The sequence below is a fragment of the Tachypleus tridentatus genome, chromosome 1 (assembly GCF_004210375.1).
Source record: "Tachypleus tridentatus isolate NWPU-2018 chromosome 1, ASM421037v1, whole genome shotgun sequence".
NCBI lineage: Eukaryota > Metazoa > Arthropoda > Merostomata > Xiphosura > Limulidae > Tachypleus > Tachypleus tridentatus.
The window spans coordinates 151,075,848-151,141,337 of NC_134825.1; the positions used below are offsets into that span (position 1 = coordinate 151,075,848).

A 65,490-nucleotide genomic window follows, 5' to 3' on the forward strand; every position below is an offset into this window, starting at 1 on the left:
TTTGATTTATTTAAATAAGTAAAATTTTATTATCACTTTGTTATATGCTGTTCAGAATTCATATTTTTTCATGATAACATTTTCTGATCACACTTTTTTAGTATTATTATTAGTGGGCACTATTGAATCGGTTAAGAAAAGCTGTTTATCTGGAGGTCCCTACATCATTAAATATGTAAAAACTAACTTCCAAGCATTAAAGCACAAGAACTGTGCAACTAGATATCACATTACAGCCTAGTAGGGCCAAGTAAGCTTATTTAAAGCTAATTCACAAATCATCTGATGTTTTAACTACACAACAGTGATTTTAAGTGATGGATTTTACAACTGTGACACAGATTGATTACAAGTAGGGGTACTCACAGAGAAATTTCCAGTACAAGTTAGAAATTTTCAAGTTCACTGAAATGACAATGGGAATACTTACTAGTTTAAGGAAATATCCCCAAACCCAATCACAAAGTTCACTAAAGGATGAATTCCTCACACTTTTAGTTGGAATGTAAAAGAAACCCAAACTTTTCAAAATATATGAACCTACGAACCACAATTTCTGTAAGATCAATCACTGGAAACATATGATTGTTTGTCAAATTTTATTAAGATAGTAAACAAAAAATAATTCATTGTTCAAAATCACACAATTCCTCCGAGGCTGTACATCATGAAATGTATTGAGAACTTCCTGTAATGCTAAATAAGGATGTCCCTACACAGTTCACATGAAATTTTTGAAATCTCTCTCTTACCACAGAGCCACCTGAATAAAAGAATTTCATGATACAGGTAAATCAAGTATACTTCAACAATTTTTGACAAGACATTATATGACAAGATTTGGGTGATAATGTTAACAAGTTCTTGTACTTATATTGGCCAGAACTGTTTATCACTACTCCATATAACTGGTCTAGTATATGTAAAAGCTACTTATCAATTTGTGTGTGTAACTTCTACATTAAGTGTATTTTGTTTCTTCTTCAAGTTACATCATTCTTATTTTCCCACTATGTGATTGTTTTTCATTTATGATGAAGGGGTAAGTGTGGTGAATAAATCTTGCTCAAGGAATGGCAGAGGCCCTCAGGTTTTACTTTACGAAACTTCAAACCATCATTTTTTTCACAGGTCATACAAAGCTTGTGTATGCATATATACATATAAAGCATGTCCATATTACAACAAAATATATACTAATCAAATTTTTAGTTAGTTGTCAAGGTAATATTTCATAATTTATTGGCGTATATTTAAGAAAAGCTTTCTAGATTGTTACTGATAGATAATTTAAGTCTAATTACTTTCAAATGCAGGTGAAAGCACATAATATAAAGAGTGACTGGTTTGTCAATCAATGATTTTTGACTGGTTCACTACAATATCTATTTCATTCTTGCTTTATATGCAAACTGCATATGATCACACCACTGTAATACATGGATTACTTTTGGGTTTGGTTTGTTTTGAATTTTGCACAAAGCTACTTGAGGGCTATTTACACCGGCCATCCTTAACTTAGCAATGTAAGACTGGAGGGAAGGCAGCTAGTCATCACTGCCAAACTCTTGGGCTATTCTTTACCAACAAATAGTGGGATTGACCATCACATTATAACACCCCCACAGCTGAAAGAGCAAGCATGTTTAGTGTGACGAGGATTCGTATCCGTGACCTTGAATTACGAGGTGAGTGCCTTAACCACCTGGTCATGCCGGGCCTTATTTTTGGGAGAAACAACATCAGTTCGCAGAGTTAAAAAGAGGTTATATGAAATAGGAACTGAGTAGTTGGAAAATTAATGTTTGAGATAAACTTGTACTGTGCATTACAAATAAACTTAGAAAACAAACTCCCTCCTTTTTTCAAATTCCATAATCCATATGAACACTTCTATGTAACCTAAAGTGGCATTACTAAAGTAAACATACATATACAAAAGTAAAACACAGTCCATCATGTTCTACAACCCCAAATCATATCTGTGCCTCAGACACGAGAAGAACCAGATAATATGATGAGCAGCATACCCCAATAAATAGGAATCAACACTTAACAATTTGATCCTATAGGTAAAAGCAGTGACAATTAAATCACTTGCTCTGTATGCAGTATCACTGGTTATCAGGAATGTAGAAGATAGACAAATGTACTTGATCCAAGGGTTTCTCTTCATAGAATGTTTACTGGCAAGAGGTCAACAGAATAAAAAATTGCAGTAAAATGCTTTATTACTTTTTTATACAACAAACACAAACTGATCTTCCAGGTGCAGGAAAATGCATCATCTTAAACTTTCTACATAATGAACACACATTACATTTACAGCTGTAGCAAAAGGCCTTAAGAGTTTCCACATAACAGGCTACAGAAATAGAAAACCACTTTTACAACAAAGTAAAATGATTCAAACATTCTTTATGATGTACCACGAAAGCAGGTAAACCACTACAGCAACAGAACAACATTTCATGACTTTTCATATGTATGGAAAATACAAACGGATAAACTTATTAAATGCAGTATTTGATAAACAGATAACATATAGTTGCTTCAAATTTTTTTTAAACATACCGTATTTCCCGGTTAATAAGCCGAATTGCCGAATAAGCTGAGGCCAATTTTCAGCTCTGAAAATGAGGGTTTTTGCTTATTACCGCCCAATAAGCCGAAGCCATTTTTAAGAAGTGACAAGTTTCTTCAAAATGATTTCTTAGTCTCGTTTCAGCGTCAGCATGCATGTTGTGTGTGATCATTGACGTTCTGTAGTAAAGCAGAACGTGTTGAATTGAGACAGAGATTGAATCAATATGTCATTCGTTATTGGCTCCGCTCACTGTAATTAGATAACCAATGAAATTCCAGAAACAACGTTTCACTGTAGTCTTAACGTGCTTTGCTGATGGGACAAAATTATCGCCTATGGTAATTTTCAAAAGAAAAACATTTCCTAAGAAGAAATTTCCAAAAGGAGTGATCGGCCAATAAGCCGACCCCCAAAAATCAGGTCCAAAACTTTGGGCCAGAAATTCGGCTTATTAGGCGGAAAATACGGTAATTAATTTTTGTGTAAAATAATGTTCAGAAAAAAGTATTATTTCTTGTATACTGAATACAAGTATTTTGCAGTTGGGAATGACAGCTCAATGTTCATTATTTGCTTTCCAAATATTCTTTTGCAACACAGTAATATCAAACCCCATACAACCTGTTAAATAAACATCATAATTAAGAAGTTTAAAACAGACAGGTTTCCCAATTTTCTATCTCGCCTAGAACTTTATCCCTTGAAACCTTTTCTTTTGGTCTAAATTAAGATAATTTGTACAGATAAAAATTGCTTCAAAATGACTAGTGTTCGTAAATCAGCAGTATGTTATTGGATCTGTAAAACTATACCTGTATTAATTTTATTTAATTTTGTAGTTAAATTTTAGTCCAATACTATATGAAATAGAAACAATATTTCTTTTTTCTAGTAGGTTTGCACCTACTAAAAACCTAAAAGGTGGGTTGTTTGACACAAAATTTAAGATGCAGATTTTTTCATTTGTACCAAATGACAATGCAATTCTTACTGTGAGTATAGTTTTTAACATATTCTCAACCTCAACTCTTACAAAACATAGTAAAAATTCCCATAAGAAAATTTGGTTTTAATTACATTAAATAATCACTAAGACAAAATCTCCCTGAAAATTGTTTTGTTTGTTTTCACTAAGATTTTTGTCAGGCCTGAATTGTGGATATTTTTCAAATTATTAGTTTGATTGTGTTTTGATGATATATTTAACTTGTTTAATAATAATTTAAAATAATTTAACAGATAAACAGTGCAATGACCTACAACTGGTTTGAGACCAACTCCAAGTATCTTTAGCCATGATCATTATTTGCTTGGGATCAAAAGTTTTAGAATACTTTTATTTATCAATACAGGCAGATTGTGGCATAAGCCTTGAATTCTAGTAAAATAAAACTTCATATTAAGACTACAGTATCCTGAAATCTTTAATCTGAAAAAATTAATCTCAGTCATTAAATACTATTCTTCTAACTATAGTACTTAACATCAAGAGATTCAGCTGAGAAAGTATAAATCTCCTCCAATAGAACTCTGGAAATTATGCTTAATGAAGTATGATAAATATTGAACCAAATCATCTCTTTGGTGTTTTATTGTGTGCTTTTACTGCATATAGAAGAAAATTATTATATTATTGTACCAATTACCTCACTCTTACTAGTCAAAAAGTTCTGTCAATAATTTGTCTAAACAATATAGACCCACATACACTAGGATACATTCATAGACAACCAATTTTCATGATTAAACAAACAGGAAAATATAAATTAAATTTTCACAATTTCTGCTTTAATACTAGAAATGATTGAACTTCTTGATTCTGTAGGGTTAAGTGTAGCCACTTGAATACGTGCAAAATTCCCACCAACAAGTCCTTTGGTCAATCGTTCAGGGTTAATACAACAACATCCATCAACATTCTATACAGAAAAAGAAAATTGTCAGCTATATATCCAGTATAATTAACTTAAAATGAACTATAACATATCATTTTCTTTCTATGAAAACAAATAAGTTATTTACTTCAAATATTCAATATGTTTCAGCAGATGTGTTACCTTGAAATTAACATCCGACACATTACTTTTCTTAAAAAGTACTTCCATAATGTTACTGTTTACAAGGTTGAAATAAGTTCGTATTCTAATTTTTGCATTAAGGAAGATGATTCTGGACTATAAGCTTCTTACAAAGAACAATAGAATACTGGACTAACCTAAACTGGGTTATAGAGGTTTTAATTTACTTCTATCAAAACTTCTTGAACTCAGGTGTTTTTTTAACACCATGATTATTCTAATCATAAGTTAGCTTATTTTTGATCAAAAGTTATAATTAATTTTATCATAATGATATATCATTAAAATAGAAGTTTGTCTTTTAACCAATGAATAAATCAATGGCTAACATACAATGTTGTTTGTTTAATGTTTTACAGATACAGCCTGTAGTACAAAACCACTTATTATTAATATAATGATTTTCTGTCCACTACTAGTTTAAAATCACATAACTAATGAATTATGAAACTGATTTTTAAACATTATTCATCTCTTGTTTAAGTATATTTCAAGATGGGAAATTGTAAAAAGAGATACATGGATTACAATTTGATTAATATTTATTTGTTCTGAACTCCACACACAATCTCTTAATTCTCTCACCACTGGCTATTTCCCAGGGATCAACCTAGTAACCATTTTGTGGTTGTTACAGTTTTCATAGTATACAGAATACCAGTTTTATTAAGCTTTTAGATTTTTTAAGTAAAGATTTGCTCATGCATTTATTTTCAACATTGACTATTAAACATGCAAGGTAATTATCAAAGTAGACATGTTTAAAAGATAATCTTTACCTTTATGAAATTCCTGAGGTCAGAGGGCAATATCAGTATATGTGGTGTAACAGGTAGTTTGGCAAACAACTCAAAGTTTTCATAGTCTATACACATTTCTTCTGTTGGTGGATAGAGTGGATAAAAGCTAAAGATTAAAGTTTTAGTATATTTCAATGTTGTATCTTTTGGCAAGTCTAAAAAAACTAAACGTTAATTGTTCACTCCTTATTTAAAACAAAAAACACACATGCACCCCCCCACACAACTTTAACAGTTTATTACTTCACACAGAGATATTAACTTTCAATTTGTAATTGTGATCTAGAAGTTTACTGATGAACATTAAAAAAGTATAAAGTAAAGGAAAATTATTGTTAGTGGTATGAAATAATGTATTGCGAGCCTACCTTATGACAGTATCAATAATGTAGTTCAAGGTGATGTCCTTCAATACATTGTATCACAAAAAAAATCAACTTCAAATGTGTCAAGAATAACAAATTACACATTTTAAATCAAACATTTTCAAAAGTTCTCAAGATTAATATTTATTAACATAACTGCAGCTGAGGTTAACAGGTAATATTGATATTACAATATCAATAGCATTTTAGGCAGAGTAGACACAAGAGTTTTGGTTTTCTTGTTCCTGACTGATTCTAGAATTTGAAAGCTGGGCAATTTAATCGATAATCAAAGAGCAGCAATTACATCAACTATCACATAAATTAATCACTTAATGGAAACTTTATAATTAAACTATCACAAAAATAATTAACTAATCAGATTGGTATTTCTCATTATTACTACTTTCAGCTATTCCAACAACCAAATAATTGAAATTATAATTAACTCTCTCAACATAGGCTTAGTCAATTTGACTGACCACCACTTGATCTTTTTATACTCATTTAAAGGTTTCATAGATCTAACACTTCTAACTTTCAATATAATAGTTATATCTTTATAAAATTTGGAAGTTTTTCTTTCTTTCAGACATGTTTTTTAAAAATAATTTTTTTGTAAAGCATTTTTGATAAACTAAAATAAAGATTTGTCCATGAATATACTGAGTACTTCCTTTTAATAGTCCATGTGTAAAGTAACTTTCATGTTAAGATTAAAAATACTTTACTTCATCTCAAAAATCCAAATTTCTTTTGTGTAATCCATAAAACCTCCTAAATACATATCAAAAGTTTTTTTTTCAATAAAATCTTATCTTTTATTTTTTCTACCCTATCTCAAAATGACATTGGTCGACTTGATCAACCCTATAACCAACAAAAATGCAGAAAATCTAAATGAGTTACCTTTTTGTCTCTTCAGAATGACTTCAAATTGTAACATGAAATTACATTCATTTGTCATCAGTAACTTCAGCTTGTAACAATATATATCTATTTATAATAACATTTTGTTGTTTTATTGCCCTTTTTAATCATGTCTAACTGTACTATTATAAATTTTAAATCACTTGAGGTACATGTAGCTAAAGTTATGCTATGAAATTATATTACCTAAACACTGCATGAGTGCATGCCTTGTGAAAGATTTTTATTATATTATTTTACCTAATCTAATCTTAATTACCCTAAAAAGATTGGATAATTATTTTATTTCTTGTTTTAAGCCTATTTTCTTGTATTTATGATAGAAATGCAATAAACAATTTTTACTTAATTAAATAATGCACCAAAAAACAAACTAATAACATACAAGAAGCAGACAATTTCCTATAACAATCACAATTTTTCTGGTTTCCTGACTATGTTATACATTCATTCGAGCTAGTTGTTGTGATTCCTGTGAGAACCAAAAATAAGTAAAACTGGCACTTACCTATATCTATTCAAAACACAACATAATGCAATATGTCATTTAATAGATGAAGAACTTTGACTTTCTATTGGTTATAATTATTATATAATTAAACATAAGAGAGAACTATTAAAAAATCCCAAAAGAGAGGGTGTAACAGGTTAGTGTGGCTAGAAGGGTCTGATTTTCTATTCAACAGATCTGTAATCAAACAAAATTGAAAGCTTTAAAACTTATAGTTTGTTTGAGCAAAGCAACAATGATATTATATTGAGTAACTTAAGTTTAATTTTGTACTTTTTCAAGAGGTGATGGATAGAATAGAGAAGACAAGATGTCTAAGAAAATGTGTCATGTGTCACACAAAGAGAAATTTAGGATATTCTTTTAATATTGCTTTATAAAAGTAAGAACCTAAACTTTATATACTATTAAGATATAAATTATTAGCTAATATTTTATGCTATACTAATTGTTATAACAAACAACACAGTTTAATAAAATATTGAATGTAAGACACTAAAACTTTATGTCATGTGCAGTAAAGAATGTCAGGAGCAATGGTAACAAAAATAATCAACTAATTCCATTTAAGTATCTGATTATTGTTAGATTTGATTATTGCATCTATCCATAAAATCAAAGTATTGTCATCAAACTTGTTCATCCTGTCTTTATTCTGGTAAAACCACATTTCACTGTTGCTGATTTTGAACTGCTAACTTGAAGTAAGAATGAAAGTTTGCAGTATCCATTTCTCTAAGTACTGTTTTTCTTTATTTGGTTGTGCATAATATGATATGAAAGAATACTATACTAACAGATCAATCAAATGGAACTGATTTATGTAGCTGTTGGTTAACCAACTAGCAACTGCCATCAATCATCCAGTTCTAGAGTGGAATGACAATTTTCGTACTGAGGCTTTTATCTCACTCTAGAAACAAACACAGGCAGTATATTAAATAAAAAACAATTATCCTAACATCAGTATAATATGATGGCAGAAAAACAGTTGATATGTTTAAAATGCTACCAAAATATGACAGTTGAAAACAAGGTATCTTTATTGTCATTTTATTTTGTCGTACACTACTAGTAGCACACACTTCTTGCTATCTAATGTTCAATCAACAATTTGTTTAATTGTTTGTATGGTATATTATCAGATTAAACAGCATTTCACCTTTAAATTTACTAATTTTCATTTTTAAGAATGACAAGTTTGTAATGGCATAACTAATTATTTTAAGCGTATCAAAATTAAATACTCAGATGTTTCCACCATATTTAATAGAGCATAAAATTGACACTGTACGATATTTTTATAGTTTATGAAGAATTCATAACAATGCACTCTCACTTACTAGTTATAATGATAAGTTTTGTGTAATGTACAATTATCATCCATTACCTACTAAAAAACTAAGTACTGGTTTCAACCTTGACATACAGCTCGGCTGCAATGAAATGTTGTCTTCCCTTGTTAAATTAAGCAGTGACGAGAATGATAATATACAATTCACTTCTGCTGGGGTAAAACATGAAAAGACACTGCACAAGATGGTTATTATCTTTGATAGGTTAAAACATTATGAGCAAGATAAATACAATATTTTTCTTACCTCTGGTACAGTAAAACCTGAGAAATGAGTGTATGCAAGATAGAGCTCAATCAGGTAGAATGAAACATAAAAAGTGTTTATAAGAAGGGAAGCGAGAGTGTATTTAAGATACTCCTTACATTTGGTTGGCCAAAGCACGAGCGTGACAACATATGACGATACAGTACAGAATGCTACTGTTTTTTATCTTACACTGATTAAAACACAGGAGCAAGATATACAAAATAATATTTCACACCAGTGAGAAGTGAAATGGTTTGTATGCAATGTTAAACTTTCATGGGTTAGAATGTTACAAAGAAGGCAATATATGCTGTTATCCTTACCAATGTTGAGATAAGATATGTTGAGCAAGACGACCAAGTCGATCAGAGGTTCCAGGACGGCTAAAACAGGAATATTAATTTTTAATATAATCTCAAAGAAAGATATCAAGCAAGAACTATTAAAGTAAATTGATATAATACAAATTATAAACACTATGTCAACAATATATTAATACTTTCAGTATGAGCATAGTCTCTGGGACCAGCCTTGTAATCATTTCGTGTTTGCTATAGTTTTCATTCTATTATTTTTAAATTCGTTAGAACATGTTCATGAAATTTGGAAGATTATCAGTAAACATTACAATGCTTTCATACACAAAATGTCCGCTTTCTTATTAAGTCTTAAGGTTTGTTAAACAATGTTTTTCTCATGCCTTTTTTCTTTTCACATGTTGCCTATTAAACATGAGCAATTTTCATTTTAAAATTAAAAATACTTTTATGTATCAGAAAATTTTCAAATTTCACATGCTAAATCCTTATAATGTTCAGATAGTGTTATCAAACATTTCTTACGAAAAAATCTTTATATTTTATGCTATTTTCACTGATAAATCCCTGTATGGGTTTAGAAAATAAGTTAGGAAATAAATATAAATTATGCCTTTTTTGTTCTAGAATAACTACAAATTATAACATAAATACACAAGTGTTTAGAATAAATAGCTGAAATATCATTACATTATATATTTATTTATTACTTTTATTATATTGACCTAACCTGGCTAACAATACAGAAGTGACAATGATGTGATGCATGTGCACTCATGTTACCAAATCCACTAATATAAAACTGACAAAATAACTTATCTAGACTATTTTAATGGACTAGTATTCTGTAAAATACAGTTATATTTCAATTATTATACACTGTATATGTATATAGATTATTAGTATTTACAAACAAGTTATAAACTTATTTTTCATGAAACACAGGATGGTAAATAAATGAAGCAAACAATTATCTCTTCTAGTTACAACCTTTGTACTTAGTTGCTGCTTGTTGTAGCTTGCTAAGCCTTAAGAAATTTCACAAGTGGAAGATGTGAAAGAAAAGTTTTTTTTTAAGTTTTATATGTATATACACTTGAATAACCTAAAAATCATAAATTACTTCATCGATACCACAGAATTCCATTATAGTTTATCAAATTTAGAATCTAAGCTGTACTTGAATCCAAAAAAGTATGAAATTTCAAACAGGATAAAGACACAACCTACCATAATGAAGGTTTGTCTCAGAAGAAAGAGAGTATGTTGTTATATTTCAAAATGACTAAGAAAATCACTAATGGGACATTGAGTTTTCAACTGGTTTTTCACACATAATATACAGAAGTAAGTGCATATAAGAGACTGTTTCCAAAAACAAAAAGAGGTGAGCAGGGCCACTGTGTTTGATTCACTAAATATAGTGATAACTCAGAAATGAAAAGGATAAAAAAAACTTTTATTTTATAATCTAGTTTCTCAATATTAGTAACTTGAATTCCTAATTTGTACAAAACTATACTTTGTATTTTGACATTAGAAACATCTAATTTGAACCAGTGCTGACTTAAATATACCATGTGACACACAAAAATCAATGTTGAGGTATTGTTGTTTTTTTTAATATTTACTTTTCAATTAAGAATTTAAATAATGTATAATATAACAATTTGAATTATAATCTACAGTTTGATAGCAAACTTAATGACATAGATTCATAAAAGTGTTAAATAAAAGTTTGAGCCTGGAAAGAGTTAATACATATATACCTTGTACCATTTTTATTTTAAAATAATCATGGAGAACAAATAACACCTCTGTCATATATTATAACTGAAGTATTTATTTTCTCAATTATTTCTAAACTGATTCCCTAATAATGTGACTAACAACTCACAAAGATATTTCTTCTTTTCCCAAGTGGAACAGAATGTCTGTCGATGTTACAGCAATGACAACACCATCAATATTTAATAAACTTGGATCAGGTACACAATGGATATTCTGGAAAAGATTAGAGAACAATCTTACCCAATCATCAATGATTACTAAAGTTTTTTGATACAATTTGCACTGAATGTTTGATGCTATAATAACCATGAATATTGAATAAATGTTTAAATTTGAAAATCATTTCATCACTTACTTGTTTTGTAATAATATAAAACAGACCTGGAAAAGTAATTTTGTTTTAATCAAATGTGATAATTCCTAAAGCACATTTTCATCAAACTTACTTTAAAGGATAACCTTACATTTGTTACACATGTTATTAAGCATGTGTTTATAACAGATGATAATATTACATAGAATTAAAACCAATTTATATTACCTGAAGCTTTTTTTTTGTCATTCATACATAACAGCAAAGCAATGTTTGGATCCTACAATCTATGTAGAACACTTATTTCATGTTCATCAGTACACATAAATTAATCTAATCAAAAGGTTTTATTTCAGATGAATGAGTTCAAGCATGATAAATCAAATACTAAGCTAGAATCTCTTTACAAGAGTTTCAGGAAAATATTACATGTAAGCACATATTTGAGCCAACTTTGCTAACTACCATTTCTTAAAAACAGTAAAACCTGTCTAAGATAGAAACTGCATAGGGTGGAATCCTGTACAAATATCAAATTTTTGCAAGATGAAGATTTCTCTTGTAAAATTCCCTCAAAATGGCAGAACCTGCATAATGCGGACAGAAAACTATCTTTCACCCACCTCATCTATCAACAAGTAGGAATAGAATTTGAGTAAGGTAGAAAAATGTTTTTGATTGAATATTAATTTCTTATTTAATTAATAATTTGTTTAAATATTAATAAATAATCGGACATTTTGTTACAGTAAGTATTGGTTAAATATATTGTTTTTCTGCCATCATTATTTTTGCAGTTAAATTAGATTCACGAGTTGTGGGAATATATTTATCTTTTAAGTGCAAAATTCTACTCTTTAAATAATTCTCATGAAAAAAATAAATTCCTATCTTCCCTAATTTTAAAATTTTGGGAAAATTTACTTGATAACCTCATTTCTTTTTAAAATTGTTTGTTATGATTCTTGTGAAATTGAACCTCTTAGATGATTGATTCTGGGAACGCAGAAAGTTTTGTGAACATTGATAAGAATGTTTCAACCAACTGATGAAACTGATTTAAAATCTACAATAGAATTGCAAGTTAGTAACAGTGTGAGAAATTCAGAAGATGAACAAAAGGGAAAAGATAGTGAAGAAATAAAAATTCCTACTTCATCACAAGTGTTAAGTTATATTAACACTATCATATTGTATGGAAAAATGAAGGGGGGAAATGAACTTCACGAAAAGGCTGTAGAATTGATGTTCTCTTTTAACTGCATGAGAAAGCCCATTAAAAAAAAATGAAAGTTGAAATAGGACACTTTCTTCAAATAAATTTAAGATTTTGTGTACTTTTGTACATTTTGAATGTCTATCTTTGTTCTTATTCTAATAAATATAGAATGAACAGTATAATAGCTTTATTCACAAACGTCTTACTTTCTTTGAGTTAAGCAAGTATAATGTTCTGCTCAAAAATTATATATAACTTAGAAAATGCATGTTCACTGTCTAAGCCAGAAATTTTACTTAGTCCTATGCAATTCCACCTTAGACAGGTTTTACTGTATTTGTCTTTGACAATGTATCAAATGTTGAAAGTAGTCTCTAAAACACAACATTCTCACATCAACTACAGTGCATGGGATGTTAAAATTAACCTTTCTGTCACATTTCCTTTGGAAACAATAGCTAACATGAAAAGTATTCAATTCAATGTATTGGCAGCAAACTGTCATTCAAAAGAACGTCAATATGATGTGTTAATTGTTGCACAGTTCTTAATCATTATGGGAGTACAATGTCTTCACATTATAAAAATACACATTTTAATAAACAAATTTTTTGCAGTGTCATTTAGGCACATGTTTAAATTTGAGTTCATTCAATTTTCTTTTTTTAATTTTAAAGAAGATTCCTTTACATTTCAGTACTCTAATGTCATCCATTAAAGTATATGCCCTTGCTGTAAAAAGGGCTAAACAGGATGGCTGTTAATCTACACTCAAAGTAAAATCTAGAGCAGATTTGAATAGCAACATCTGATGTAGTTGGTATAATGAGAGAACTTAAAGGCTGCACTATACTTAAATTAGGTCACAACATTCTTTCTGCTTTTCTGTGAGTTTGAGGATACATTATAGGATCTCCAGGTCTTGCCAAGCATGGGTTCACAACCAATCAATATTTCAAGTTTATTTCCTCTTTCTACCAACAATACTTTAGTTTGTAATCTGGTTATAAAGTGTAATAACAAACTTCAGAACATACTTAATTTGGACAATGACACAACAAAAAGAAAGATCTTCAAAGAAGGACATTGCAAGGCTTTTTTTTTAATTGATAAAAGAATACATGATTTAACATATCATCAAGTATAACAAATTATTTAATTCTACAAGTTTAAAGCTTGTAACAGTATACATCTATTCATACTTGATTTTTTTAAAACTATTTATAACTAATAATCCTGCCACACAAGTTGTAAATTACTTGGAAATATATAGCTCATATTACTCTATTGAATTACATAATGCATGAGCTCCTCACAAACATACAACATGAAAAATGGTTATAATTATCTTACTTTATCTTACTAAAAGTGTTTTATATTTATATTTTAGTAACTTTCATAATAATAAATAAATACACATGAAAAAATAAATACAGTACATGCTCGGGTCTTTGTATTTTTTGTACCAACTACGACACAACAATTTTTTTATTTAATTATTTACTACACAAAAGAACACCAAATAATAATATGCAAAAAAAGCAGACAATGTCTTATAACTATCATAATTTCTATAGTTTTTGACTATTTTATAAGAGCTATGAAAAATTCAGCTAAGTTTGTTGATGTGCTTCCCATAGAAGTAGTGTGAACTGGAAGCAAAATAGACAATTGTCTGTACAGAAAACAACAGAATATAATACGTTATGTGATAGATTAAAACTCCTGCTTCCCATACAATATAACACAAAACGTCAGAGAAAACTACTGGCAATTTGAATTTCTATTTTACAGCTCTTTAAACAAATAAGACTGAAGGCTGTGAAAATTATGATTTGCCTGTGTAATATCTACATGATAATAAGTAATTTGTATTAAATTATATACTTCTCAGAAGGGTGGTAAATAAATTAGAAAAAAAAGAGAGAAGATATAGAGAGCAAATGTCTCAGTTCTCATACCTGGAAATAATGAGGATTTTTTCAAATATTTCTTTATAGAATTAAAAAGTTAAAACAATTTGGCTAATTAACTATATTTTGATGCCAAGTTAATTTGTACACATTGATAATAAATTAGTTTAATTACATTTTGAATGCAGCTTTGTAAAAGCCTGTGGCATGTGAAATTTAACCAACTCATTGTAAAAGGGGTACTCACATGATAAAATAACAGTGACTAAGATTAGATTAGTATGTATTAAGAGCTGGCACATCTGTACAGTACGACTTATGTACTGAGGCAGATGTTCAAATAACAATGCAAAAAAAATGAGATGGACACAATTTTCCTTCATTTTTTTTCAGGATTTTGGTTAATTTTTAGTCTCCATTTTTTTTCTTTCAAATACCCTATCATTGCAAGGTTTATGGTCACCATTGAAGCTAACTTTGAAGATGGACATTAATATATACATTATAACCACAGAAAATTATGTATTTGACTTTCAGATTCTTTTAAGTTTGACTAACAGATTTATTTAAACATAAAAATTTGATTAAATGATAAACAAACACATTTATGCTGTAACAAACTTATTCCTAATGAAAAAGTACAACTTTATGAAGCTTTAACCTTTTCAGCTATTAAAACACAATAACAACTATGTCCACTTTTTGTTTTACTGTCATACATAAGAGTTTACAAACATATAAAACAGTACTCCTTGAATAATAATTTCAACAGAGCAAAGTATAAGTAGTAGCTCACTCATTAAATTATATAAAAAGCAATGGTTTATTTTTCACAAGAAATTATTCAATTACTGCCATATTCACAAGTGACTCTGAACTCTGATTAGCTCAAGTAAGCTTATAAATGAAACCTAAACCTGTTTTTGAGCTTCTTTAGCCCTCTATACAAAAACTGTAAGAACATTTTAGGCCCAGTGTTTTAAGTACCGATTTCATCAATTTAGCACTAAATCAAACAATGATATCCACCAGACAAATTTACAATGTATATATGATACCCCTCTGTAATAATATCTATAGCATTAGATGGCTGACTAAACTTACTTCAAACTTTTTTTTGAGAGTAAATGGAGGTGTTGGATAAATTAACTCATGGTGAATGTCTCGAATAGAAGGCACCAGAATTAACTGTGTTCCAGAACTGTAAAGCCAATAATAAAAACAGATTAACAAAGATGACAACCTCCTTAAATGTTTTCTCAGAACGTTAAAAATGGAAAACGTTAATGAAGGAAACTTTAAAAAATCATAAAAATCAAAACAAGTACAATACCAATAGTTAATTTAATTTTAAAAAGTTGAAAAACTCCTCAAAAATATTTATGAAGTTGCTATAACAATAATTGAAGTAAAGAAAGTTTAGGAACGATTAAATATAGCCACATTAATCTGAAGTCTCCACCCCTTACCTAGTGCTTCTGTGGTATATTCAAGGGTTTATAATGTTAAAATAGTTTAACCCCTGATGTAGGCACATAACATATAGTCATTGTAAAGATTTGCACATAAGAGTAAACATTTTAAAATTTCACTGAACCCCATATCACTATCAGTAGCTTTACAATAGTTGCCTATAAAAAATAGCAAAAAAATAAAATTTGGTACATATACTATATATGTAAAATAACAATTAGGCCAAATATAAAGCACAAAAATATAACCACAAAACATACATAATTTAGTAACAAATAAATCAAAAATCAAAGAACATCTTTGCAGTTAAGTATACAAAGTAAGAGATAGATATGTTGCTTTAATTAGCTTATTTGCATAATATGTGTATTTTTAAAGATATAATAATATAGCCTGGTAGTCAAATTGCAGTCTGAGGCTTCAAATCCTATCACTAAACATGCTCCTGCTTTCAGCTTTAAGGGCATTATGATTTGACAGTAATCCCATTATTTACTGATAAAGGGCAGCCAAACAATTTGCACTGGGATGTTATTGATTACTTATCTTCTCTTGAATCTATTACTTCATAATGAGAGACAGCTATTGCATATAGCTTTCAAGCAGCTATGCATGAAATTCTAAAGAATCAAACATGATGATATGGTAATAAAAAACCATACACAATTGATATTCAAACGTCAAAAAAAATGTATACACTTACCCCTCTAATGATAGTGCTATCGACTCTACTTGCTGTTCAAAAAAATTTTCATATGTTTCATTCATACTTCCTTTCTAAAGAATAATAGAAATATTTTTATAAAAATAAAGCAATAATTTTAACAACTCTGGAAACTAAAATTTATTATTAATAATTCATAATGGTCAACTTTTTATATTTTCTCTTAATATTTATGTAAAAGAAAGCAGTTTAATTCTCACAAGATGGTAGTTCTTCATAACAGTTTAGGTTTTCATGATTTTTTTTTTCTTATGTCACTTAAGTAGTAACCATATATTTATGTGTAATTATGTATTAAGAAAAACTGCATATTATAAAGCAGTTACAAATATTGTTAATTTTCTAGTTATTAGCAGCAGTGTCTATCAAAGACAGAAAGTGAACATTATCCTAAACTGTAAATGTATTTCCAGTAATACTTCTGCTGACAATACAAATATTCTTAGACACTGGTTTTGCCTAACTAAACATTGGTATTTCATACCCCAGTCTTTTATACACCACTTAAATACCCTTGGCAATATCTCCAAGCTTGTCAATATCCCTATCCCAGTACTGTAATAAGCACCTCACTTCAATAATGTAATCACTTTTTCAAGATTTACACTGGCTTATAGTGGTGAGGCAGTGTGGGACAATGTAAACAGAGGTAAACATTACTGGAAATACATTTTCAGTTTAGGAAAATGTTAACTTACAAGACATACTGTCTGCTGACAATATAGCTAGAACCTCACATTGAGAAATTGGAGAAGTTAGTGTTGGCATGATCCATACATCTACATAAAAAAACAGTGATGTACCAAGATAAAAGTGGTACACAAATGGAGAAACCACAGTACATCCAGAACAGGTATGCTCTTCAAATGAAACCTAATTCCTGTATCAAGGGTGGAATAGAACATGAGTAATCATCATTACCGGCCAGCCCAAACCATACAGCAAAGGTTCCACAACTCGGTGTTACAATTACGGGGTTTTGGTTCATATATCCACATTAGTTGCTATGGCTATTGGATCATAATGTCATACACAAGTTTGACTGGATCCCACCATGTAGCGAGCTATCGTAAAGCATTCTGCAACACTGGAATCATGACGAGAAAGTAAACAACACTGAAGTAAGCAAACTTTCCCTCCACCTGAAGAAGACCAAAATGCAACACTCCAGTCTGGAATTGTGAACACTCATCATCACTACCCAACCAAATTGGCAAGGAGTATTCCACTTGTCCCTGGAATTACGGAAATAATTGGGAAACTGTGATCAACCAACAACCTAGGATAGAGCTACTATCCATTAGGAATTATAAGAAGATAGTTCATGGCCTCCTTCCATGAAAATATATGAAATAAACATTGATCAAAAAGAAGGGCCAGATATCGTAGTGTCAAATCTAAACTGCAATTTCAAGTAAGCTCCTGTGAAGGCTGGGGTTATCCCTGATGACATCTGAGAAAAACATCCAAGGACCCTAGTAGAAGGGTTCCCAACTTTGCCCTCTTCTTCAAGAGTGGAGGAACACACTCTAACAGTCTGGAAGACAGCTTCTGTCCACTACCCCAGTGACTGAAAACTGGATGTGGTAATGATTCCATTCCTCTACTAGTAGAATCTGGGGGGCATGTTAATGAGTTCTGATGAAAAGCACTCTGGAAACAGTGTAATAGGTGAACCAAATACCCTAATTTTTTAAAAGCAAACCAAACTCAGTTTATTCCATCTGATGATTGGCAGAATCCCCTTTAGCTTCACTCATGATATTCCATGATAATATGGTAATACCATCTAGTAAACATATATACAGTCTTATGAAACACCTCATTTCTACAGAACCTGTTACAACTAGTTGTAAATATAATCAAATTGGTTGCTATTGTGACCAGGAGTAGGAAAAAACTCCCAGAATAGAGCTGTCCAAGAATATAAAGAAAGTGAAAGAAAAAGGATTGGAAGAAATCTGAATACCAGACTATAAAATGAAATGAATAGCAAAAGACAAATGTACTGAATCTGATGAAATGTAACTCAGAAGATAACTTACCTGTATAAATTAAAACATGTGAAATGGATATTTGGGAATCCACCTATAGAAATAGGAAAATTCAAGGGAAACTGAAGAATCCCAATGAATACACAGTAAAGACGATCACCACAACAAGAGGAAAAGTGGGTCGCATGACATTTCCAGGCCTAACAGACCAAAACAAATTATCAGATTACAACTGATAGCAGAGATGAAAAATTGATGTCAAAAAATTGCAGAGATGGATGTATCCTCTTCCTTAGTTGCAGGACTTAAAAGAAAGGACCTATCAGGGTATAGCAGTACCACAGGTGAGAGTTCCACAAACATGCAGAATCTCTAACTTATGACATCAGTATGTCAGCAGCCAAAACTATACTTCCACAAGGAGGCAGAAAAACCAAGGTAAGCAAACAGACAAAGGAAGGTACAAGGTCCATCTATCCCATCATGTAATAAAACAGTAAATTTCCCAGCTGAACTAGAAATTCAGGAAAGAGGAGAAACTAAACAGTCCCCCTTACCAAATAAGGGAGGATTAGAGATTCAAAGGGGACAAAGAAAGCCCCAAAATCTCATAAAACTGAATGATTAATTGAAGAAAAGGACCCAAATTGAACTCGTGAGAAACCAACTCAGTAAAGAAAATTGTCAGAAAACAAAATTCAAATTCTCCTCAGGATGAAGAAAAAAGGCAACTTCATTATAATATTTTTTCTCATATCGTAGCATTTTATAAAAGTATTTTTTTGGTTATTAGAAACTTCAAAAATTTATAAATGTTATTTATCAGGCATTTAAGTATTTAAAGAACTCCCAGTTTGATGGTTTTGAAAGGCTTATTTTCAACAAGAAGCAGATTTCTTCTGTAGAAAGTACCTAAAAACAATGGCTCAATTGCTCTGTTGAACTTTCTAAAGCACATGCTATTACAACTACATTTAAAATGGATTTGTTAATTTACATGACAGATATCAGGGGAATTGGCAAGAATTTAGAGAGAGGTCAAATCTTGCAAATATATTTGTACTTTGGTTCAAGGAATGAAGAGTCTCAAATTTTTTTCATTGTATTATCCAGATGTTTATAGTTGCAAAAATGATATTTTCAAGCCACCTGGTGAAAGTAATAAAAATCCTGATGACTTTACCAAATTTGTTCAAAAATCACATCCTTATAACTCGTTTTCCATGCAGAAACCTACAGAATCTTTATTAACAAACATACTCAAGTGTACAGGCTTTTATTTTAGATCATGGAATCAACACTTCTGTCCAATACAAACTAATGAATCCAAAACTTTCTTATTGTCATTTACTTAACCTATTATAAAAAAAATGTTCTTCTTCCTTTATACATACATAGGCTTTACACACAATAAATGGCAAAAACTCTAACCATTGCTAATGCATTGTAATTTTTATCAATGAAATTTATCTCCTGTTCAAAGAACCCTAAGACAGCCAAGTCACACTTACTACGGTTTATTTATGTTGAGTCATATTTACTGTTATTCTACTTTCAACATAAAATTATACTAAAAAAGGCCATCTTCTACCTCTTATGTTGGATTTAATATAACTTTTACATCAGTTGTTGATTTTCTATATATATTTAGACCAAATTAGTCAATGCCTTAAAGATAAGTTTAGGAAATATACATTAATAGAAACACAAGGAACATCACATTATTCATTAGTTACTTCTGTTTTTTTTTCCCAAAACTATATAAATATTATACAACCAAAAATAATAAGACTGAATACTTTGAAACAAGGATGTGTGTGTAAGGTCTTGCAGGTGGATCCACACACAAACAAGAACTGGACCCAATCTTTGATGTTCATAACAACATGAACTTTGTCACTAACACTTGCCACTTGCTGGATTAAGGTTAGAAATTTGAGCTGGTCAAGGCAGGTTATGGGTGTTGTTACTTTCAAAACATGGCTAGACAGTGTGTGTAGTATGTCACATTATAATATTATGCTCAGTGAATTACAGTCCTTCTCCAGAGTTCCATCAATCAAAGCAAAGCAGATTTGTCCAAAACATCACATTACCAAAAGAAATTTGGAAACTTTTTTAACTATAATTAAATGACCAATTTCTAACAAACTATAACAAACTCCATCATTCTTAAGGTTAGAAATTTGAATTGGTCAAGGTAGGTTTTGGATGTTGCTACTTTCAAAATATGGCTAGACAGTGTGTGTAGTGTGTCACATTATGATATTATGCAGTGAATTACAGTCCTTCTCCAGAGTTCCATCAATCAAAGCAAAGTTGAATGGTCCAAAACATCACATTACCAAAAGAAATTTTGAAACTTTTTTAACTTTATTGAAATGGCCAGGTTCTAACTAACTATAATAAACTCCACCATTCTTCGTAATATAAATGATATATTCACATCTAAATTACCATTCACTTTGTAATCACACCAAGATCTGCTCACTAAAATAACTAAGCAGTTAGAATTCACCACTAAAAAACAATGCTTTTTCATTTCTCTTCACTAAAATTTGATGTCCAGAGAATCACTAAAGTAGATCTCATCTGTTTATTGCTATAATAAATCTACTTTTGGGATTCAATTAATTTGTGAAGTTAAGCAGAATAGAGTCCTTTGTTTACACGGTGCATGTGCCAGCCTGCTGTCTTGAACTATGAACATGGATGATGATTTAATGACAGGTGTATTATTTTAATACACTTTAAGAGTTAAACTGGATCAAAGAATGATTAACTTAAATGGCTTGCAGATATTCTACATTAAAACACACTCTGTGGTCTTCCATTTTTTGAGTAAATGACCCTTACTAGACTTGGGGATGAGAATAAATGCTAAAACGTTTTGGCCATTCAAACCATCGACACTATATCAAAAAATAATTTATTTTAACAGAACTGTAACATCCTTTCCTCATGATGTTATGACGAGAAACAGTAGCAGTATGTCTCAAAGTTTACATGTAAATTTAGAGTAGATAGGCCCATAAAAGCTTCAAATGTGCTATTTTACACGCTTTAAGACATACTTCAGAATTACTTCATGTTTGCTGAAATTATAACAACAACCAAATACTTTTCTCAACCAAAAAGTTACCTGCCTATGTTTATACACAATATCAGGTACATTTTCCCTACTCATTTTAAGAAGACATCTGATTCACAAGTGTACTTATATGCAAACAGTTAAATTTATGCCGATAAACAGAAATATTATCCAAATTTTAACTTAGTGGCAATTAAAAGCTCATTTTTGTTAAAGACTATCATATTAGAAAACAAAATTATATTAACTAACAATAACTTCATTCCCAAATCTCATCAAATGTAAAGTTCAGTCTTTAAGAACAAAGATAAATGTCAAAACACAAGAAGTTATAACATAATATTTTCTATTTTAATAAATCAAAGCAGTAAATACCTCAATTTCTTCATGTTTGGCATCAACAAATGGACCAATCTAAAAAAAGAATGGAAGAGAAATGAATTAACATTCACAAACTAAGTTATGTTACAGAAACATATACATAATATATAATTTTTTTATATTAAATAACATAATTTTCTTTTTATAAATGATGTTTCCTGTCATTGTCAATATAGTTTAATTTTGACAGTTCCTAGTAATATTTTAAATAATGTAAAATAATTACTTTCTTTTTCTACAAAGTTAACACATGGACACAAGTGAATTACAGTTTATAAAAAGTATATCCACTAAAGGTGTTACATATTGAAATACAACAATTTTAAAATGAAGAATGACAAAAACACACAGAGTAAAGCACATTTCAGCATAAAATCTCTTAAGTTTTGACTTAACACTCCTACGAAAAGTGGGGCCTAATAGGCCCCAGAGCAACTTGAAAGGTTATTAATATTAGGCTAATAATTTTGTATTTAAATGAAATTGCCATTTAAATCCATTAATGAATGGATTAACGAGATTCCCACTGTCCCTATCTACTATCTAGCGAAACCACAGCCAGGGGAACGGGCTTGGAGAAATCAGGACTAGAAACGTCTTTTCGTAGGAGTGTTAAGCTAAGATTTAAGCTCTTATTAAAAAATAGTGACAAAGTGTCTAACAAACTCACACACCATTCTGTAGCATATGAGATCAATCTATTGTTTTTGTGCAATACCAATTCTAATAAGTTTCCTAATGATGAACACCACTGAAAATACAATTAATTGATGATGTAAGTGGTTCAAGAAATATAAATTAAAACACTCATTTTAGTAACTGACTTACTGGACTCAAATACAGTCTGGTTGGAAACTAATGGTTTTATTGGTACACTTCTAAGAGAAAAATAACACACCAGCCAATTCTGCTTCTGTGTTCATAAAAACACTAAAATGTCCTACTGAAATGCTTCAATGTTCAAGTGGGACCATTATCCTGAGCATTATGCTTTCCACATTTAAATACTGCTGCACTTTTAACTATGAGTGAACAACAAATCTGCAATTTAAACACTAAATTTACCACACACGCTAATTTCAAGAATTATACCAAAGACAGTTAATGTAATTGTACAATGTAAGTTTGTTAGTGTATTTGAAAAATAATAAGAACACTTGAAGACGTGCACTGAAGCCAAATTAGGTCATTTAGAGGTAATATGAAACCTCTATGTATATATACCATCATAAATATTGCATATGAAGGCAATAAAAGCTGAAAATAGGTAAATCATTATCAAATGTAGAGGTGGTAACCTGAGGATAGCTATACCAGTAAGTACTTTGTTGCCATTGGAGGTGGTATAAAACCTGAAGATAATCTGTACCAGTATGTTCTTCATCACACATAAATGTGTTATGAAATGAGACAGGTAGACCACATGTACTTTAGCTCACATTTCTTTCTTTCTTTACGTTATTATGTTCTAAAATGTGTCCAACTAATAGAATACCTTGTTGTAAAACTACATTGAACATGAAAAATTAAAGCAAAACAAGTCGTACACATTTCTACTGCAATACTAAAGTAACAAATGGTTTGCAATATTAAGAGATGCTTCTCATGGTCTGTGAAACTATTTCAATATAACACATGCATCAGAAAAACAAAAATAAAAAGGAGCAAAACAGTTATACTGATCTAAAAATCAGAAAAGTGTTCTTGCTGTAATATCTATTAATAAACAAGTCAGAATAAGAAAAAATACTAGTCTTCTAAGGTCAATTTAAATATAGGTTCTCACACATAATCTCCCATTTGTGATGTACCCAACAGTCAATAATGGCTGAAAATTTTGTTCAAAGCTTAAGGATACCAAAATAACAAATCAACAAATTCTTATCATTATAGGATCTTGGTTTTCCTATATAAAGATTTATATTATTAAACACTTCTTATTAGTTTGTTATACAGAATGTTTTTTTTAACATTCTCAACACAGGGTCTGTATGACCAACCATGTGACATCTTTGTACTTGTTTAGTCTTTTCAGATTTAATACTTCTACCTTTAAAAATAGTGTGTGTGTGTGTATATATTCACAAAATTTGACAGTATTTCACTTAATATTACAAGTCTTTTACATAAATAATCACATTTTTGGTGAAGCATTTTTAATAAAATAAAATAAATGAATATATTAAGTATTTGTTTCAAGAATCCTTGTGTACAGTAATTTTCATGTTAAAATTAAAAATACTTTTCCTTATCTCAAAAATTTCAAACTTTCTCTGGGTAATCCATAAAACTTCCTAAATACATTTCAAATGTATTTTTTCAGTAAAACTCAATAGTTTATGTCATTCTCTCTAACTTAACTGAAAACAGGATTGGTCAATCTGACCGACTTATAACCACCATTTTCTTTTTATAATGACTTCATATTGTAATATGAAACCACATTTGCTTATCCTAATTAGCTCTAAGTTTGTAACAGTATACATCTATTTATAATTAAATTTTGTTGCCCTTTGAACTGTGATTAATTACTGTCCACTTGCTTGTAAGTTGTAAACAACTCAGGGAACGTGCAGCTCGTGTTATGCAATTGAATTACATTACTCATTAGCTACTACAACTAGTACAAGCAGCTTGTATGCATGCCTCGTAAAATATTTTTATTTTATTATTATTGATTTTACTTTATCTAATTTTGACTAACCTAAAACTATCCTTATTTTTACATTTTAGATGCTTTTATAATTATACATAAAGAATAAACATGAAAAAGAAATGCTTGTCAAAGAAAGTTAACCCCAATTTTTTTATACTACTCATAGTAATTTTTATTTTATTAAATAAAATTCCAAACGATATTGACTAATAACAAGCAAAAAGTAGACATTCTCCTTACTTCTCAAAAATTTTCTGGCTTTAGAGCTCTGAAACAATAGTCATTACAAATTCATCCAAGCTGGTCATTAACTTTCTACAGGAACAATGTTGGTACTCTAAGTTAAGTTGACATTTAACTATCCAGAACATAATGTTATACAACTCCTCACTTGATAGACGAAAAGTTTGAGTTTCCATTGATTACAGGTAATACATAATTAAAAGTAAGAGTTGACTATCAACAAATTATGAAAAAGAGGATGTGACAGGAAGAGTCTTATTTTCTATCTGTAATCAAAGTTGAAAACTTGAAAAATGGGGTTTATCTGAGCAATGACGATTTTATAGAGTAATTTGCATATAATTTCACACTTTTTCAAGGGATGGTGGACAAAATAAGGATGATGACATGCTGAGAGCAAACATGTCACACTAAGGAAATACAGGATTTTTTAAAATATTACCTTGAAGAATGAAGAACTGAAAATATTATATACTATTAAAATATGGATTATAAGCTAAGATTTTATGCTATTTTAATTGGAATAACATGAAGTTTAATAAAGTTTGGATTTTAAACACTAAAATTTTGTGTTGTCTGCAGAAAAAAATAGGGTTAACTTACAAGTTACTTTTTAGTTCTCATCTATATTGATTGCTTATTTTTTATCAGAAAATTATTAATGATAGGTTACAAGAATTACACTAACCCTTTTGCTACAATCTCGTTAATCCATTCATTAATGGATTTAAATGGCAATTTCATTTAAATACAAAATTATTAGCCTAATATTAATAACCTTTCAAGGTCATAGGCCATGTCACTGTGTTTGTTCACCTTTAATTAAAATTTTATTAAACTACTATATTTCATGAATCTATGCCAATAAGTTTGAATCAAATTGTAGACTATAATTCAAACTTTATGTTGAATGTAGCAATGTTTAAAATTATACATTTGTGATGTCAAATTACTAATTCTATAGTTTTGTACAAATTAGGAACTCAAGTTACTAATATTATCAAGCTAGAATACAAAATAAAAGCCCCACATCTTTTTATTTTGCTGAGATATAGCATATGCACTGAATCAAACACAGCAGCCCCATTCACCTTTTCCATTTTTGAAAATGGTCCCTTATATACACTTACTTCAAGATATGACATGTTTATGATATGAATAACCAATTAACAGCTTAGAATGTTCTAAGAGTGGGTTTTCTCAACCATTTTATTCTGTGAAAAGACTACAGCATTTTTTTTTTCAATCCACACTTTCAAGGAGGTATGTTGCATCTTCAGTCCTCTCAAAATTTCATATTTTTTAAAATCTAAAAAAAACCTTAGTTACTAAGCTTAATAAATTATAGTGGATTTCTATGGCATCAGTATAGTTATTTATGAATGTTTGGTTTTTTAACTGTGTGTATAAAACCTTAGAACATTTTGTCTGACATCCTCCACATGGAAAATTTTAAAAGCCTTAGCAACAGCAACTGAGTACAAAGGTCATAGCAAGAAGAAATAACGGTTTGCTTTACTTCTTGATTTATTGTTCTATATTTTATGAAAAATAAGTTTCATAGTTTATTTGTAAATAGTAATAATATATACATATATATAAAATGTAAAATAACTGAAATATGACTGTACAAGTACTAGTCCACTGAAACACAGCCACGAAAGGGAAGACTAAAGGTCAGTTTTATATTACTGGGTGCATGAGTGCACATACACAGTCAGTGCAAATTATGTAATGTTGGCTAGGCATAACTGAAAAGTCAATATAACAGACTAAGTATGATTGTTTTAATCATAACATGAAGTCACTTTGCCCTCAAACTGGTAATGAAAAAACAAACAAACTATTTCATTAAAATACCTGATTTTTTGTATACAAAATACTTCTGATATTTACTAAAAGTCTACCAAATTTTGTGAAGAAACAAAAGTTATGGTGCCAATGTGTAGACAAACTTTTGTATATTATACTGAGCCTGTAGCAAAAAGAGTTAAATTATAGAAAAGCATACTTCATAAACTTACAAGTATACAAGCATGGGGTTTATGCTCTTTAATGTAGTGAATGAGATCGTGTAAAGGCTCATAGGAAAGTGTATCTGATGTTGTGAATGGTCCAGCTGCTACCACCAGTTGAAGTGGTTCTGAAAAAAATAGAAAGTATATTCATTTATAATTTTAATGTAGTTAAAACAAGGAAAGAGTTGCCTACTTCATACAAATACTTCAAGTTAATCTTTTTTTGTTATACATTTCACATACTTTTCTAAACACATTAATCAAAAATATCCCAAACTAAAAAAATGCAAAAAAAACAATATAAAATATATCAAGCCTTCTAGTCCGGAGAGGTATCACTAATATACCCTAACGTTTTATTCTTCTCAGTAAAAATACTTGACTAATTGCAAGATTTAGTGTCTACTTTTTGACTTTTGAGAAAAAAATTGTAAAGCATTTAAGATAAAACTACAATCTCCACAGTGTAAAGAATGTTTATGCATGTTTAATTTTTTTGAATGTATAATTATTTAAAAAAACCTGAAGTGTGTGTTGTGCATTTCATTTTTCAATTTATCACCAACAAATCACAGACACCTAATGAAGAATCATTACCCCCCAAACCTCAAAATATTATCCATATATACCAATGAAAAGTAATTTATGACAGATATAATATTTTTAAATTCAAGATTCATCAGTAATTGTTCAGGTCACATAATATGGCATTATAAAAAGGCAGAAATGAAAGGCTGTAGCAATAAAACACTAAAGTAGAGAGTAAATCATGTGGAAAACAAGACATGAATCATTATATTTTTAAGGTATGATAATAACAAAAATAAACTCATACTTTGGAAAAATTCTACAAAATTGATGTGCAATTTACAGGCATGACTCTTCAAAGCAGTACAAAAATTAGTTGGAAAATGTTTTCAACTTCCTTTGTAAATTATACTAAACAAAAGTTATGAAATAACAAAATATCAATTTAAAAATATTTTTGAGTAAAATTGTGGACAGTTATAATTATTGTCTTTACTTAACTTTTAAAATGTGATAAACAGACTTACATACCAATCCTGATAGTATTAAAGTAGTTAAGAGCACAGATTTAAAATTTCCTGCAAATATTCAAAGTACAGTATGTCAAAACTATTAAATACAATATTCAGAAGTACATAAATAATTACATATACTTTGCTGGGTGACCATTTTTACATGCTCACTCACACACAAACACTATATATATAGTGACAAAATTCTAATAACTACAACATAGTTTAGGAATTGTATTTTCCCTTGTACTGTTTTCAGTGTTAATTCAAAACAGTGAATTATAAAAAACAATGTTTTCTTACTTCTAGTTGAAAAACAGAAAGAGTCATACCCCTACCTGACATCTCACTCTGTGAATCACAACATTCTGGAAAGGGTAAAAGAACATTCTAATGGAAAAAATAAATATATACATAAATATCAAGTAAACACATACCTGTTAAATAAATTAACAATCAAAGATAAGATGCAGACTTGTTTGATAACAAATCTACCGAGCAACATATGAATTAGAAATATACATAGTAGGGCAACTGTTATTCAGGTAAATTTTTCATTATTTTCCAAACAAAATCTAAGATTATTCCAGATCTACACATGTCTAATTTTCTAATTTTTAGATGCTTTTCATAAGTACTTCATATTCATAATTGTTTTTATTTTGTTTCTAATTATGATGTATGAACTAGCTACTATGAAAACCAAAAAAATTTCATTTTGATCTACATTTTAAAAAAAAGTAATTCAAATTACTTTAGTTAGGTTTGGTTGTTTTTATGCAAAATACAAGACAATGGGCTATCAGTATTCTGCTCATTTAGGTTTTAGAAACATAATTTTAAGCACTGTAAAACTACAGATTTACTGCTGAGCCACTGGGATGCAAAAATGCTTTACCTTTGCCACAGATTCCAATAACAGGTTTTTTTTTGTCTTCATACATTACTGTAACCCTTTCCAGTAATTATTTTATTCAAAAACACAACAAAAAGTTTCACTGTGTTTATTAAAAAGCCAATTTCTTTACAAATTACACAGGCCTGCAATGTTTTTGTCTTGAAATGTTTACATTTTCTACAGTAATTCCTGCACACTAAATTCAAAAAATAATATTCATTTTTCTCCACCATATACAGATTTTTCACAAAATGTCACATGTACTTTTACATAAGTGGATCATCTTCACTAAAATTGAGTCACATTTTGTTATGCTTAAAATGTTGACAATCACTGGTTATAGATTTCTCTAGACCAATCATGACATTAGAGTCTTACTGATCATTCTAGAGCCTATGAAAAATGTTCATTGTGACTTGACAGAAGAAATGAATATTATTTTCAAAATCTGCATAGCTGAATTATGGAAAACCTGTAAATAAAACCAAAACAACATTTATGAAGTTTAAATTCACAGGCTTGTCTTATTAATAAGAATGTTTCATTTAATATAAATAATAAGTTTTGAATCAATTTTTGTTATGAATTTACACATTTTTTATTACATTTCTTTCCAATGATTTTTCTTTACCCATTCAAGCAGTTACTTAGGCCAAGAAAGATAATACAAATGCAGCCTACTAAACAGTAACCTTGTCATAAAAAAAAAACTACATATGGTAAAGTGCAAAATTAACTAATTCAAAATATTCCCAGGAGATATTTATTTTCCTATCATATGGTAAACTCATAATTCAGATAAGTAAGCTTTAAACAAATCAAGTTATTTTCGCAGATGTTCCAAACATCTTTTCTACTACCAACATGTCTCCAAGCTAAGTTTTTATGACTTTGTTCCAATATCTATGAGTCTCCACTTAACTGAAAACCATACTGCCTTACAGTCTTAAAATAAAAATTGAAAAATAGAGCTTTTATAACATGTTTAGATTAGTAACATATGAGATATAGGCAGTTACTATACATCATGACAACTAATGTGACTGAGAATTAGCTTTTGGTTGAAATTTGTAAAAATGCACTTTTACTGAAGGTATAAAAAGCTCAGATTAGTGCTATTTTCCCCAGTGGTTATAATGCTGTATTACTGCATGCTGAAATCAACCCAAATTAAAAAAAATGGAGTATTTAAAAAAAGAAAATGTTTGAAAGAACAATAATAAGTTTATTTTATAAAACTTTTTTTTCACTGAATGGTGCAATTTTGCCTACAGCGGAAGATACACCTAGCAGGGAAGCATAATGTTAAATATTTTAAAGCTAACTCATATTTGCAACTATGATATATTGTTACTTATATTTTGAATAATCCAGTTAAATATTTATTGGTCATTTTAAATGTAATCTCAATACACTTAGCAGGATAGCATAGAGTTAACTATTTTAAATTTAACTCAAATTGGCAACTGTGATATAATGTTTTTATTTTGAAAAATCCAAAAAAATATTTATTGGTCATTCCAAATGTGATTTCAATGCATAAATTCCATTTACAATGAGGAAAAAAATATTGTTATAATTGCTGCAACTACATAGCAACATATTGTTAATACTGATGGCTTAACATGAATGATGTTATAATACCAACAGTAGTCTTTCTGTGAACTTTATATATGTAATTTAATTTTAGAAAATGTTAATTACCTCTACAGAATTGGCTTTATTAGATTTTATTTTAGCTTTAATTTGTATCTTCGCCTTTCTTCTATTCAGAGCTTACTCATTATGATAACAAGTACAAAGTCACTTGCAAAAATTAGATACCTCAACTAGATGATTTTTTTTAAATATAAACCATTTTTCATGTTAAGCTTACTAGCGCTATTTTAAAAACTAGTCTACTCATACTGGCTGTAAATGACATTCAAGATAAATCACAAAGCAGAAGATCTATGAATGACATGAACAAGATAATTAATATCATAGTTTTTCCAAAGAAATAATTTATCATAACGTATGAAAATATATTAATTCTCCTTATCATAAAAACAGTTATCACATATTATTTCTTACATAATTTTTATGTGAGAATCTATTTATTCCATACACTTAAATTGCAGTTATTGAAGGTTAAACCTAATATATTCTAGATTTTTTAAAAGCATTATTTTTACTCTAAAGTTTTAGCTTAAACTCTGAGATTATTTTTCGAAGTTTGCTAGTAAAGTAACAAATGAGTTCTTGGAAATGTTTTGATTGTATCTTAAAATTCACAAATTATTTTATTCAGTATGATAACTTATATTACTCTTCAAAGATAGATTTTATTAACTAGAAACAAATCTGTAAGTATATATGAGAATACTAAAGTAGTAAAAACTGCCTGTACATATACCACTTGGGATATTTATTAAATCTAGATACAGGGCACAGTATAAACCATAAGAACCACTAAAATTGTTAAGTTACTTGGTCCAGTTGCATTAAAGAATTATGTGACTTAGTAATTTCAACCTACTTGATAAAGATGTTTCAGCACTAGCTTCATTCCTTGGTTATTGATTCCTCTAGCAGCTAAGATCTGTTGGAGCAAAAAATCCAAGCCTTTTACTTCAAATCCATCCACAATTAATGTTTAACTTAATATGCATATTAACTTATTTAATATCATAATTCAATAATGTTTCAAAACTTTCAACAATAAGCATGATAATAAACTGTTTCAAAACCACAGCTTAGTTCCAGCTAGTTTACATAATCAATTAAAATCTAGATTCTCATCTAATTATATACTAAGTACTACATAACATAAGATACTTTAAGTATCACACAGCTTTTTAAACTTTGTTTTATCTTTCAAAACTTTTCATAGGTTTAAAATTTAACATAAGTATTATATCCTAACTGGGATTAAACCTTACTTAAAAATCAATACCCTTCTCATGATTTGTTGAATCTTACCTGTCCAGGAAAGAAGGAATACTCCTTTAAGTTATTAACATCCAGTTGAACAGTTTGACCAGAACATGTTTCTCTGGAGCCTTCTAATAACAGTGAGCTTGAATTAAGCTTACCATTTCCATCACACACCACTCTTCCCACTACATTAATTTCTTCCTATTTTAAAATCAAATAAGAAATAAAGATGTATGGTTTCTTCATCACTCGTATTATCTGCTACATAAAAATGTTATAGTAAATTTATTTAAAAAATACAACAGATAACAACACAATAAAGAAACAAATATTTAAGCTGTGTTTCTTCTTTAAATGTGTACAAGCATGATTTGGTTATTTAAAAATTAATAAAAAATTATACTTTTCATTACTTTATAACAAAAAGCTTTTGACACAGTTTATCATTTTATACCTTATGCATAAAATATATATTTAATTACAAGTTTAAACTAGTTATCTTACATACTGGCATGGGAAGACGTATGTGTGACCACTCTTCAATCTTATGCTTCTTTTGTAGAAAGGCAGCCATATCTTCAATGCAATTATTCAAAACACTGGCTCGTTCCCGTAACTTCTCAAACATGTAAGAGTATTTTTCTTTGAGGGAATTCTCCTCATCATAATATTTTATAGCACATCTTTGTTGTTTGCTTGACTTCCAAACAAAATCCCCTTCATTACCAAAAAAACTAACAACATCTCCAGATGTAGTGCGATTACCATATTTAGTCGAGGGTGTGACACTAAACATAATAAAAACAGAAACTGATGTTGATATTTCTTTCATTATGATAAAGTTAGGTGACTCTGACCTCAATAAATCATGAAAAAAAACACCATTTCAAAATCAAAATTTGAATGTTAAGCTTTAACTAAAGATTAATTTAAAATAAAAAATAAACCATAAAGAATTTAAAAAACAATAAAATAATGTAAATCTATGTGAACTGGTTTTACAGTGAGAGAAGAAAACTTAGTATCACATTAAAGACTTGCATATAATATAAAAATGAATTGAAAAGCAACCATATATATGCATCTGATTTATCCCTTGGTTACAATACTTTTTATAGTGCCAGTATTTTTGTAACTCAGAAGTGCTTTTATAGAAGTAGAAATAGCTCCTTAACTTACTAATAAGGGTTTCTATTGCTAAAAGTAGTACATGTTATTACAACAATTGAATAGAAAAGTTTTCAAACTTTCATTAATTAGAAAGTTTTATTCATTGGTGTGTAAAACTCTATAATTGCTGAAATAATCAGCGTGACACCCTACACAAGACCTTACTACGTTGGCTAAGATCATTATCTAATGATTTAACAGAAATTGTAAGTACTGGCCACTCTTGGGTTTCTCATCTGGATTGTAATTTGTTCTTTGAAAGAAAAATCTGAAGTACAGAAGTTGAGTTGTTATACTTATGACAATAAACAAAATGAAAATCTTGCTGAAAGTATAGCTGTATCTCCTGTCAGTGAAATATTTCACGGAATATTTTTAGACATATTAGATGCCTCACAGGCTACTTCACATATTTCAGTTTCTGAATCAATGCCTTGACACGTAATGCAATTTTCAGTGCTATTTGAGCTCTCTTTCTTGATCTAGCACTCAGTTTCATGCAAATGGGTTTTATAATTATCTACCTTCTTTCAAACACTTTGCTTCACCACATAACTGCCTTAGTAGTTCTAGTAATCAATTTCATAATTTTTTGTTCTATTAGTTTCTGTTATCCACATTATTTATTCGAACAAAACCTTCAATTACTATACAATGCAATACCAAGTTCAATATGAAGCTTTAAAAAACCTGTCAGGTATTTTAAATCCCACTAGAAACAATACCATAAGTAAAATCATCCTACCACTTTTATATAGGTTTTCAGTAATTTTAAGTGTACTGTGGTAATTTGTAAGTCACCCAAACATCTTTCTTTCATGAATGATAAAACTTATTAAGAGTTGTAGTTTATTTTATTTCTTTTTCCAGTGACTTTTATAACAATTGAGCTTTAAGCAAAGTGGATGAAAACACAATGTGTTTTAATGTTGTACAGGAAAATAATTAAGGATTTGGGTGGTGGTCATGTGTTTGTCAAAACAAGAGAAAGCACAACCATATTTAGATGTTACATTTATTTTTTTGCAATTTTTGAAAACAAATATTTCTCTTCAGGTTTATAGAAGTGTTAAAATCTATGTTTTATGTTGTTATGTACAAAGATACACAATGGGCTTTTCATGGCCTGCCCACAAGAGTATCAAAATCTAGTTTTTACTGTAAGTCTTCAGACTTACCAATGATCTACAAGGGAGCTAAAGTGTCACTTGACAAATTTTGGATCCATAAACTGTACAGAAATAGCCTCACATTTAAGTTATTTTTCAATTAAAAATGTGAACAAACTGCAGTAAGATTTAGTAAACAAAAACTCAACATTTTCTCAAACTGAAATGTGCTTCCAATAATACCTTTTCTTACACTACAGATATTACTTAAATGGCATGGTTTCTTCCTTCACCCATTTAAGCATTGGTCTGATTTTTTTTCACTTGCACCAGGCTTTTATACCCTACTTAATTTGTCCTTGGTTTATGTCTCATGACACTCTCCAACTACAACAATAATTCAATTCAGAATCTCTAAAACCATCTTTTAGTGGGGAGAAGGAAGGGAAGAATTTGAAAGGAGATAAGTATTACAGGAATTATAATTCAATTTAAAAAAATGTTACCTCCCAAAGCATACATACTTTACATTACAGCTAGATTCCCACAATGAAAAGGTGGAGAGGGCAGTGAGCACATTATCAATACAGAAAGCATTTGCATAGATCATGAATATGTCAACAGAAGATTGGCACCTTAATGAGAGAACTGCACTACATCCAGAAAAGGTATGTTTTTTGTCTAGAACTTAATTTATGTACCGTGAGTGAATTTTTACATGATTTATTATCACTTCTGGTCAGGCCCCAACCAGGTAGCTGAGGTTTTGCTGCTTGGTGTTGGAATTATGGGGCCATGGATCCTATATCCTTCATCGGTGGCTAGGGCAATTGAACAGCAATATATTTGTATACACATTTATTAGTGGATCCCAACCTATAACCATAAAGTAATGCATTCTGAGCCACTGCAATCACAAGAAGGTAAGCAACATCAAAGTGAACAAACCTTCTCCTCAGCCTGAAGAAGACCAAAAGGCTACACCCAAGGCTGGGATGATGGGATCTTGTATGCCTTACTCAACCTGAGGGAGAAACAGAATTCATTCAGTCTGGAATTATGAACATTCATTCTCACTTCCCGACCATATGAGCAAAATAACTTCCAGTTGTCTGCAGAATTATGGAAAGGATATTGAGCTGTGCTCAACCAAGTACCTGAGATGGAACCACACTGCATTTGGAATTATAAAAAGACAGTGGAACCTCTTCCATGAACAGTGTACTGAACAAATATTGATCAAAATGAAGGGCCCCGCACTTAATCCTACCAGATAAATTAACGTCAAATATTAACCTGCATTATGAGTAGGCTCACATACCAACATCTGGGAAAAAACATCCAAGAACTCAGGCAGTAAAGCCTCCAACTTCACCCTTTTATGCAAAAATGAAGGAAATTCACTCTAATATTCTGGAGGAAAAGCCTCTGTCCACCACTCCTGTAACTAGAAACTGGGTGTGGTAAGGACTCCTTTGCTCCAGAAGTAGAATATGGGAAATAATGCACCTTGTGGAGACCTGACAAACAGTGTAACAGGTGAACCAAATTTCCTAAATTATTAAAAACAAACCAAACCCAATTTATTCAATCCAATGATTGGCAGGGATGGACAGGATTGCCTTATGCATTACTCATGATAGTCCATAAGTGGTTGTATAGCAATATCACCTGGTCAACCTTTAGGTGGTATTTGCAACACCTCATTTCTACAGAGTCTAATGCAACCTAGATAAAGTATATTTAATTAGTGATTGATAGTGTGGAATAGGTTTTAAAAAAACCACAACTGGGATTCTGTAAAAACAAGGTAAGGGACCCTAAAAGGCAAAGTAGAGACAAGCATAGCAATTAAAATACTCACTCTTCTGTATAATTTAAGATAGATAAAGGAAGTAGCCAAAAATGCTCAGAAGATACTGTCAAACCATGCAACTAATGTAAGATAAAAGTATTGGGGAAGGCCCACATACCAGCCCACACAATGCCCTCCAGCAGGCAATTCAACTGGGCCACTAAGGACAAAGAAATGTGACAAATTTGATTAGACGTGACTCACAGAAGGTTCCTCATCTTCAAGGAGATCCATTTCATACTAACCTCATCAATAGAACCAGGAATAAATTCTTGGAAACTGAATGATCCCAATGAAACAAAACAGTTGTTGTGTAGCACCTGTAATAATACTAGTACAGGTGACAAAACCTCAAAACCCTCTTTGGACATAACAAATGATCAAAATCTGATCTGTCATATAAGTGAGAAATAGTGATTGGATGAATCAATGAAACCACCTTCCCTATCTAACGGTGTCTTATGGAAGAAGAACTAGTCTGAAGACATAGGTAGAGTTATAACACATTCTGTACACAATTAATATAAACCACTCCAATCCATATCTTTAGAATAGCAGCAATCAAAAATGAACCTTCAAAAAAATTGGTGTTAAGAAAGGACATGTAATGTAACTGTATGCCAGTTAAAAAATTGGAATGGTCATTTGGAAAAAAATAACCAAAAGTGACTCAAGGAAGCTCAAAAAATACTGGGGACTCAATAGTAGGTAATACTATCTTACACAGGGCAATTGTGGAAGATGTAAAACCTTGCCAAAGAGTCAGGTGAAAAATGAGTTATAGTTAGCACTTCTAATTGAAGTGGGTTCAACCTCCTGTCAATACATCATTGCTGGTATGTGTGCTATTTCTGTTTCTAAATGTCCAATGTGGAACTAAACAAAGATTGAAACAGATACATAGCAATCTTATAAATTAAACCCTTACAACATGTAAAGAACTGCATCACCTCTATGCCTGAGCTTCTGGATAGCCAGGTGTAAGATGTCAGATAAAGAGAAGACCAACGAAGAAGTGGAAGAGGTAGATATTCCTGAAGGTATATTGCAAAGATGAATGTAGAGAGTGACAAACTATTTGTTCAAGCTAACAATGGTAACAGCTCTTCACCAATGGACTTAATGATCCTGAAAGTATTCCAACAAAGTTTAGAGGGATACTAAATAACATGGGACAATATACAGGGTGAGACAAATCATAGAAAGTTGTGATCTATTGAGTTTAACTAAAGAGTCAGCTACAGAACCCTAAATTTCCAGAAGCATATGTATTATTTGAGAGTTGGAATATAATCTCACCTGGCAATGGTAGGCTAAATCATGTAGTTCTAATAGTCACGATAACAAGACGTAGCTGACTTTCATGTATCTGACCAGTAAACCTCCCTGCATGAACCACAATATCAGTGGGTGACGGGAAAAATTAAGTATTCACACCATCATGTAAGGTGCAGGCTCAGAAGCAACTTGGAAAATTCCCAAAACATCATACACTCAATGGACCAACCAAAGAAGAGAAGTCTGAGGCAGCTTATCCCAAAGAGGACTCTCGAGAAACCAACAGAACAAAGGAAGTTACAGGAAAAAGTAAATCTAATTTATCTCAAAAGATACTGGATCACCCTCAATTGCAATCTCAGATTCCCCTGGAGGAATACCACAGAACTGCATATATCTGCATCTCTACAAATGAAGTCACTGGCTAGCCTCAACTGAGAGTTACTCCATTACCCACGACTAACTATTGAGCAACATAAGATACCATAGGTGGGATAGAAGAGACCCAAATTGCAGGAAATAATGTGCTACATTATCAGATTGACATTTTTTTTTATTATAAAAATTAATTAAATAACATGGAGAATGATCAAAGTATCCCCAAACAATCATATCATTAATAAACCTGTTTGTGACACTCTATTGAGAAAAAGTGATAACATTATTTGAATGAAGTGCTTATATACATAACTAGGATAAAGGAAGAGTCTACACAGTTGAAGAGTATCATGAGACAAATAACGGCAAGGGCAATTAAATATGGTTTAAAAGACTGGAGCAAACAAACAAAGCCAATGGTCAGATGGGCAAAGACAGAAATCCTAGCAGTTAAGTAAAGCTGTAATGTGAGTGGAGCTAAGTATGTTTTGGAACCTTCTACTTTTTTTTAATAAAATAATTTCTATGTTTCTAACTGTTAAACTAGGACTGGTGTATTAACCATCAAGTCACCAATTTGTTTATGAACTGTTCACATTCTGCATCAGGTTAAATAATTTTAATTTTTTGTAATACCAGTAACTGTAAAAAGGTGAAGAAAATAAATTGGGTGAAATCATTCGTTTTCTACACAAGACAGATAAAAACCTCCAAAAGTATTACTGTTATCAAATGCAATACTTAAATAAAAACAGAACAAGCTCAAATTGCTCTCTACAAAAACAACTTTAAAGGTAGAAATAATTTAAAATCCAAAACCAATTAACTCTTCACATCTGGGGTTGGTTCTTTTGCACATCATAACTTTTTACAGCATTACATTCTATTTTATTATTAATGTATGTCAATAAATTTGAAATGAAAATAAAGTTTATAATTCAAATTTATATAAATTTTTTAAGTTTTTAATTTCAAAAACAAATATTAAAAAATTCTCAGTCTTCATTTTACTTTCTCACATTATGTACTTGACCCTTGATTTCTGTAATTCAGAATTTTTGAATGTTGAAAACAGGCTGCTGCAGTTTCCAATCAGAAACAAATTATGTAAAATTACATATAAGAATCTAAAAGTTGAACCTTCTAACTTCTTGATGTGCTAAGATATCAATAAATTTGTCAAACCCATTAGAGAAAACCTCCAATCTCTCTGACTTTCAAAACTGCTTGATAATCAAGTGTATAAGGTTAATGGACATGGTTACAACTAAAAGAAAGAGCAGTTCCTCATTTACACATTTAAGTTAATGTTTAGTTTTCCTGCTTTAAACCATTAGTCAGTAGAATTAATTTGTTTGTGCTGATAATATTGTTAATTAAAATGCTACAGGAACATGAACATGTTCCTATGGTGAAAATGCATTTGAGATAATAGATATTTATTTCCACTCACATATTTTTTCTTGATTTGTGCTGTTCTCTATATGTGTAATTTTTGCTTGCCACTAGCCTCTTAAATGGAAGTACAGGAAACAGCACATACTTTCAACAAGCATATGGTAATAAAGGAGTAGAAATTATATCTCTTTAAAAAAAAAGAAAAAAAAGTGAAAAAACAAACAAACAAAAAACAAGACCTACTATACTCTTCACATTATAGAAAGCTAATGATGAAAAGTAAAACAAGGACATCAGTCTTCTGAAATTACCTAAAAGAATAGCAAAGATTTATCCTCCAAGTGAAGGTAAAATCTGGTGAAAAAAAATGTATTACAGAACTCCGTTCTTCCCTGGTCAATATATTAGTAAAAAAACTTACCCTCCAGGTGAAATTGAAGCTGGTGAGAAAGGGAGACCAGGACTCCGTCCATCTGTATTCAGTCTTTTAATAACAGCATTCTCTGGTGTTCTGATTCGCTTCTGACCTTGCTAATAACATTATTCAAACATCAACATATACAGTAACAAGCAATCACACAATCATTAAGCTATCATCACCTAAAACCTGTAAGGTCAGTCAAAAAATGAAAACAAATTTAAACTTAAAAATATGCTGACAAGCAGTCCTTCACATGTTCACTATTTTATAAACACATGTAGATATAGTTGATAAAACAGCCCCAAAATAGTCTTTATTCTAACATACTGCAAAGATTTTTTTTTGTAATGAAATGAAAGAAATTTAACAATGAATAAACAGAAACTACTATTCCAACACAAAAAAGTTCTGCAATTATATACACTTAAGGAATCAGTTAGGTAAATTTTGCTTTTGCAAGAAGCAATAACAGTTTAAAACTGTCTAGAAATTTTTTGTTTGGTGTAAGATCTTTTGTTTTGTTAAAACAGAATATAATCAGTCACTTGTACAACACTTTTTCAAACTGTTAAATTCAAATGTTAAATTTTTGAATAAGATGTGGACACTCCAATTATTCCTTTTGTAAATACAAACCTTGCAAATAACATCTAGAAATACAGTAAAAGTTTTATACTTAAAAAAACCTAGGACAATCTGATCCAAGTATAAGGACATCAACTCACCAAACTTGGTCTTCCTGTAGGTGTTCCATAACCCTCTAACAAATCGTCATCAATGCTGCTATTTCTGAACATATGCTAGGTCAAATTTCTTTTTAAATCTTATCTAACATACTAATTTTTTTTTTCTAGAACATTTATTGTGCTTAAAATATTGTCACCTACCTATCTTGAAAAAGGTACACACAAATTATACACAACAAATTTTTGTTTTAAGCATGTACCAAGTTATCCATATTATATTCTTCCACCATTCCAAGTCAAGTTATAACAAACCAGCAACAGAAAATGTTTTAAAATTCAAAAGTGAACTATTGGAAACCAATAATAGATTTGTTTAAAATCAGTAAAAGAAGCTTCATAGATACTTATAATGGATTTAAAAAAAAGCACACAGACATTTAAACAGTTGCAACCAAAGAATTGACAAAATGATTAAACCACCTTGTAAAATATTTGACAACAATAACACACACAAAAAAAGTATTTGATAGAGAATAAAATCATCCTATTTCCCTAGTGAACTGTCAAGCCACAAAACAGTCATCAATTTCAAGAGAGGTTCATAAATTCTATCTGAGATAAGAATAATCCTTCTCTCCCAAACCAGTAAGTTTTTCAGGAATGTGTAAATCCCAAAATTCAATGTCAAGGTTATAGCAAACTTACTGAAGCAAAACTGTTACGAGCCAACAGTTTTCCAAGAAAAAAACTAACTTTACTTTATATAGAAACTATATGTGTAGGATGTAATGAATGACAGTAAGATAAACATGAAGCATACTATATCACAAGAAATGGAAAAATATTTTGCCTAAAGACAGTAAATATTGATTCAAGTACTATAAAAACTCTTCACCAGAGCTAATGTCCAAAACAACTTGTTCATCATTACATGATTTTGCAGGTAGAGCTCATAAATTCACTCTCATTTTAAATAACCGAGATTTGAAACTACAAATTAAACACAAAATTCATTCAATTTTGTGGGAAATTCAACAGATATTCAGGTTTAGTAGTTTCACATAGTACCATTTTTAAAAAAAAATTACATATATACTTTGGTTCCTTGAGATATTGTTTAGAACATTAATAAAAAACTTTGATGTATTGAACTTAACACATTTTACCTCCTGTTACTTTATTACTACATAGTTAGTATTACCTATAAAAGATTTTTGCATATTGTTTGACATCACATCACTAGTTTAATTAATCTTTGTAATTACTTCTAGTGTCATATTTACTTTATTCTTATAGAATTTTTATTTTTTAGAGGATTATTACATTTCCTTTTTTGGCTTTTATAGAAAATTAACATTATTACTTTCTGTAGTTAGTTTTAAGTGTTTGTTACAGGAAACAGTTAATTAAGACTTGTGTTAAAGTTTTAAATGGAATATATATGTTTAGCTAGTACTAATTATTATTATTACATTTTACAATTTTATATTGTAATAATTATATCAGCTATTCCTTTTTAATTTTGTATCTACATAGCCATTGGTTTTTAATTGTTCACCATAGGAAAGTTAATGTTACTAACTTGATATGATTTAAACTGAAATATGTCTTAAACTCTAAAAAATGGAATGGTTGCTGGCATTATACAGTTGAGTGGTGGTGGGTTAATGTATTTTCTTCGGTAAACTAATGTTCTAAAAAAAAAGCAAGATTCCAGTTTCTAAAGCAATAAACTTTTATAATGATGATTTAAAGCACCAAAATTTATTTCAATACAACAGCATCCACCACAAGTATGTTCCATATTATTCTCAGGTTAAGTGTTTTTTCTTTATTAATTATGCAATTCCCATAGGAAAGGGCATTTGACCAGAATGTAAGGCTTTGCAAAAATGTACTCCTTTAAAGCTAGTTTGATAAAACCATTAAACACTTCATTAACAACAATCCTATTCAGATTAGCCATCCAATCTTTTTCTCTATCAAGATTTTAAGATGGGCTCATCAATCTTCCTTTCAGCAAGTTTCAGTACTACCAAATATATCAATATGTTAACAGAAAAAAAAAGATAAATTATTTCACCAACTTACTAGAAATACTTCTAGTGTCAAATCGAAAACAAGAGTACCTAATCATCCAAAATCATGTTAACCTTTTCTTACCTGTACCTTACACATCACAAATTCCTAAAAGATATTTTCATACATTGCTCTTCAAGATCCAGTTGTGTCCAGTTATTAAATCATTTTATCTGCTATTAATTTCATAACTTAATCCAACATGCACTATGGAATTTTTCTATAATTATTTCTACTCAGCTATCTATTATCTCCACAACATATCACTTCAGTACACTACTTCTAGTTTTATCCTCAATGACATTATTGACTTTTGATTTACTTCTAAACTAAAACAATATTCAAGAAAATTCTGAAGTATAAATGCAAAATCAATTCAATATTACAAAATTTTGGAATAGTTAACATAACAAAGTAATGAATTAATAACATGGTGTCACTGGAAATTTATGACATAAATATCATTAATTTAATCATTAACTTACAGACTTATATTTGTAATTTTCACTCCAAATGGAGTTTGCATATTGCACTGTAGTGTGTAATTGTACATTACTGCAACACTCTGCAATTGTTGCCACTGTTACTTTCTTTGTGAAATACACAGGATATTTTAACAGTAATTAGTAGGCTTTACTGCAACATTGATATTTCTAAAAATGTTTTACTGAAATTCTCATCTTATTAAGGATCCTGTAAACAATGAAGTCACAAGCAAACTGATACAAAAGTAGTTTAGAATATGTTTAAAACATTCGTTTTTTGCAAGATGTACCTTACTAAATATGGTTACATTTTATTATTTTATAGCATCATAAATTATTACTAACCAACGTATCAGAGCCATGGAAAGTATTTATTTCATTGGCTTCATGGGATTGGCCAGACTTGAGTGTTATTCAGTTCTTGATTGATTGATTTAGTGTTTTATGGCACAAAGCAGCTAGGCTATCTGCACCAAATATCAGGTATAAATAAATTAAATGTAGTAAAATACAGAAAAGGAAATGAAGGTAAAACAAAACATCATTGAAAAACAGAAAAAGTATAAAACCAATGTTGACACCTAGTTTACAATGGTAAGAAAGAAAGCAGAGTAAAAGAAGTTGTAAAGTACTTACTCTAGCAAAATGGTAATGATCATAACCTGCCAGGAAGACTAACAGGTAAGTTCAAGAACCACCGTCAGTCACCTGAAGTTGGTCTTTCCAGTCCTGGTTCCCGGGTTATGTGTCATAGCAGCCATTATCAAAATGTAAAATAATAGAAGTTTTAAAAGACACATAGCAAAATCGTAATAATGAGTAGCCAAATGTCCAGTAAAAAGATAAAAGTCAAGTAAATGGAGTAAAATTTGTAAAAGTAAATGAAGGTAAAAACAAAACAGCAATTAAAACAGAAAATGGCGTAAAACCAATGTTGACATCCAGTCTACAAAGTTGTAAAGGACTTCCTGTAGCAGAATGGTATTGATCATAACCTGCCAGGAAGACTAACAGGTAAGTATAAGAACCACCGTCAGTCACCTGAAGTTGGTCTTTCCAGCCCTGGTTCCGAGTTATGTGTCATTATGACCAGTACTAAATGGCAAAGTAATAAAAGTGTTAAATGACATGCAGCAAAAGTGTAATGACAACTCGCCAGGACGACTAACGAGTAGTACAAATGGATAGTTCAAACAGCAGCGTTAGTCACCTGAAGTTGACCTTTCCAGTCTTGGTGTCGAGTTATTTAATGTTCTGGCCATTTCCCAATGTCAAATAGAACCAGAGAGAATGAAACTGTAAAAAGGGAACCACAATTAAAAAGGTGTAATGAATAAATATGCAACACTTAAATGAGATTAAAAAGAATAATAGCCATTAAAAAACTAAAAACTTTATCAAGGTGGACAGTGTCACCATCACCAATAACACTGTCCAATGTTACAGATAAACCCTGGGAAAAAACATGTTGAAAATAGTGCCGTCGTTGAGAATCGTAATGATGGCAAGAAAGTAAAATGTGGCTTATAGTGATTTGAGTGTAACACAAACTACACACTGGTGCATCAGTTCCAGATAAAAGAAAACGATGAGTTAAAAAACTGTGACCAATGCATAGTCTAGTTAGAACAACTTCCTCCTTCCGAACCTTACGGAAGCTAGATGGCCAAAGCCCAATCTAGGGTTTTATTTGAATGTGTTTTCCTATAGCAAAGCCACATTGGGCTATCTGCTAAGCCCACCGAGGGGAATCGAACCCCTGATTTCAGCATTGTAAATCCGTAGACAAACCCTGTACTAGCGGGGGGGCTGATTTTATTTGAAAAAGCTTGTTGTTGCATTGCTCACTCCAAGTGGATTGCCAGCTGGCATGGAGCCGAGCCTTGAATACAAGACCATAGTCCATGTACGGAATAGGCACAGTGGTGATAGTGTCGGAGCAGATAGATTTAGCTGCTGTGTCTGCAAGTTCGTTCCCTCGAATACCAACATGGCCTGGTATCCAGAAAAACTGGATAGAAGTGGCAGTTAATGAGAAATGGACCAGTCTGTTTTGAATATTAGCGAGAACAGGGTGTGAGCCAACATGTAGCAATTCCAGGGCCAGTATAGAACTAAGCGAGTCAGTATAAATAGTGCAGTTGGAGTACTGCTTAGCTTCAATATGATCCAGGGCAAGAGATAAAACAAACAGTTCAGCAGTGAACACAGAAGCTGTAGAGGGGATTCTGCGCAACCACCGAACCACAGCAAAGCCCACTAAATTACCTGATTTGGAACCATCTGTATAAATGGGAATGGAATGATCGTTTGAAAGATGTTCATTAAATAAATGACGGTACTTCCAATCTGGAGTATCTGCCTTTTTCAGATGACTGAAAGAAAGGTCACATTTGGGGGCTGTAATAAGCCATGGTGGGATGGGCTGACCTGTGGAATCTGCAATGTCATCCAAGGACAGACCCAATTCATCCAATTGCACCTGGATGCAAAGGCCAAATGGAGCAATGGCAGGTTGTCTGTTCTGAAAAAGTACAGCCCACTGAGGAAGGAAAACACATTCCCAGGTGGGATGCTTTGGTAAGGAACAAAGTTTCGAAGAATATAGTAAAGATAGTTGCAAACGGCGAAGGTGCAGAGAAGGTTCATGAGATTCAATGTACAAACTTTGAACTGGAGAAGTGCGGAAAGCCCCAGTGCAGAGTCGAAGTCCTGGGTGATGAATGGGGTCCAGCATCTTTAAGGCCGAGGTTCTGGCAGAGCCATAGACCATTGATCCATAGTCAAGTTTTGATCGAATAAGAGCACGATATACCTTTAACATAGAACATCGATCTGCTCCCCAACTGGTAGTAGAGAGGAAACGGAGGATGTTCAGTGCTCTTGTGCATTTGACCCGTAGCTGCTTTAAGTGTGGTATAAAGGTTAGCTTACAGTCAAAGATAAGCCCCAAGAACTTGGTCTCAGGGACCACTGGCAGTGAAACTTCACCGATATGAAGTTCAGGATCAGGGTGAATACCCTGTTGGCAGTAAAAGTGCATGCAAACGGTTTTAGAGAGAGAGAAATTAAAGCCGTTCGCCTTAGTCCACTTCAGTACACGATTGAGGGCAGTTCGTAGTTGCCGCTCAATATATCTCATGTTCAACAACTGACATGAGATGTGAAAGTCGTCAACATACAGCCCATTCGCAACAGTGAGAAGGAGTTGTTCAGTGATGGCATTTATCTTTATACTAAAAAGTGTGACACTCAAAACACAGCCCTGAGGGACTCCAAGTTCCTGTACAAAAGAACGGGAAAGTGTCGAACCCACACGAACTTGGAAGCTCCTGTCCATTAAAAATTTTTTAATAAACATGGGTAAATGGCCACGTAACCCATATGTATGGAGGTCTCGCAAAACGTCATACCTCCATGTTATGTCATAAGCCTTCTCAATGTCAAAGAATATTGATACAAGATGTTGGCATTTGAGAAAGGCTTCTCTGATTGACGTTTCAAGTCGAATTAGGTGGTCTGTGGTGGAGTGCTGTCGTCGAAACCCACACTGGGTGTGCGAGAGGAGGTTGTTTGATTCGAGGAACCAAACAAGACGAGCATTAACCATCCTTTCTAAGGTCTTACAGAGACAGCTTGTCAAAGCAATTGGATGGTAGTTTGAAGGAATCTTGGGATCTTTCCCTGGCTTAGAGAAAGGTAAAATAATAGCCTGGCACCAGGCATCAGGAAAAACATTCTCCTGCCAGATCCAGTTAAAGACAATTAGAAGGACATCAAGAGAACCAGGAGACAGATGGTGCAGCATATCATAGTGTACATCATCAGGTCCAACAGATGTACTGCCAGACCAATGAAGGGCCATTTTCAGTTCCACCAGTGTAAAGGGACAATTATAGTCAAAGAGACAGTCAGTTCGAAAGGAAAGAGGTGAACGCTCTGCCCTAGTCTTGATGGCCAAGAAGGTGGAGGAACAAGCAGAAGTGCTAGATACCTGGCAAAAGCTATCACCTAGAGTATCAGCGATGCTCGGACATCAGCCACCTTCTGACCATCAGAGAGTAAGATCGAGAGAGGGACAGAATTCTAGTGCCCACTGACCTTTGAATCCTGTCCCACATGACCTTGGAACTGGTGATAGAAGATATGCTAGTTGTGAACTTAATCCAAGATTCCTTCTGGCTCTGATGTCTTACCCACCTAGCATGTGCACAGGCCCGTTGGAATGTGACACGGTTCGAAAGGGTGGGATATCTACAAAAAGTATACCAGGCCTGTTTTTGAGCCTTCCGTGCTAAGTGGCAAGCAGGATTCCACCACAGACGAGGATATCGTGGAAAACGTGTTGAGGTTTTAGGAATACACTGAGCAGCTGCTTGTATAATACAGCCAGTTACTGCTGCCACACAGTCGTCTAATGATGGCTGATTCACGATGGCAGGATCAAGTTCTGCGAGAGCAGTGAAAGTGGACCAGTTTGCCTGATCCAGCTTCCACCAGGACACGCTGGTAGTGTGGCATCGACCGCGGCCAGTCTCTCTCAAAAGTAAAGGAAAATGATCACTGCCTAGTGGATTATTGTCAACCCTCCATGAAAAATGGGAGAATAATGAAGGGGAGCAAACTGAGAGATCAATAGCGGTAAAGGACTGACTAGGTGCATGAAAATAAGTGGAAGAACCAGTATTGAAAAGAGAAAGATTGTGATCAGAGAGCATATGCTCTACAGAGCAACCCCTCCCATCAATAACAGCACTTCCCCAGAGGGGTTGATGTCCATTAAAGTCCCCCCAGGAGTAGAAAGGGAGACGGCAACTGTTCAACGAGAGCATCAAGGTCTGATTGATCATATGTCTCACTAGGGGACAGGTAGAGAGAATAAACAGTGATGGTATGACCCAAGGAAACACGGATGGCTACGGCCTCCAAGGGTGTGTTGAGTGACAAAGACAGGGTGGGCAGATGCTGATCAACCAATAGTGCCACCCCTCCATGTACTCATCCATCACACAGCCTGTCATTTCTGTACAGAGAATACTGCCGAATGGTGACTGTATCAGCAGGTTTTAGAAATGTTTCTTGGAAGGAAAGACATACAGGATGGTAGGAAGCAATCAGTGTTTTGATATCATCCAGATTAGAACGTAAACCTCGACAGTTCCATTGTATCAAGATGGCCATTTTTAATGACGGGTAGATGAAGTAGCTGGAGAACCCTTCTGTTCACGACCACGTCTTTTTTCCTTACTGTCCTTAGTTGGAAGAGGTCTATCAACCTCCATGGATCCTGCCCTGGGTCGATTGGGCAGGTCTTTGTTACTGGAAGGGGATTCCAGTGACTGAGAATGTGAACGAATGATTGTTTTGCCTCTTGGGGTGGGAGAAAAAGATGTATCAGAAGAAATGCCTGTATTTGAAACTGAAGGATGTGGATCTTGAGGTTTGTTGGAATGTATGGGAGGAACAGAGATGGGTGTGGAAGTCGATTCACCAACATTTTAACCATGGAGATCAAAAGGCTTTTCATTTGTTTTGAAAACGATTCTCTTGGAAGCACAGACAGATCTGTCTGCACTCCCACTGTAGTTGTGGAATGAAGAGCAGCAGCATATGTCCGAGATGGAGTGGCGGGCAGCAATTTCCGTGTCTCAGGATAACTAATGTTATGAGTCGTTTTCAAACGCTGCACCTCTTTTTCCTCCAACCATTTTGGACAAGAACAAAAGTAGGAAGGGTGAGAACCATTGCAGTTGACGCAATGTGGTTCCCTGTCACACTCGTAGGCATCATGGTCCTTGCCACCACAACGAGCACATGTCAGGAAACCACGGCATGATGTCTTTGAGTGGCCGAATCTCTGACATTGGAAACATCAGAGAGGGTTCGGAATGTACGGCCGTACCCTGCAAATTAGATAACCTGCCTTGATGGTAGCAGGTGCACGTGATGATTTAAATGTCAAAACGAGGGTATTTGTTGGCAGTGTAACTCCATCTTTGCAAGTGGAGATGCGCCTCACTGCAGAAACTCCTTGAGTGGAGAGACCAGCGAGAATCTCTGACTCGGGGACGTTCTTCAAATCCCTCTCAACAATAACTTCTCATGATGAATTCAAGGTAGCATGAGGAGTAACCTCAATAAGTATATCCCCAATTGCTGTTGAATTCAAGAGGAGTTCACTGTGGTGGGTTGTGGATGTTTCAAGTAATATGTCTCCAGATCGAAGCTTCTTTACTGTCTTTGGAGAGCCAGCAAGACCCTCTAGTCCCTTCTGAATAAAAAAGGGGGACAATTCCCCTAAAGGATTTTCTGAAAGAGAATGTAATATGAGAAAATGAGGTACGTGTGTTACAGATGTTGAAGATTGCTGCTCAGAGTCTTCAAGACGTGGTCGCTTATCTATTGACTGTTTTTTCCCTAATTTATTGAAATTTTTTGAAGGAGGATCCATAGGAAAAATGAAAAATTTCGGTATCCACTGGCCCCACTCACCATGGAGCCCTACGAGGGGATGCACTACAATGTCACACAAGGACAATGCAGCAACGCCAGGGTTTCGTGAGCACTATACCCAAATACCAGCATCAGGCACAATGTCCACAACACCCATTGAGAACTTCCAACACTGGTACTTGGTTGACTCTAGCCCAAGTGGACCAGCCAATTGACCCAAGGGGGGCCACCCAAAGGCTGCCTGTCTACAGGAATTCAAGGCCAAAGTGGTGTGTTAGGGTTGGACCCCTCAACCACCAGGATCCTCTTCTCCCCTTCACGGGTCACCACGCACGGCAAACACGTGGGTGGATGTTTAGATCCCAGAGAAGGTATCCAGACAGAACAGAACCTTCCCTGGGAGGTCCCCTCACCATGTACAGGAATCCACACCGAGGGGTATTCAGTTCTATTGAATGCCGGAACAAAACATATTATAAATTCACTTCAGCAAGCCAACTTCTTCATCTTAGTGCAACTATTTTTAATACAGTTTCATTATACTTGTAGGCATGGAAACAGGGACCATACTCAAAGAACTCTAAAATATTCCTGGTAAAAACTTTAGTGAGCAGGCAGTGAGGCAGTAGCAAGTGAGAAAAGCTGAATGGTTGTCAAATTTGTAAAAATGAATGTAGTAGTGAGAAATGTTCACGAACCATGAAAGTTCCATGGTGATCAGACATTTCAATGTTTAGAAATTTTCTATCATACAGGCACATGTCATTTATCACACAGATTTTCAATCATATGTAAAACTTGTTGCAAATATCTGACACAACATATTCCCATTAAAAAAGCAATATTACAATTATATTCTTCCAAAATGAAGGATACATCAAATCAATAGTTGTTGCATTATATACATGTTGGGTCTTTTGACTTCTTCGTGATGATTTGGGGGTTTTTACTTTCTTATTCAATTCCTATAGAGAAAAAAAAAACAACTTTCTTTAAAAATTATTATTTTACATATTAAGGTTTATATTAAACATAAATATGAAAGAACAGGATGAAACAATCACCAAGTTATTTTATATTTTTATTTGCAGAGGATAACAATTAAAGCTAACATTCTTCATCAGATCATACAACTTGGTTTAATTTTTTACATAGTATTTTTATCCATAATCTACAATAAATAACTTTTTAAAAATAATAACACATCCATTTAGACATACCATTAGTTTTCTGTATTAAGAATCACATTTGAATGTGCAAGTAGATCTACTATTAATTAATTCTGTATTCTTATTTATCATTTATAGTTAGATGTTTATGCTGGTAGAACGTATCAATTGGAAATTATACAATATAAGTGTATATTATACAATATAAGTGTATATTATGTACAATATAAGTGTATATTATGTACAATATAAGTGTATATTATACCTCTCTCTCGAGTTGGTTTAATAAGTCAACAGTAACTTCACTATCAATATTTTTGGTTGTAGCAAAAGCAACCCAATTTGACACCATCTGCACTGCATCTAACTGATACACAAAGCACAACTCTTTCACTGGAAAAAACAAAAAGAAATAGTCAAAAATAAGACTAAATTCTTATAATTAATGTGTAGACAGTGTACTGCATAGCCATTAAGATTTTGTTTTAATTTTCAAACATAATCCACTATTAAATTTTCCAATCAGACATTTATCAAACTTTAACCTGCTCAGTACCATAGACGTGATAACTTGTCCAAGTCGATTGGTAACACAATGCCACAGATGAGTTAATTTGTTCTCAATAATATTTAATTTCAACGCTATATGTTAGCACCATACATGCATTTGACCTACTTACAATTTTTTTCACTTTCGATCCAAAATGGTGTCACAAAAAGTTACAAAATGAAAAAGCATTAGAGTTGTATTGTAGCAGCTGAAATACTTGGCAGTCAACAGGTTAAGGCAGCAACTGCTACATGGAAACTATAATTCTACAAATAACATAAAATTGATACGTGAAGGTCATATGCTCAATAGTTTATTCTAATATCATTTTTGCATTATTTACATGGCCAAGTATTACTAGTAGTAAAAATTATAAATAATGCATTGAATTGCACTGATTTCTTCAGTATATAGTAAAACATTAGTTACAGAAGTACAATACTCATCTTCACCATACTAAAGGAAATACTCTGTTGGTAAAACTTAAAAACTTTAATATCAATGAACATGGTATAATTGATAGCTCAACCAATCAAATACCAATGTACCCATCCATTAGATTTTCATGCAACCTAGACTGTGTGTGTGTTCATACGTGATAACTATTTCACATGATGGTGCCCATGCCATGTTAATATGGTGAAAATTGTAACCATACATATTATGCTCTGTTTATTAATAATAACCAAGCTCTTAAGTGAAAAAGAACTTAATCTGTTTGATTAAATTTAAAGTTATTTGTCAAGTTAGGACTAACTACAGACAAGATAAACCACCAAAACTAATCACTGTTTTTTTTGCCAGCATTTTAAAAGAGGTCAAAGATCAGATATCCATGATAACATGAAACCCACTTGAAGTAAAAATGTATTCATAAGACAGCTAGTATGGGTATTAAAACTTTAAATAAAATGAAGTACAGAACAATGTTTAAACCTTCTTAAGTCATCTTCATGTTAACAAAGAGGATGTAAAACCCTCTATTTCATTTTTGGTAGGTCAATTAATAGCCACTAAGCATGTGCCTAATGACTTAAGAACTGCTAATGGTAGTCCTATTAATAAGTGAAATGACAACAATTAACCTTGGAATTATAGACCAGTTAGTCTTACATCTGAGATGAAAAAATTTCTCGAGTCTGGTAAATAAAACTTTGAAAAAACATTCAGTGAGATATGATATCATAAAAGAAATCAGCATGGATTCACTAAAGAGTCCCTTACTAATCTTTTAGCTTCTTACAAGGATGTTAAATGAATGTGTATCTGAATGGTGTAGACTTGGTGTATTTAGGTTTTCAATAAGCTTATAACACAGTCCTACAGAAAATATTATTTAATACGTTTACACTGGTGAGAGTTCAGTAAAATATAGTAATTATATCGCTACCTGATGAAAGAAAGCAAAAAGTTGCTATTAAAATAGTCCAACTAAACTGAATCCATGTTACTTGTGGAAAGCCTGAGATGTCAGTGTTTGAGTCTTTGCATTTTCTAATGCTTGTGAATGATATTGACAGGAGCATCAGTAGTAAATTACTAAAGTTTGGAGATAACATTAAATCTTGACACTTCAGATTGTACTGAGGTACTTCAGAAAGACTTGGATCAGTTGGTTAGTTGGACATACATTTCGAAAAAAAACTTATTTTAGTAAGTAAAAATTATGAATTGGGATTATCATAATTTTAATCCCACATTTAATACAGATAAGAATCCCCTCAGCAGTGTGACTTACGAAAAGTATATTGAAAGAATGGTCTACGAGTGACTCAAACCATCAAAGCAGTGCTCTGTTGCTAGTTACAAAACTAAATAGTTTTTCAAGGATTTGTTTCTAAATACTGATTTCAACTCAAAAAAGGTAATTAACTTTTTATATAAATCAACAGTTAGGTTTCACCTTGAAAAGTGTGTACAGTTTGTCCTATTTAAAAAAGGATAAACATACAGACTCAACAGAAAAAATTCAGATGAGTACGAATAGTAACAGTATGATACCAATGATAGAAGGGGTATACAAGATGGTTAGGTTAAGATGTTTTAACTATATTTTCTCTTCAGAAATGTGGGGTCAGAAGTAATATTATTGAACTGATAAAATTATCCAAATGATTAACAGAATCAAAGCTACTTATTTCTTTATGTCCTGGAGACAAATCCATGACTTGGAAAAAGAAAGGTTAAGCTTTAGTTTTATTTTGTTAAATGAGGTGATTGACTTCTGAAATGGATTGCCATTGGCAGTAATAGAGGGTAGTCCTTTACCACAGTTTAAAAGTGAAACTGAAAATTTTCTTAAAAATAAATGGTAGGTTTAAAGTTTTTAAGGTTTACAAAGATGGAGGAGCAGACTGGTCGTCTAAACACCAAAACAATATAAAATGAACAATGAAATGGAATTATTTTACACTAAATGAATGTAACAATATGGAAATAGAAGTTTCACAGAATCGTAATGCAAAGAAATTGCTTTTCATAAGTGATGGTGCAAAATACTGAACATAAAAAAATTATTTTAATTGGTTCAAATAAATGATATTCTGCTTGGTTCAATATTTAGCATTCCAAGAACATAACACATTGCTTTATTCAGTGAGAGATAGTTACATCACCTAATTACGTGTTTTACTAATACATTTTAAGGATGTTCAAAAATGTTTAAATTAAATATCTACATCAATTACATTGTGTTGCATTTCGGTGTTTAGTATATTCCAGTGTGCAGGAAATAAAGGACCACATTATCCTTCATGTTAAATTACATAGTGATAACTTGTGTACAATAGTAATATCTTCTGAGGAAAAATGCATACATGTACAAATTAAATAATTCCTAACCCTGGACCTTCATCGTATTCTAAAAATATTAATTGAGTAGTTTACACTTTAACTTACTTTTTGATAAAACACTTTCGTCAGTTACACTACAGCTAAATTCTTCTAGTTCCTTAAGTATTGTTTCTTCTGAAACTTCACACGGCATTTTTTCAGGTTTAAATCAGTAAATTAAAGGGGGATAAAAGAAATTTCAATATTTATACGACCACATAAAAGTTTAAATTTAAAGTAAATACGAAACTGAACTTAAAATAAGTTAAATGTTAAACATTAGAAAACACTATTTTCTCTATCATTACTAAAAAATCCCGCGAAAAGTGACATAAACACCCTCTACAATACTGAAAGTAATAGTTATAACGATTTAAAAAATAGAGAACCCAAAACGAAATTAGTAAATTGGAAAAATTAAACCTAAAATTAGAAGTTTTGGTCAAATTGAAACTAAACTTTATCTCTCATAACTATTTATTATTTAGTTTATTCTTCTAAAAAAACTCTGAACTTCTGTTGTAAGAAATTTGTAAAACTGGTTTGTTTTGGTCAGTGATCTCTTGAAGATAAAATGTCATTATTTTCTTGCTAAAAAACTGAAATACTAAATAGTATTCAAATAATTAATTCTCATGAGCATAGTTTAAATTAAATATGTGTAAAACGAAATGTTAGATACAAAACAGTGATTATCTGTGTTTATTGTAAACTACGTTTTCAATATTTTAATTTGCTTATTTGGTAAGACAGCTGCTGTGCTAGCCGTCTAATTTAGATGAAGATGCTAGAAATGGGCTACTCTTTAAGAATAGTGTTGGTCACATTATACGCCCCACGGCTGAGATTAGAGTGACGCACGAAAACTTGGACAAAATCAATTTGGTGAGATTAGAGTGCGAAAAGGACAATCAATTTGCGAAAAGAAACCAATAGAATAATATAAATCACTTAATTGTCATTATTACAGCCATATATGAAATAATAAGAAAGAATGTATTTGCTGCATTAAACAAATACCAAATGTAATAATTAGTTGATTGCCTCCATCATAATGAGCTCTTTTCCTAGTGTGCGTAATGTAGTTTTTAAGAGATAAGTATTAAAACCTTTATTTAACAAGATAAAATGACATTTTATTGTTTTCTTGCACAATTAGTTAAATAATTAATACATTATATATATATCATAACGAATCCTTTCCTCAAACCGAATGTAGTTTTCGCGGTAAGTCTACGGATTTACAACACTAAAATCAGGGGTTCTATTCCTTTCGGTGGACATAGCAGATAGTTCGATGTGGCTTTGCTATAAGAAAAACACACAAATATAGTTTTCACACCCTAGGCCTACTGCCCAGAAGGTTACTTACTGATCTATAGATTTTGCAAAATATGAAATAACGTGTTTGTGTGTTTGTTTTCTTATAGCAAAGCTTTATCAGGCTATCTGCTGAGCCCACCGAGTTGAATCGAAACCCTTATTTTAGCATTGTAAATTTATAGACTTACCGCTGTACTAGCGGGTGTCAAAATAACGTCTATAAATTATGAATATGAGAGTCAATAAAGCATTCAGTTATTTTTAAGTTCGTTCAATGATTGAGAAGTCAATAATTATTCAAATCAGTGTTAATTTAGCATATATATTCAGTTACTCAATCAATTAACTGCGTAATTTACAAGAACATATATTTGTATGTTAGTCGTAATACCATTAGCGAGTGAATTTCTGTTGAGAGTGAAAACTGTGTACAACTGATATAATAATGTAGCAAACATGATTGACTAAATAGTTCATTTTTATGAGTTCATTGCCTCGACTTTGCATTACTTTTAATAAATTATTTAAAACAACCCATCGGATGATCATGGTGATAGAACATGTTACAACTTCATTAGATCATGTTTTTTTGTTCTTAATGACAGTCAGCCAGCTGATGCTTTATACTTCTGCTTACATCTTTATAAAAATAATAATCAAACTGTAGTCTAGTCTCGTCTCTCTGGTGTTTGGGTGTACTTATGTGTATACCCAGGAGGGTCAGGTATACTCGACCTCTTCCTCCTTCCATGACTTTGTTGGAGTGGCCAGATTAATATATATTTCGATTTAAATACAGAATGGTTGGAGTGATATCATAAATTTAGTCTGGTCCTTTTCAGGGCAATGTCCATTTATATTGTTCTTGATTTTTTTAAAATTATTACTACTATTATTATTTAATAATTCTACCAATGGATAGTAGACAGTCTTACCCGAGTTCTGGTGTTATCAATGAAGGTTAACTTTCTCAGTTTGAAAAATCTTCTTCAAAACTTCAGGTTTAATAAAATGTTTTTGGCCATAGTATGATCCTACCAAAGATGTAAAATGTAAGGTGTCAGCATGTTTTTTCGTGTTTTTTTTTTCAATTAGACAACCATTGTCACGACACTTGATAATTTTATGCTGGGTTTAACATGACTGGTTTTGGTGTTAGATCTAAGGTGAAGAACATCAGTTGGGCAATGAGTAGGCTAGGTTATACCTGAGTGTGAGTTACCAAAGGCGTAATTATCTTAGAATAACCCTCTCCCGATAATCTAAATGTAATAGACTGTCTAGAGGCTGGTCTCTGGAAAATTCGTAATCAGTGATACAAGATAGTTCCATGAGTTCTCGTGAGGTGTAACGTGGATACTTTGTAGGCTAATCGTTGTAGTTTGACTTAATCCAGTTAACAATAGATTTAATTTAAATCATGGGTTTTTGTTTCAGATTTTCTTTGTATTCTTATTATTCTCCAAATAGTGTACATATCCAACTCTCAAGTAGATGTGTTACTTAACTGGATGAATTTTGTCGACTACTCATAATTCTAGGAACTAAAACCAAAACTAATTCAACAAGTGGCTCTAAATGAAGAATGTAAATTGGCAGTTTATTTACATGTGTTTCTCTTCGTCTTCTTCTGATCAACGTTTTGCCCAGACTATGATTTTGTTACTAATTCCTTTTATGGAAGTAGTGCCAAGTCTCTAATGAAGTTTATATAAAGTTTTCTCATAGCTTTCTCTCTGCTGCAGTGGCATCGGTTTACAACAATTGATTCTCTTCCCTGCTTGGAATGCATCTTAGCTTAGACTTGACATATACATTTCATGATTGAGCATTGCTGTGTAACTTCATTAATCAGACGTGCCCATTTTTTCTTCATACTTTGTGTATGTATATCACACATGGAATTTTATAAAACTGTATTTTTATTTTATTGAATCATTTAAAATGCCCCACAGCCGAGGGTGTCTTAGTCACAGTAGGATATTTAGAGATGTCCCAAGGTCACTAAACAAGAAGCTCATATTGCAATCCGGCATGGCCAGGTGGTTAGGGCACTCAACTTGCAATGTGTGGGTCGTGAGTTCAAATCCCCATTACACCAAACATGCTCGCCTTTTCAGCCATGAGGCATTAAAATGTTACGATCAATCCCACTATTCGTTGATAAAAAAAAAAGAGATAGCCCTCATGTAGCTTTGCACGAAATTCAAACCAAATCTATAAAAGTATTACTTTTTGTCTTTGTGTTTGCTGCACGAAATTCAAACCAAATCTATAAAAGTATTACTTTTTGTCTTTATGTTTGCTGCACGAAATTCAAACCAAATCTATAAAAGTATTACTTTTTGTCTTTGTGTTTGCTGCACGAAATTCAAACCAAATCTATAAAAGTATTACTTTTTGTCTTTATGTTTGCTGCACGAAATTCAAACCAAATCTATAAAAGTATTACTTTTGTCTTTATGTTTGCTGCACGAAATTCAAACCAAATCTATAAAAGTATTACTTTTGTCTTTGTGTTTGCTGCACGAAATTCAAACCAAATCTATAAAAGTATTACTTTTGTCTTTGTGTTTGCTGCACGAAATTCAAACCAAATCTATAAAAGTATTACTTTTTGTCTTTATGTTTGCTGCACGAAATTCAAACCAAATCTATAAAAGTATTACTTTTTGTCTTTATGTTTGCTGCACGAAATTCAAACCAAATCTATAAAAGTATTACTTTTTGTCTTTATGTTTGCTGCACGAAATTCAAACCAAATCTATAAAAGTATTACTTTTTGTCTTTATGTTTGCACTCATACTCTACATTTTTTCCATCTCAACCACATCTTGTACTGAGACAATGTAAACAAGACATTCAGCAAATCTCTGTGCTTACAAAATATCTCAATCTGCCCAACTGGGATGTTCTACAATAAACAAATAAAATACTATGTAAAAAAAAACAACATTTGGCATGGTGCCTGAACCACTGTTTGTGGATCAAATTTTTTACAGAAGATTTCACACATTCACAATTATTTTGATTTGATCCATACAAAACTTATTTTACAGCTGTTAGTGATAGCACCAGGTAAAACTGTTTGTTTTGAATTTTATGTAAAACTACACAATAGCTATCAATGCTAGTCATCCATGATTTAGCAGTGACAGTGTGTGTATTTTCTTACAGCAAAGTTATATCGGCTATCTGCCGTGTCCACAAAGGGAAATTGAACCCCTGATCTTAGCATTGTAAATCCATAGACTTACTGTTGTCCCAGCGAGAGACTAGCAGTGATAGAGAGAAGACAGTTAATCAACACCACCCACCAACAACCCTTGGGATACACTTAACATCGAATAGGGATATTCATTATAACATCTCCATGATTGAAAGGTTGAGCTTGTTCAGAGTGGCAGGAATTTGACCCCGTAAACCCTTAGGTTGCAAGTACAACATCCTAACCACCAGAGCAGGTGAAAATGTTTTTCTTTCTACCTCATATAGTGTGAACATCGACAGTACTCTTACCTCTGTTATGAAATTTCTCTACCCACCAAATATTTTGTGAATGAAAGTATATGATTTTCAAATATTCTGTTTGCAAGTCAGTAATCACAGTGTGGACTCCCACTGCTAGACACTGCATTTCGATCCCTGTGGTCGGCAGCGCACAGATAACCCATTGTTTAGCTTTGTGCTTAATTACAAATAATAGAACATGTTGTACTATAGCAAAGCTATACAATGGGGCATCTACGCTAAGACAGCTTAGTGTCTGGATATTTGCTTTAAATAAAAACAGTATATTTTTTGTACTTCGTCTTCAACTTACTACATACATGCATATTACTTATTGCTGTAGAAAAAATCTTAATGTGACATTTATTTCTATTGGTCAATGCAATCATTTGATAGAAAAGCATCATTTCTCTTATTGATTACTTCTGGAGTTGGATTGTTTGTTTTGAATTTCACGCTAAGCTGTTCAAGGGCTATCTGCACTAGCCAGCCCTAATTTAGCAGTGCAAGACTAGAGGGAAGGCAGTTAGTCATCACCACCCACCACAAACTCTTGGGTTACTCTTTTACCAACAAATAGTGGGATTGACTGTCCCATTATAATGCTCCCATCACTGAAAGGATGAGCATTTTTGGTGCAAAAAGGACTAACTTAGAAGTAACAGCAATCATTTTCCATATTCTCGCACAGCTGCTCTTTTTCGAGATTGCACGCGATTTTAAGTAACAGAATGGAGCCAAAATAAGGATTTGTAGTTTGATTAAATAGTTTGTTTTCTAATCTTGTTTGATTATTTCTTTTACGATTGGTATTTGCATGATTTTATTTATTTATTTATTTTTTGTTACATAAACAGGTATATAAAATCGCTAGGGAAAAAGTGAGCTTACTAGATTATGTTATAGGTTCTGTGCATTTTTTCCAAGAAGTATTTTTAATAAAAAAAAGTTACTAGACATGAAAATCTGCATGTTATTTTTGTAATTAGATTATGTGGGTACATGTGTTAATTTGTACATTGAGCAATCAAACTCCTGATGAGCTGCTATTTAACAAAAAATAGAAATTATATATTTAATTTTTTCCTTTCAAAGAATGTTCCTTAATTTAGGGTTTACATAAAGATACTGGAGCAAAACAAGTACATTTCTTTAAATTTGTTCAATGTTTTTTTCCACTGTTCATAAATTAAACTTTTGTTAATATCAAAATGACAAAGTTTGAATATGAAACTAGCAAATGAATACATTAAGTTATCGATTGAGTTTTCTTGTGAAGTTTTGTACACAATATTTACCATTTCATATAGAACTATAAAACGCTACTTTTGAGAATTATTTACACACATTGAACATGATAAATATTTTATTTGAAACATACATACTTAAAATAATTCAAATATTCAACATCCTTCAGCAATGGCCTATCTCCTGATCTGAATTAAAACTATAAACTGAAAGCAAAATTCTGGAAGTGCTGTAGTATTTTTCTTCTACACATTGAAAATTTTCTACATCAAATACAGTCGTAGTTCAGTGTCTACAAAATTTAACTTACTTCCAGAATATCTCTTAGTTGAACTGTTTGCATAACAGGAGATTAAACAACTGCTGCATACTTGTAAGATACCTTTACATGTCCTAAGAAATCTTATATAATAAACAGGAACTATTCATGACAAACATGCACAGATAAATTTAAGTTATAAAACATACCTGTTGCTTCTCTAAATAAAGAAAGTTGTCAAATGTTTCAGAATAATAGCTAGCAACTGTTAAATTGCAAACATCTTCTGTTGATTTACATATTTAAATGTTAGTATTTTTACAATTCTTGGTTGGAATGGTTATAATCTGGACAATATTCATTAGAACTTAATACATGGTATGATAAATTACAGCCAATTTAAACGTTACTCCTTTTAACTTTTAAATTACAGTGAATAGGCATGAGGTAATTGCTAGTCTACATTCAACACCAGAAGTAAAAAAAACAAGTAGAAAAGTATAAAACCAAACTTTATTGTACTATTCTGTTTTTAAAAATTTACAAACGCCACAGTTAATAAACATACTAACTAGCTAAAATAAAAAGTCAGATTTTGTAGTGAAGTTGTTTTTTCAGTAGGCTTATGCTCATTTATTAGTGTCTTAATATTTAGTGAAAGACAAATCATTAATAGAATAGAATTATTACACTGTTTTACTTCCTGGTTACCTTTATACTAGAAGGATTACAGCAAATGTTACTCAAATCATTTTACAAACCTTCTAAGAAATGTATTTAATTTGGATGACTGCATAAACTGGATCCCAAATAACCACTGATTTGAAAACTATTACAAAAACAACTTAGTGCAAATCAAGAAAATTCATTTTACATTAACATTCTTTCCTATATTTTCCACTACTAATTAGTTCTGTACACAAGTTCATTATGTATAAAAAAATTCCAGTATAAATGAAACTGACAAGAAACTTCTACACTGTATGAAACCTATCTACACATTCCATTGTTTAAAACCACATAGCAAAAATGTGGTTGTTCATATCAGCTTACAAATGATTCTACTTGAAATATCCAAAATGGCATCTGTCGGAGTACTTTTTAACAAAGATGAAGACCACAAAGATTCTCAATAGTAAAATATTTTGCTCAAACAGCAGTATTTGTACAAAATCATGCCTGAAGGGGCAACTTACAAGTCAAACCTAAATGGATGCTTGCAAAGTAATAAAAGTTGTATTTTCACTCCAGAATAACTTTAAAAAATCAAAACCATGCTTCCCCAATACTATCATACTGGACAATATTATACATTAAAATCAATTTAAAGGAAGAATTTGATAAAAGGTGAACTTCAAATTACCACAAAAGCTCTCTTATGTATATACAAAAGCATGTACTAAATGATTAACCTTATAAAATACACAAGTGTTGGATATTTCATTTTAAGATTCAATCACTCTCTAGTATAAAAGTAATTCCTAAGAAAGCTGAAGTACTTCATAATAATGTAGTTATAAATATTTACTTCACAACTATGTTTGTATCTATTCTTATAAACTGCAATTTAAAACTAAAGATTTTTTTTCTACAGTATATTCACTAATAATCCAGGCAGTGTGAATAACTTAGCTCTAGTAGCAGGACTAAGTTACCAGTCCTACTATTGAAAGGAACAACCATTATTAGTATGAATCTGAAATTTACCAAGACCTAAACAAACTTAGGTCTTATGGCCAGCTTTAGTCACAGTATCAGAACAAATAAGGAATAGTACATAAACAAGACACTTAAATCTTGGATGAGTTACATAGATTGTCCACCTACTAAAACAGCTACTTTTTTTCCTTTTTAAGGCCTTTTGTCAGAGTTCAGTTCTTCAAAGAAACAGTTTAAGTTTAAGGGATCTCCAAAGTCTTTTGAAGTGGTGTACATGAAGAAATTCATTTCTGAAGAATGACGAGGCCTTTTACACACCCAATTTTTCTTTTGTTCCCACTTGCGTTTTCTACGCTGTTGCTTACGTTTCAATTCTTGATCTGCCCAGTGAAATGCATTTTTCAACATAACTTCTACTCTCAAATCATTACTTTGTCTGTTCTTTTTCCTAGAAACACTAGAAATCATGTCCAAGAGGTATTCAGTTTCCAATCTATCATTAACTAGTTTATTTAAGATCATTTCGAAAGAGATTTTATTTAGTACCGAAGATTGGTAAAATAGTTATGATGACTTATGTTCCTCAGTTGTTGGTAATTGCCACCAGATTCACGTTCAACTTTGTTGTTAACAGGAAGATAAAATGTTATAGCACTAGAACTACACTTCACTTACAAACTGTTTATTATATACATAATAACTTAGCATTATATAGTGACAAAAATAAAGTTAGCAAATAGCTTTTCTCTTTATACTGTTATGTTTCAGTTTGGGCAAGGTTAACCAAAGCTAGACTAGTTGAACGGAATGCAAATGGATTGCTAATTTATCTTTGATTTTCTGTTTCACTTATGTTCTATGCTTCTAGTACTACTACTGATAGTAGCAGAGGTGTCACAACTGAAGTTATAACCGAGGCTCCCAATAGTGCCGATACACTGGATAATTAAAAATATTACGGTTAACTCTCAGCAAGTCCAAAATTTGACCAACTTGCAAGATATAGGAAGTTCAACCTTCCACGGTCAATTAAATTTGCACTTCTTAACAGTTATACGATTCCCTCGAGTCAGTTCACAACCAGACCTAAACAAAGACTTGGAATCTAAGATTCTGACACCTAGCCTTACGACTTTGCAATCGGAAGTTCACTATAAATTTAGTTTGTCCTCCAACTTGTTTTTGGAAAACTTAATTAATTATTGGTGTACTGTAAAATCTACACGACAAAATAAATTATAATGAATATAGTTTACACCTTAACAAAACCTTACCTTAAGTTAGCTTAAATTCCAAAACACTAACTAAAAGGTGTTTGGTCTAATTTCCAACTTTTTACGTACACACTTATAACGCAAACAATTCTGATATCGCAATAGTTACGTCATACTTTTATCGGCCTTGTCACTGTATTCTTGAGCAGAACTACAACACATAGAATAATAAATTTACCACTTTTCACTTGAATATATATAAATATATCACTTCATAAATCAGTTTAAAAATGAAAGAGATATGCTCTTTTTTAACCCAAATATTAAAAGTGATTTTTAATTACAAATCCAACAAACCGTTAATGCGTAATAATATAAAGCAACAAGTGTCTTAAGTGCCTATGACGTTGTGGGGAAATCTCTTACGTATAATGACGTAAGACTATAAGGAAGTATATTTTATGAAGCAATAAAAAAAGAGAGTGTGCGTGTGTTTTTTCTTATAATAAAGCCACATCAGGCTATCTGCTGAGCCCCCAAAAAGAGAGTACATATAAAGGTATAATTAATATATTAGCCTGTATATGTATTTTTAATAATCTTAGGTATTTATAGCTGTATTTAGAATGTGGAGCTATTACAAAATGATTTGATTTAGTTGGTAAGTTGGACAATGATTTCGCAAATAACCTTTACTTTTGTAACGAGCGTTCTAGCTAAACATTTGGCTTATACATGGCACTGATATAGACACAGTTTGAAAAAAAAGCCCCTACAATAGTACGGTAATATGTCTGCAGACTTATATTACTAGAAACCGGCTTTCGATACCCGTGGTGGGCAGAGCATAGATAACCCTTTATGTAGCTTTTTGCTTAATAACAAATAACCAAACAATATTTAGTTAGACTGCTGCTAAGTGTAAAGCTACATAACGGGCTATTCATCCTTTTTCCACAATTGGTATTGAAGCCTGATTTTTAGCATCACAAGCTTGAAAACTTTTCTCTGAGTCAACAGGAGAAAATAACTTTAGAAGAAAAAACCTGCAGTATTCAATACAAATGTTTGAAAACAACAACAAAATATTTATCGCATCATAACCTGTCACTTCGAAAAGAAACACGATCTTTATAGCCGTTTGTGGAGATTTTAAAACAAATCAGTGCTTTATTTCCAAATTTAAGAAATTGAAATAATCAGATGTCGGGCTAATATGAGATTATTACGCATTTCAGTGAATTGGTTCGTTTTGAATTTTGCGCAAAGTTACACAAGGGCAATGTACGCCAGCCATCCCTAATTTAGCGTGGTCCACAGCTGGGACAGCGGTAAGTCTACGGATTTACAATGCTAAAAGGTCCGATTCCCCTCGGTGGGCACAGCAGATAGCCCAATGTGGCTTTGCTATAAGAAACATACACAATAATTTAGCAGTGAAAGACTAGAGGGTAGGCTCTCTTGTTTTCTTTCTTATTGTTGCCAACTTGAATAACGGATAGAGGCTGCCACGCATTCTGTGTTCAGATCGCAATGGATGAAGCAAGTGTGTGCAAAGAGGAGTGATATTCAGACATAGCTTTGAGTAATGTTATTATATATTCGCGTGAAATATGCAAAATTTACCCGTTAATTGCGAATTTTGAAATTCAGTTGTAGCAATTACCTCTCACAGAGCATAACGAAGGCTATAATCTCTTCATATCATCCACTCTGTCAATTAATAAGAACATTGTTGTCGTTGACTTGTTTTGTCCAATGTGCAAAACTTCTATGCTATCTACAAATCAAGTTAGATACAATCTGTTAGAAAACAACAATGAAACAAAATTAAGTGAATCGAAACAACTCAAATGTTTTCTAAACTCCTCTTTATGATAAAAACGCACAGGATCAGGCTGCATGAAAGCTTTTAAAGATCCCATTTTTTTTTTAAACGCAGATAGAAAACATACAGTATATGTCTTCCAGGAGCATCATTATGAAATGTCTGGGGGTGGAAACAAAAAAGGCTGACTTTGTGTGGACATCCAAATTCATCTGGAGACTCTATTATGTGTAATCCTATTTAAATGGAAATATTTTGTAGAATGGGTGTATGTGAGAACTCCTCTCAAATGACACTCCTGACACCTGGGTTGTATATTATCATGGATTGGTTTGGTTTTTAATTTCGCGCAAAGCTACACGAGGATGATATGCGCTAGCCGTCCCTAATTTAGCATTGTAAGACTAGAGGGAAGGCAGCCAGTCATCACCACCCACCACCAAATCTCAGGATACTCTTCCACCAACGAATAGTGGGACCGACTGTTACATTACAACGACCTCAGTCCTGAAAGGGCGAGCAAGTTTGATGTGACGGGGATTCGAACCTGAGACCCTCGGAATACGAGGCAAACACCCTAACCACCTCGGTTTAATGGACTTACAACACCAAATTCCTGGGTTTATTACCAGAAAGTAGCAAAAGTGTAGAAACCACATTTTTTATGCGCTGAAACAAAAGTAAATAAACAAAACTAGCGTGGGGGAAATCATTGTTTTCCTTT

General features: G+C 31.8%; 1 protein-coding gene across 2 annotated transcripts; it reads right to left on the reverse strand.

The window, feature by feature from the left end:
* Positions 1 to 2,213: 2,213 nt before the first annotated feature.
* PolA2 (DNA polymerase alpha subunit B) lies at positions 2,214 to 54,059 on the reverse strand. Of its 2 annotated transcripts, none has more exons than XM_076458619.1 (17): positions 53,792 to 54,059; positions 50,609 to 50,736; positions 50,051 to 50,139; positions 40,197 to 40,260; positions 39,472 to 39,581; positions 32,371 to 32,650; positions 31,908 to 32,063; positions 31,465 to 31,527; positions 28,387 to 28,438; positions 27,015 to 27,133; positions 22,086 to 22,124; positions 16,605 to 16,678; positions 15,533 to 15,629; positions 11,090 to 11,196; positions 9,199 to 9,258; positions 5,445 to 5,571; positions 2,214 to 4,506 (listed from the first exon to the last, which is right to left on the reverse strand). In XM_076458619.1, exons 1-17 carry the CDS (start codon positions 53,877 to 53,879, stop codon positions 4,354 to 4,356), a joined length of 1,806 nt encoding a protein of 601 aa, XP_076314734.1. In that variant the 5' UTR covers positions 53,880 to 54,059; the 3' UTR covers positions 2,214 to 4,353. The 2 variants fall into 2 exon arrangements, with proteins under 2 accessions (XP_076314734.1, XP_076314730.1); XM_076458615.1 differs by having other exon boundaries at positions 28,381 to 28,438; positions 53,792 to 54,058.
* Between the last annotated feature and the right edge of the window lie 11,431 nt (positions 54,060 to 65,490).

What these genes read in the sequence shown, in the direction of transcription:
- PolA2 (XM_076458615.1), bottom strand. Translation starts at nt 53,879, where the DNA reads ATGCCGTGTGAAGTTTCAGAAGAAACAATACTTAAGGAACTAGAAGAA. An exon ending in AACCCCATGCTTGTATACTT is followed by an intron (nt 22,125 to 27,014) that starts GTAAGTTTATGA and finishes TTCTTTTTTTAG; the next exon opens with ATTGGTCCATTTGTTGATGC. An exon ending in ATAGCACTATCATTAGAGGG is followed by an intron (nt 15,630 to 16,604) that starts GTAAGTGTATAC and finishes TTGGCTTTACAG; the next exon opens with TTCTGGAACACAGTTAATTC.